The 72,089-nt window shown below is 36.1% G+C and overlaps 3 protein-coding genes across 3 annotated transcripts; 2 read left to right on the forward strand and 1 right to left on the reverse strand.

Annotated features, from left to right (window-relative positions):
* The first annotated feature begins 4,545 nt into the window (after positions 1-4,545).
* On the forward strand, positions 4,546-36,249 carry LOC101898274 (uncharacterized). The gene is made up of 6 exons (XM_059119883.1): positions 4,546-4,612; positions 4,766-4,929; positions 30,484-30,706; positions 30,759-31,983; positions 34,925-35,884; positions 36,044-36,249. Exons 4-6 carry the CDS (start codon positions 31,242-31,244, stop codon positions 36,247-36,249), a joined length of 1,908 nt encoding a protein of 635 aa, XP_058975866.1. The 5' UTR covers positions 4,546-4,612; positions 4,766-4,929; positions 30,484-30,706; positions 30,759-31,241.
* On the reverse strand, positions 10,337-11,700 carry LOC101898619 (early boundary activity protein 1). Its single transcript, XM_005187614.4, has 2 exons — positions 11,585-11,700; positions 10,337-11,519 (listed from the first exon to the last, which is right to left on the reverse strand). Exons 1-2 carry the CDS (start codon positions 11,609-11,611, stop codon positions 10,554-10,556), a joined length of 993 nt encoding a protein of 330 aa, XP_005187671.1. The 5' UTR covers positions 11,612-11,700; the 3' UTR covers positions 10,337-10,553.
* Positions 23,616-24,981, forward strand: LOC101898446 (early boundary activity protein 3). The gene is made up of 3 exons (XM_011295903.3): positions 23,616-24,254; positions 24,320-24,610; positions 24,738-24,981. The coding sequence occupies exons 1-3, from the start codon at positions 23,712-23,714 to the stop codon at positions 24,837-24,839; spliced, it is 936 nt and encodes a 311-aa protein (XP_011294205.1). The 5' UTR covers positions 23,616-23,711; the 3' UTR covers positions 24,840-24,981.
* Positions 36,250-72,089: the final 35,840 nt, after the last annotated feature.

A 72,089-nucleotide genomic window follows, 5' to 3' on the forward strand; every position in this document is an offset into this window, starting at 1 on the left:
TCCTTTTAATGATCTGCATAGAATCACATTCTGAGTCGATTTATGCATGTCCGTCCGTCTGTCCGTCCGTCCGTCTCTCCGTCTGTCCATGTATTTTTGTAAACAAAGTACAGGTCGCATTTATTGTCCGATCCAGTTAAAATTTTGCAAAAATCTTTTGTTTGGCCCAAGGACGAACTCTATTGAAATTGGAGATAATCGGTCAAAATTTAGATATAGCTCCCATATATATCTTCATCCGATTTGCCTTTTATTGTGCACCAAAAGTGTAATATCAGCCCGAATTGTATGGATTTTTGCATATACACCTAAATTAGGCCTGAAAATATGTATATCAAATTTGATCGAAATCGGTTCAGATATAGTTATAGCTCCCATATATATTGTTCATCCGATTTGTTATTTTTGTCCACCGCCGCCGTAATATGCACTATGCAACAACAATATTTGAGGAAATATATCAAATACAGCTCAGAAATACATTTGCTAAATTTTATCAAGATCAGTTCAGATTTGGATATAGCTCCCATATATAACTTCGTTCGATTTACCTTTTATTGTGCACCAAACGTCTAATATTCGTCTAAATGGGATGGAATTTGGCATTTACGACCGAATTGAGTCTAGAAGCTAGTATGTCAAATTTGGTGAAGATCGGTTCAGATATAGCTATAGCTTCCATATATATTATTCATCCGATTTGTTGTATTTGTTACTCACAACCGTAATATGCACTCCGTAACAACGATATTCAGGGAAATATATCAAATACAGCTCAGAAATATCTTTGCCAAATTTTATCGAGATCGGTTCAGATTTGGATATAGCTCCCATATATATCTTTATCCGATTTCAAATTAATTGTGCACCAAATGGGCAATACAATTCCGCATTTAAAAGATACAAAAGCTTCGGCATATTTAGTCCTTTGTAATTTAAATTATAATCATAACGTGTATGATTAAAACTTTTAATTGTTATGTGGAGCTCTACTAAATTAGCAAAGTGGTGTAAGGTATCATAAAGTCGGCCCTGCCCGACTTGCAGGTCCACGTCTTTGTATAGCTTCCGTATTCAAGTAGTATTTTTCGACGGATTTTTTTTTAATTTTTCAAGGTCCCTAAAAATGGCTGAAGGGTATTAAAAGTTCGGCCCGGCCGAATTTTTTAAATCTTTATACCCTTTTTTTATACCCACATAGTGGTAAGGGTATTATGTTTTTGTGCATTTGTTTGTAACATGGAGAAAGAAACGAGATAGACCCATAGTTCCTTTTGATGATCAGCATAGAATCACATTTTGAGTCGATTTATGCACGTCCGTCCGTCTGTCTGTCCATATATTTTTGTAAACGAAATGCAGGTTGCATTTATTATGCGATTGAGATGAAATTTTCTAAATAACATTGATGAAATGAAATTTTCTAAATAAATTTTCTAATAACATTGGTTTGGCTGAAGGACAACCCTATTGATATTGAGGAAAATCGGTCCAAATTTAGATATAGCTTCCATATATATCTTCATCCGATTTTAGGTTTCTAGTGCACCAAATGGCTAATATCAGTCGAGATGGTGTGAATTTTGCTACATCCGACCGATTTCAGCCTACAAGCATGTGCGTCAAATTTGGTGAAAATCGGTATATTTGGAAATCGGCATATATATGTTTCATCCGATTTTTGGTATTTAAGTCCCTTACAATCGTTATATGCACTCCACAAGACAGATATTTACCAAAATATATCAGATACAGCCTAGCAATTCAAAGATCAAATTTTATCAAGTTCGGTTCAGATTTGGATATAGCTCCCATATATATCTTCATCCGACTTTAGGTTTCTTATGCACCAAATGGCTAATATAATTTCAAATGGTGTGAATTTTGGCACTTCCGACCGAATTTAGTATAGAAATAAGTACTTTAAGTTTGGTGGAAATCGGTTCAGATATAGCTATAGCTCTCATATATATGTTTCACCCGATTTTGGTGTTTAATTCCCTTACACTCGTAATATACACCCCATAAAATGATATTTGGTACCAGATATTAGATTCAGCCTAACAATACATTATTCAAATTTTATCGAAATCGGTTTAGATTTGGAAAATGAGCCCATACATAACTTCGTTCGATTTCGGGTTAATTGAGCACTAAATGGCCAATATCAGTCCAAATGACCTGCATTTTGGCACATCCAACCAAATTAAGTCTAGAAGCAAGCACATCAAATTTGGTGAAAATCGGTTCAGATATAGCTATAGCTCCCATATATATGTTTCATCCGATTTTGAAACAGCCTGAAGTTTGGCACATTCGGCCAAGTTTAGCCTAGTAGCAAATACATAAAAAATTGGTTCATAGCTGTTTTCAATTTTATAAAGATCGGTTCAGATGTCGATATAGCTCCCATGTCATTATCCGATTTCAGGTTTATTGTGCACCAAATGGCTAATATGCAAATGGATTTTCGCATTTCAACCGAATTTAGCATAGAAGCAAGTCTTTCACATTTGCTTCCATATATATGTTTCAACCGATTTGGTGTTTAAATCTCTAACTTTCGGAATATGGTGTAGGGAATCATATAGTCGGCTTCGCCCGACTTTTGAGCTGTCCTTACTGGTTCAAATAATCTCCGTTTTTTTTTGATATTTCAACCCCTGTGCGACGACTAATGCAAAAAAAAATCATCATATTTTTATACACTACAACACAATGTGTTGGGGTATTATAAGTTTGATTGGGCCAAAAATTATGTAACACCTCGAAATATTGATTTCCCACATAGGAAAGTATATATGGATCTTCCTATCTCGCCGAGCTGAGTCGATCTAGCTATGTATGTCCGTCCGTCCGTCTGTCCGTCTGTCCATGTTAATTTGTAATCACTCTACAGGTCGTAATTATGGCCCGATCTTCACGAAATTTAGAATGGAGGTGGGGCTAGGGTCAGAATAGAACCCTATTTCTTTTGGTGATGATCGCATAATATTTAGGGGTCGAAATGGACCAAAAACTGAAAAAATGTCGGATTTTGCAGTAGCTATACAGGTCACAATTATAGACCAATCGACGCGGAATTTTGCATGTAGCTAGAGTTTAAGGCGGGGAAGAAGCCTACCAATTTGCGAGGTCATCGGAAAATATTTAGCGGGTAAAATAGACCATACCTTTTGTGTTGAAAAAATTCAAAATTTTTCATTAAACCGCGAATATTTTAAATCCCGGCGAAATCACAAAGCCATGACAAGGTTACTTCTGATCTTTACATTGATGTTAACATCCATCAAATCGGATATATAGCAAAATATTTGCGATATATATGTCTATCAAGGAGGATATGCTTGAAAGATCTCTTATATGTCGAGAACGGCTGAACTGATTTCGACAGTTCTCATTAATTCAGAATGGCCTCTTGGCAGGAAAGAAACAACGTCTAAAAAATCGCATTAAAATATCTCTCTAAAGATGAAAATATTGATTTTGTAAAATTTTCTCATATTTTTTCAATTTTGTCATATTTTCATTTTGAATTAAACATTTGGTAATATTTCTACTGCTAACAAAACTAAGTAGTTAGGATATCAGGATATCATATACAGATCGCATTTATGGCCCGATCCTTACGAAATTTTGCATGGGGATAAGATGAGGGTCAGATTAGAAGCCTACTCTTTTTGGAGATGATCGCCATATATTTAGGGGTTGAAATGGACCAAAAAACTGCAAAATTGTCGGCAGGTCATAATTATCACCCGATCCTCACGCAAATTTGAATAGGGGTTACCGCGCATTACAAAAGCCAAGCAGTTTCGAATGGCCATCCAAAAATATTCAATGTGTGAAATAGTTTGCCAACTTTTGTAGACAAAATACGAAAATGTCCATTCCAGTGACTTTTTAGAGAATTCGCAAAGACAGGAAAGACGCACTTCTGACTTCGTTAACGCTGATTCCGTTGAAGAATATAGTCAAATGTCTGTATCTCTTATAGATGCGTTTCAGTCAAAAACCAATAATAAATGTTAATCTTTTGCAACTTCTGAGAGATTATAGGTCTTCGGGAAATATTGGTTCCAGATCTAGGAAGACCATTTACGTGCAACATCTACCAATAAATTGGAAATGAGCAAATTCGTTTAAATTGCTATTATTCGAAAATTAGAGAACGAAACCTGATGGTTTTCTTTTATTATTTGTCACAATATCTTGTGGAATTCTTTCGAGTATCTCGCCTATATAAACTATATCGGTTATTATAGTGTTGTAGGGTATTCAACATTCGGCCCCGCTCGACTGTAGCCTTTGCTTACTTGTTTTTACTTAGAGTTACTTAAAAGTTACTTAAAAAATTCCACCAGAAAAAAAAAAACATTCTACAACCCAGAATACTTTCTCTAAGTGTATTTTGAAAATTACTTTCATAAAGACATTAAAAAAAAAATAAAAAACAAACCACAAAAAAACTTTTAATCAAAAAATTGTGTCCTTTCAAAATTTATCTGTATTCCTTTTCCAGAAAAAGTATGTCCGCCCGTCTCTCGAATTCGAGACATTTGGTTATTGCAAATAAAACTCCCACAACTTTGGCCTCACTTCAAAATTTAAGGTAAGAAAGATTTGTAATGAATACATCTGTACAAATTTCTATTTCTTTGCTTAATGATGTTTCGAAAAAAAAAACATTTTTTGGAAAACATTAATTTCCATACAGGGATGTTGATTTATCGTCACTTCTGTATTAATCGTCGTTTATTTCCAGAAATCCCGTAAATTATATTGTAAGTTTAAAGCCGTACAATGAGTCATTGACGCGCCATGGAAAATATCTTAAAAGGCGGTGGTCTCCTCGCAATAGAAATGACGACGCTATTCAACAAGTTATTGTCGAATCTGAAGATATATGGAGAGGAAGAAATATGTTGGGTAAGCTGATATAATGGTTTTGTTTAAAATGTTTTGATTCTAATGAAAATTGGTTGTAATATGAAGCAACCATTCTTTTCTAAAAGATAAATTAACACGATTTCAAGTTCTGAAGAGAGAGGGAGAGGTCTGCAGAAATAGTGGTATTCTACTCATTTATATACCCTCTAATATTGACTTTAACTTTGTCATTCGTTTGCAACTCCTCGAAATACTCATGGTAGACCCTACAAAGTATGTATATTCTAGATGAGCTAAAATTCTAAGTCGATTTAGCGGAATCCGTCTGTATGTTGTAATACCGCTATCTAAAACACTTGTGCCAGTAGGCAGGTTAAGTTCGTAAATGGGTCATGTCGATCCAAGTCCCAATCTTCGGTATTTTTATGATTTTAGAGACATTATAGAGAGGAATTGTTTCAAATATCGTATTTGAAGTTCGTAGTGCAGGCCCTCGTCTTCGTATAACCCCTATGTAACGGTTTTCATTTAAGCGTTTTTTTGACAATTTTCAAATTCTTTCCAAATGGTGAAGGGTATTGAAATGCCGAAGACATTATATATGTAAAAATAACGGATTCTAAGGAATCTTAATCTGAAAATGTGGGATATGAGGAATCTTGCTTAGCTTACTTTGCGATGCAAACGCCGATGTGTGTGACATGTGACATGTGTGTTCTATTTTAATACCCTACACTATACATAGTATGGAGGGCATATCAATTTCGTCATTCCGTTTGTAAATCATCGAAATAATAAATTTAGACACATCCAAGTATATATTTTTTTGATCATGTTGTTGCAAAATTCTAAGACAATTATAGCCCTGTCCGTCCGTTCGCCTGTTCGTCTGTTTAATCACGCTGGAAGAGTAATTTCTGTATAGCTCCACGAGATCAAATAGTCTAATATCCCCGATATTCGATATTTTTACGATTTTAAGGACATAATTTACCGGAGTTGTCGTAATGGGCACAACAGGAGGTCCAGGTTTGCGTATAGCCCCGATATAACGGTAACTACCCATATTCGGAATTTTTATGATTTTAGTTTTAGATTTTAGTTTAGAAGTTTCGCATTTCAATATTGTAATGGCTTATAACAAAAAGTTGCCCATAAATTCGTATAGACCCCAATATAATGGCTATATTCGGTATTTTTAAGATTTTAACAGAATTTTCAACTGATTTTATTTTATTCGTTCGAATTTACTTTTTTTACATGTTAGCTTTACTTTCGTAATCTGGTGGATTTCCTTGTAATATTTTATGTCCTCCACCATACATACTATGGAGGAAATATTAAGTACGCCATTCCGAAATAATATTTAATAATAATTAACTAAATATATATATTCTTGATCAGCGTAAAATTCTAAGACGACTTAGCCATGTCTACTTAGCTCATGTCTAATTTAAGAATAATTAGTTTTTTCCTTCCGCTGAACGAATATGGTAGGGTGTGCACTTGAACACCGCTGGGAAATATTGCGATATTACTTTGAAAATGAATGCAATGTTGCAGAATGTGTACGAAAATTGCATACGGATATTGGAAGAAAAGAAGAACCGTCAGCTTCGTATGTAAACATGCTAAGTTGTCACATTTGGAGCACCAAAGAAAATCGAGCTGATGCACCCAAAACGAGTCACTGTTTGGTGCTAATTTTGGTCCAGAGGCATTATTGTAACATTTTTCTTCGTAAATAAACAAGGAGTGGTCGTTCGGTTATCGGGCAAAGTCAACGAATTTCTGTTCACAAAAAAAAAAAAAAAAAAAAAAAATACTTTCAACTCTGACATGTTACTCAAGTTATGAGAGAATAACTCAAAAATTTTAAGCCTTTGTGGGAAGGGTACCGGAATATGATAATCGATATATTCCATCTTCACACCAGATCTCGTGTTAGTGGAAATATTTGAATGTGTGACGCTTAGAAGAAATCCTGTGCTTATTTATCCCATTTTATGAGAGTTTGAGTTATTCCAAATTTAGATCCGTTGTGGGTGATGTCCTATTGATTACATCTTTATACCAGATATTGTCTTAGGAGTTGTTCGATATATCCCGTCTTCATACTAGACCTAATGTTAATAAAACAGGTAAAAAACAGTTAAATTCTTTAATACCCTCCACCATTTTGATGGAAATTGAAACATTTTCAAAAAATTACCCGCTAATATCATCAAAATACCAAATGAAGGAAGGTGCCGTTATATATGGGCTATATGAAGTCGTGGACCTACTTAGACAATTTTCTGTGATAGATTGTAGTTCCCTTTTTGAGCTTAAAGCACGAAATTTGAAACAATTCCGGTGAATAATGATCTTAAAATCATCAAAATACCGAATTTCAGGAGGTACCGTTATATGGGAGTATACGACGATGTGGACCTGCATATGCAATTTTTTGTCATAGGATGTAGTACCTAAATACGAAATTTGAAACAATTACGGTAAAAAAGTCGCTAAAATCATCAAAATAGCAAATAGGGAACTATACGATAACGTGGACATATATTGACAATTGTCTTCTAAAGGGTAATGTACTCAGAATAAACGCCTTATGTGGATTTTCAGGCAATTCCATTGAAAAATGTTGCTAAAATCATAAAAATACCGAATTTATATGGGGAAATATACGATATCGTGGACCTTTTTTTGTGGTGCCATTATATGTGGGCTATATGAAGACGTGGACCAACATAGAACATTTTTATACCCTACACCACATAGTGGTAAGGATATTATGTCTTTGTGCATTTGTTTGTAACATGGAGAAGGAAACGAGATAGACCCATAGTTACTTTTGAGAACCTTCATAGAATCACTTTCTGAGTCGATTTATGCATGTCAGTCCGTCTGTGAACAAAATGCAGGTCGCATTTATTATCCGATTGAGATGAAATTTTCCAAACAATATTTTTTTGGCCCAAGGACGAACCCTATTGAAATTGGTAAGAATCGGATCAAATTTAGATATAGCTCCCATATACATCTTCATCCGATTTCGGGTTAAATGTGCACCAAATGTCCACTATCAGTCCAAATTACCTGAATTTTGGCACACCCAACCGAGTTCGGCCTAGAAGCAAGTATATCAAATTTGGAGAAAATCGGTTCAGATATAGCTATAGCTCCCATATATATCTTTCATCCGATTTGATCTTTAAGTCCCTCACATTCCTACTATGCACTCCACAACCGTGATATTTGGTACCAGGTATTAGATGGAGCACAGAAATAGCTGTTTTAAATTTTATCGAAATCGGTTCAGATTTGGATATAGCTCCCATATATATCTTCATCCGATTTCGGGTTAATTGACCACCAAATGGCCAATATCAGCCCAAATGGACTGAATTTTAGTACATCGGAACAAATTCAGCCTAGAAGCAAGTATATCAAATTTAGTGAAAATCGGTCCAGATATAGATATAGCAACCATATATATGTTTCATCCGATTTAGTGTTTTAGTCCCTTACATTCGTAATATTCACTCCACAACCGTGATATTAGGTACCAGGTATTAGATGGAGCACAGGAATAGCTGTTTTAAATTTTATCGAAATCGGTTCAGATTTGGATATAGCTGCCATATATATCTTCATCCGATTTCGGGTTAAATGTGCACTAAATGGTCAATATCAGCCCAAATCACCTGAATTTTCGTACATAAGACCGAATTCAGTCTAGAAGCTAATACGTCAAATTTGGAGAAACCCGGTTCAGAGATAGCTATAGTTCGTAAAATGCACAATAGAATTAGATAGATTTTGATTTTGTACCAAATATCTCATAGAGCTCTGAAATGCCCTATAAACCTTTTTACGTGAGCTCTACTTAATATGCATAGTGGTGTAGGGTATCATATAGTCGGCCCCGCCCGACTTTTGAGCTTTCCTTACTAGTTTGTCATAGGTTTTAGAGCCCATTACGAGCAGAAAATACGAAATGTTAAACAATTCCGGTGAATAATGTCCATAAAATCATCAGAATACCGAATATAGATAGGCATTGTTATATGGGGGCGTGAACCTACATATACAATTTTTTGTCATAGGCTGTAGTACTCATTACGAACTGTAATTACTAAATTTGAAACAATTCAGGTAAAAAACGTCGCTAAAATCATCAAAATAGCGAATATCTTTATAGAGAATCCTCTTCCAGGTGGTAAAGTACTAAGACTAAGATTTCAGATAATTCCATTTAAAAATGTGTCTAAAATCATTAAATACCAAATAATAGGGGCTATACGATATCGTGGATCGATATAGCCCATCATCGTACTAGACCTACCTGCAGACAAAAGACTTGCAAAATTTTAGCTTTCAATCTTAATTTGTTTTGACACTCTAGATCTAGGTCTAAAATTATTATTTCGATGAGTAGGAGGGTATAAAAATATTGGAATGCGCGAAATTTAAAGACAATCGAAAGCTTATTTCGCATTTTGTGAAATGAATCAAAATTTTGACACAGGAAAGTGACAGGCTTCACACCATATTTCATTTTAGTAAAAATATTGGGTTATGCGAAATTTTAAGAAAATTGGAGCTCAATTTGCATTTTAGGATCGTTTTGGTTATTCAAAATGTTGACGCTATTCAAAATTTTAACGAGGGAGGTAACAGAAGGTGTGGGCTGATATCTTTCATACTCATAAGAGATCGTGTGTAGATAGATAGATAAATATTGAGACGTGGCGAGTTCTACGAGGTCCTGGCTATTCAAAAATTGGATCCGTTGTGGGGAAGGTACCAGAATTAGTGGGTCGATATATCCCATCTTCACACTAGATCATGTATTAATAAAAATATTTGGTTATTTGCCATTTGAAAACCATCGGGCTCTTATATCACATTCTATAAGAGTTAAAATTATTCCAAATTTGATCCCTTTTTCGAGAGGTACTTGATGCAGTGGGCCAGTATTGTGCATCTTAACACCAGACCTATCACTGACAAAATTATTGGTATTTACAAGGTTTGCACAAAATCGAATGATCTATCTTGTTCTAAAAGTTAAATTATTTTCTGTGAAAATTTGGACATTTTGTGGGAGAGGTGCCGGAAGGAGTGGACCGATATTACCCACCTTCGAACTAGATCTAAGTATGACAATAACATTACCATGTTTGGGCCAAATCGGATACTCCTTCGTGCGCACCAGCCAGCCAGAGAGAAAGACAAACGGACATACCTAGATCGACTTCAAATGTCCTGAAAGGGAGGGTCTAAAACCGTAATTTCGATGAGGAATGTTTTGGCCACATCAAATAATTTTTTGGCTTAGGCTATAAAAAGCTGAGTCTAGGTTCAATACAACACGTCCTCCTAGAGGTACAAACAAAAAAGGGAGTGTAATTTTAAATCAAATATTTTTATTTATTACTCTACACAAAAAGGACACTGGTAAAAACGAAGAATGGCATTGAACTGGAACAAAAAAAAAATTATTTACAAATACAGAAATCTTATTTCTATGAACTTAATTCACAATTTCCATTTTTTAAGAATTGAAATTATTGCAAAAATATATATAACAATTAAAAATAATCTTTTTTCATATTTACAAATCAGAAATGAAGCGTGTTGACATTTTAAAATGCCAACGATAATTAATTTGATAGCTGTTGATCCTGCGGCGGCTGCTGTTTCTGAAGTTTGAGAGCAGCATTTAGACGTTTCTTCTCTCTTTGACGATACATTTTGTTCTCATCGGCACATTTGGTGGTAATGGCATTGCGCACTTCTTTGGCCGTCAGATTGGTGTGCTGGGTCACCAGGTGAATAATATCGGCCACCTTTTGGGTGTCCAACTGATTTTTCATTGGTTTATCACAATCCATGAAGGCGGGTGAGGGTTTGCCGGTTAATGTGTGGAATGCCAGGGTTTCTCTGTCGAAAACTTCCATGAGAATTTTCCGGGTCAATGCCGCCCCTGATAGGGACCAATTAATGGCACTCAGGGCACTCTTGGCAATTGTTGTGCCATTAGGACCTATGACCACCATACCATCTTCGTTGGCAATGAATTTTTCGACTATTTCCGAATTGTCTGCCTTTTCGGGTTTTCGCGTAATGGGCGTGGAGGTGGCTGAAATTTTGACACGTTTATTTTGTTGTTCCTCACGTTTGGGAGTCTGTGGTTGTAACTCTTCCAGGGCAACCAGCGGTTCCATCATGGGATATGTTTCCATTTGTTTCTGATAGAAAGCCTCAAAATCGTCTTCGTTAATTTCAATGTTTTTCTCATCCAGCAGATCCTCAAGTTTTTCGATTTTCTCTTCCAACGCCTGAAGTTCTTCCACATCCTTGACCAGCTTTTCAATGGCTCTGCGTTTGCTGAGTTCCCATGTTTCCAAAACTTTAAGTTTCATATCGATAAGTTTGGCCTCATCTTTGTCGGTGGACACTAGCTTTGGCATGACCTCCGGCTGAGGTGGAGTTGCTGGTTCCTTGGGTGTGGTTAAATCTAAACCCACGAGCTCTTTGTTTTCTTCTGGCTGCGGCGGTGGTGGGGGCGGAGATGAATTCGCAGTTTCTTCTCTGAAAGCTTCCAAAATGCGACGCTTACGAATGTTCTAAAATGGGAAATAAAAATTAATAAATAGTTCTCTGGAGTGAAGCATGAATTTAGAAAACCTACCACTTGATGATGCATTACTTCGGCCATTCTGTCTGTAATCGGGTTTTGGTTGTGTTCTCAATGACAAGCGTTGGGTTAATGTTGCCTCTACACTTGGTAACATTCAAATATATACTCTAAATGTATAATTCGCGGTGCAGGCAGCAGGTGCTAACTGCTAACCCTGTTGATAGTCGCCCAAATTAACCGCCGTCGAACAGGTATAGCCTGCGCAGAATATTCCTTTCATTAATCTAACGCTACCTGTTGTTAATCCACGCACACACTGCTCGCTTGTGGGTTTCGTCTTCATGTTGCGCCTTTTTACAAATTAGGCTGGGAATTTCCCATGATTAAATTTCCAAACATGGGACATCCTTTAAAATGCTTCGACACTTAAGCAGAGCAGGTCAGTTCGTTTAATCGGCAATAATCTGAAATTTATTGAATATGCATTGTGTCCAATCAGGGGATTCCACGGCGTAGTACCACTGCACTGGTCTGCATTGAAGTGGGAGTGTCCAAAAAATCTAGTTCAACGGCATACATCGGATTTGTGTTCGTGTGTTGGTATCTATTGACGAATTTAAAATCCGAACATTAAGAAGAGACAGATTATGTTTTCCTGTGGTACTTGAGAGCATTTTGTTGCTCTACAGATGAACTAAATCTAATCTCGGCGCATTTGGAGTTGGGTATACAAATTAGTTGAAATAATAATTAGGTGGGATGACAGTTAATGGGATAATAACAAAATGCATAGTTGGTTGCGCACGAGGCCGAACTTATTGTAAACTAAAATTGGAAAATCTATCCAAATTATTGTGAACCCTTTTTAATAATTTATTTATCGGGTAATTTCAATAAAACTAATAATATCTAAAATAGAGTAGACTGCAATTATACCCTCAGCCAAATGGCATTTGATACGACCAAACGTGCCTCATCGAAAAAAACGGTTTTAGACCCTAGGTCTCTTTGGACCAAATCCGTTTTAGGGCATTTGGAGTCGATCTAGCGATGTCCGTCCGTACGCCCGCCTGTCTGTCTGGCAGGTTCGCACGATAACTCTCGAATCGGATAATCCGATTTTGCTCCAACTTTGAAAATCCTAATATTTGCATAAGTGCTAGGTCAGGTGCGAAAATGGACAATATCGGTCCACTCCATAAAATACCTCCCCCACAAAATTTTGAACAATTATAGCTCATAAAATGTGATGTAAGAACCCGATTATCCTCAAATTTCACACATCACAATATTTTTATTAACCCAAGGTCTGGTGTGAAGATGGAATATATCGGTCCACTTCTTATGGGATCTCTCCTCAAAAGGGTTAAAATTTTGAATAACCAAAACGATCACAAATAATAAGCACCCGGTTCTCTTCACATTACATATATCGCAAACCTTTTTATTAATCCAAGGTGTTGTGTGAAGGTGGAATATATCGGTCCACTCCTTCTGGTACCTCCCCCACAAAGGGTCAAAATTTTGAATATCCATGAAACTCATAAATCGTCGAAATTACATCTGATTCCCTTCAGACTTGGTACATCTCAATATTTCCATCAACACAAGATCTGTTATAAAGATGGTAGAGATCGGACCATTCCTTCTGGTATCTCCCCCACAAAGGTAAAATTTATAAAATCCGAAATAAGTATCCCGTTCTCTTCATATGTCAAACATTCCATTATTTCTACTAACACAAGATATGGTGCGAAGATGGGATATATCGGCCCACTCCTTCTTGTATCTCCCCACAAAATCAAAATTTTGGATGTCCATGAAGCTCATAAAATGCGAAATGAACATCCAAATCCATTTGGACTTAGCACAACTCATTATTTCCATCAACACATTATCTATTCAAATGTCACACAAATATATTTGCGAGCCTGTTCAGGTACCTCACCCACAAAGGGTCACAATTTTCAATACTCATATCTGTCTTAAATTGCGAAACAAGTCAGCGATTCTTTACTACTTGCTACATCTAAATTTTTCTCTCAACCAGAATCTAATATTTTTTTTCTTCATATTCAACCCAATTTTGTGCATTTCTTTGTAACATGAATTTATGCATGTCAGTCCGTCTGTCCATCCGTCCGTCCATGTATTTTTGTGAACAGGTCGCATTTATTATCCGAATGAGATGACATTTTCCATATATATCTTCAACCGATTTCGGGTTAATTGTGCACCAAATGGACAATATAAGCTCAAATGACCTGAATTTCGGCATATCCGACCGAATCAAGTACTTCAAATTTGGTGTAAATCGGTTCAGATATAGCTACAGCTCCCATATATATGTTTCATCCGATTTGTAGTTCAAGTCCCTCACATGCGTAATATGCACTCCACAACAATGATATTTGACACCAGATACAGCTCAGAAATAAGTGCGTGAAATTTTGTCAGATTTGGATATAGCTCCCATATATAACTTTATCCAATTTCAGGTTTATTATGCACCAAATGGCTAATATTAGCCCAAAAGAACTGAATTTTGGCACCTACGACGGAATTCAGTCTAGAAATAAGTACTTCAAATATTGGTGAAAATCGTTTCAGATATAACTATAGCTCCAATATATATGTTTCAACCGATTTGGTGTTAAAGTCAATCACATGCGTTATATGCACTCCACAACAATGATATTTCATACCGGACATCAGATACAGCTCGGAAATACCACTGCCAAATTTTATTGAGAGCGGTTCATATTTTTATGTACCTTTGATACACATCTTCATCCGTTTTTACGGATTATTGTTCACCATACATGTAATATCAACCCAAATCTAATATTTTTTTCTTCATATTCAACCCAATTTTTCCATTTAGTGAAGCTCGGTCCCTTGTATCTATAGCTGCAATAAATATATTTACAGCAATATTTTTTGGTACTAGAGGCACTAACGGCTCCGTCAAGTTTGTTGAAAATCGATTCGGAGTTGGGTATAGTTCCCAAATTGTGTCTATTCTAATACCATGACACGCATTCAAATAAGGTTCATAGTTGGTATCATGGTACAATGAATTCAAGGTAGGGCAGAACTACCATATGATTTCAATTTTTTTATTTTTCTGGCTTAATATGTCAACTATATTTGTTTATGTGTGCGTATACTTTTCAATAATAAAAAATTGTTGAGAAAATATTCAAATTAGGGTGTTTTCAAAATGCTTATTGCAACGAATGCATCGACAAAATCTACAGTTTTTGTCGCGAAATAAACCATATGAGACATGTAGAACTTGATATTGAAAAGAAATTTTGACCATTCATTCAGTTTTTGCGGTTTTAAATTATTTATTCAAAATCAATGCAACAAGTTGTTTGCTTTTTTATTGTTTTGATAGTAATTCTGACATTACAAGCCAAACAGGTAGACCTCTATATTTGCAATTTTTTCAAAGTTGACCTACCTTCTCTTCATTGTACCATGGTTGGTATGATCTAATTCACATAAATCGCCAATATAAACGGTTTCTATTATGGGAGCCCTATTAAATACGCATAGTGGTGTAGGGTATCATATAGTCGGATAGTAGTTCGACTTTTGCCCTTTCCTTACAGATTATTACCAAAAACGACCAATTTAAATTGAACAATATTTAGTACTTTTTAGGTATAAATTTGGTCAATAATCTCAGCATATCTGTAGGCCTATTCTTTAAATCTTATCAATTGAAAAGCTATTCGTTTGTTATGCAAATGAAGTTTTGAAGTTACAGAATAGGGGCAGGTGAAGTATATTGCGAAGGAGAAGTATTCGAATATATTTAAAAATTCTAATACTTCTCCTTCGCACTTTCTATAATTTATTGTACCTCACACGATTTTTAAAACGACTTTCGCAGAAAATACCTTTTTATACCCTCCACCATGGGTAGGAGGGTATATTAACTTTGTCATTCCGTTTGTAACACCTCTAAATATTCGTCGTAGACCCCATAAAGTATATATATTCATAATCAGCATAAAATTCTAAGACGATTTAGCGATGTCCGTCTGTCTGTCTGTCCGTCTGTCTGTCTGTTGAAATCACGATAGAGCCCACATTATTTGACGTAGACCTTTGAAATTTGGCACAAGTGTGTGTATTGTCCCTAGGATGGTTGGTATTGAAAATGAGATATATCGGTCCACGTTCTGGTATAGTCCCCATATAACGGTACCTCCCGATATTCGGTATTTTGATGATTTATGCCACATTTTTTCACGGATTTATCTGAAAATTGGTATTTGTAGGTCATGACGGGTCCCTGACCGTGTGGCAAAACATTGCATGTATAGGTCCACGTTTTGGTATAGCCCCCATATAACGGTACCTACCGATATTCGGTATTTTGATGATTTATGCCACATTTTTTCACGGATTTGTCTGAAAATTGGTATTTGTAGGTCACAACGGGTCCCTAAGCGTGTGGCAAAACATTGCATGTATAGGTCCACGTTCTGGTATAGTCCCCATATAACGGTACCTCCCGATATTCGGTATTTTGATGATTTATGCCACATTTTTTGACTTATTTGTGTTAAAGTTGGTATTTGTGGGTCATAATGGGTCCTAGTTCGTGTGGCGAAACATTGTAATTATAGGTGCACGTGTTGGTGTAGCCCCTATATAACGGTACCTCCCGATATTCGGCATTTTAATGTTTTTTGCCACATTTCTTCTAATGTTCTTTTACCCTAGGGTGGAGGGTATTAAAAGTTTGGCCCGGCCGATCTTAATGTTTTTTTTACTTGTTAATACTCCAACATCTTATCTCAAGCTTTTCACCTTAGTTTTCATTTGGGAATTTCCATTTTAGTGTGAATTTCAAAAAAAAAAAAAAAATTCCGAAAAAATGTATATGCAGGTCCACCTCAATATAACATTTATGATTTTAGCTTAGTTTTGTAACGGATTTCTTTTTTTGAAAAAATTCAAACAATCCACGAGATAGAACACAGTTGATAACCCTTGACTTATCATAGGCGTCTGATACAGTCAACCACGCCACATTGTTTAAGGATGTAGAGAGGACTATCCTTCGAAGGTTCTTCCAACAGGCGAATTCCATTTTTTTAAAACTAATTTTTGAAGAACGTAGAGAGGACTATCCTTCGAAGGTTCTACCAAAAGACGAATTTAATTTTTTTAATTAATCTCCGTTATTGGTGATTTCACCTCTCTGTGCGTCCACTGCCTCGACAAACCAGGGTAGTTTTGTCCTAACTACGTTCAAGATTGTGCAGTCGTTTCATTTCGCATTGGGCAGGAATTGGAGAAGATGAACGAACCTACCCACTGACTCTTGAATGCCTATGGTAGATAAGCAGAAAGATATATTGCCGTAACAACAACGAGATCACAAAACAATTTCGTTAAAAATGTAGCTTAGAATTAGAAGAAAAAAAAATACGAAGATGTAGACCTGCACATAAAATTTACAGTCGTAGGTTGTAGTACCCATTTCGAACTTCAGATGCGAAATTTGAAAGAATTACGGTGTATAAATGCATCAAAATACCGAATAAAGGGAGGTACCGTTATATGGGGGCTATACAAAGATGTGAACCTGTAAATGCATTTTTTTTTTGTCATAGACTGTAATGCTCATTATGAATTTTAAATAGAAAACTTTAGATTATTCCGGTCTAAAATGTCTCTAAAGTCATAAAAATACCGAATACGGACGGACATCGGAAAATCGATATAGAATTTTACGCTGATAAAAAAAGACCGGTGGTCCCATAATTTGGGGATATAGGAAAACTTAGACCTATAGAAACCTCGCTCTGTTTGAGAGATGGGTATCCAGCTTGAACTGCAATTTCCAAAAATTCACATAATTCCGTTGAAAAATGTGGTCACAACTATCAAGATACAGAATTTCGGGAGGTTTTGTTAATGACTTTTCTATTGCTAGATTAAAATACCAAATTTTGGACAAATATGTTGAAAAATGTGGCTTAAATTATTAAATTCCGAATATCGGTAGGTACAGTTGGGGACTAGAGGAAAATTTAGATCAAAATAGACCTTTTTGTTGGTTGGTATCCACTAATATCTTTAAGTACCACATTACAATCAATTCCGTTGAAAATCATATCGGAATTTCGGGATGTACTCCGATCATTTTCAACCCTATAAAATTTTCAGATATAACATGCATATGACCAAGATTTTAGTTATATTTTAGTAGCGCATTTTAAAAATTAGAGTGTTTAGCACAGTCGGGCTTGTTTAAATCGTCTTAGAATTTTACTCTGATTTGTTGGATCTTAAATGATTATTTCGATCGGTTACAAACGGAGTGAAAAACTTAATATAGACTGTATAATATGTATTGTGGAGGATGTAAAAAACTCACGTTCCAACGAGTATTTTAACATATGTATTCTCTTGGAGTCTAGTCCAACAGGAGTTTATCGCTTTCACTTACGACTCAAACCTTTTAAGACTCAAGCCATATCCTTGTTGTGCAATTTTTTTTATGGCACATGTGATGGTGGTTTAGGTTTTTTTTTGTTTATGACGGTTCCATGGAAATTGCTTTGTCAAACTATCGCTGGCTGGATGGCTACAGCTGCCGTAACATGAATCTATTGATAGCAATAAGCAGCGTGGTATGCACCAACAACAACTACAACAACTATCAACTGAATGAAATGCATAAATTTGATTATTCCAAGTCACTTTCCGTGTGCCTGCTGGATGCATGACAGGTAGTTATCCATATACATAGAGAGATATGAATCTCTCAGGATTGAATGACAATCGAGCAAAATTCGTCATGTTTGCAATGTCGAGAATGAAAAGTTTGGCCACAGCTTGAATGTGAATTGCGATCCGCATATAAGTGGTGAATATTAGGTTTTGATACGATTTCAATTTCATTGTTCATAAAAATAAGTATAAGGGTAGGTTGAAAATGGGAGGAATGAAATAAAGATCAATAATTTAACTTAATCGTTACCTTCTACATTTTTACGGATGTATATGGTATGAGGATTATATGTAAACGTCGACCTGATATTCCTATCCTATGTTCTGCCAGAGAAGATAGTAACCATTTCAAACTCTGAATTCAAAAATTTAGACAATTTAGTTAAAAAATGTGGCTAGAAGCATTAGTTCAGAGGAACTGTTTTAGAGAGGCTTTGCAATAACTTGGACTTTCAGTTTTTTTTTTGAGGTAGGTATGTGTACCCCCATTCCTTGAAAGTATTTTTTAAGGTTGTATCATAGAATTTTGGTAAAGTTGGAGTGTTAGCTGTAATTATACCATCAGAAATATGGCTAAAGAGGGTATGTATTATTTGGTATGGCCAAAACGTGCATCATCGAAATAATGGTTTTAGACCCTATGTCTCTTTCCAACAAATCCGTTTCAGGACGTTTGGAGTCGATCTAGCAAAACACGCCCTTCCGTCCGTCTGTTTCTGATGGGCAATATCGGCTCACTCCTTCCGGTAATTCCCACACAAAAGGCCGAAATTTAAAAAAAAAAAAATATTTTACTGCACATAAAGAGAAAGGATAATCAGATTTTGCTCCATCTTTACAAGTCCTAATATTTGCATAAATGCTAGGTCAGGTGCGAAAATGGACAATGTCGGTCTACTCCAACAAGTACGACCCCCACAAAGGATAAACATTTTGAATAATTATAGCTCTTGTAAAATGTAATGTAAAAGTCCGATTGTCTTCAAATTTTACACATCCCAATATATTTCCTTACCCAAGTTCTGGTGTTAAGATGGAATATATCAGCCGACTTCTTCTGATACCTCCCCCACAAAGCGTCAACATTTTAAATATCCACGGAGCTCATAAAACGCAAAATTAACATCCGATTCCTCTCGTACTTGGTACATTTCAATATTTCCATCAACACAAGATCTATTATAAATAAAACCTACAGTAGATATCAGACCATTTCTTCTGGTACCTCCCCCACCTAGGTTTCAAAATTTCAAAAGCAGAACGCTCTAAGAAATCGAAATAGCATCCAACTCTCTTCAAATTTCACACATACAAACATTTTTGCTAATACAAGATCTGTTGTGAAGATAATATATATCTGCGAACGCCTTCTGGTATCTCACCCACAAGGGGTCGCAATTTTCAATATTTTTATCTGTCATTAGCTGTCTATGATTTTGCATAAAATTGGATATAGATATTCGATTTTCTTATAATTTGCCTATGCCAATACTTTTATCGGTATTAGATGAAGAATGACAATGGAATACTTCGGTCGATTATATCTGGTACCTCACGCACATTTTAACAATATATAAAAACTATCACATATCTCATATAAAGTGAAGGAAGTAACCAATATAATCCAAACCTGGCACGTTGCAATATTTATATCATATTAGGCCCGATACGAAATGGACAATATTCGCTCATTCCTTCGGAAACCACACCATAGAGGGTCAAACATTTGAATAATCATAATAGAGGTGAAATATGTTTGAATAATCGAATCACTTTCTGAGTCAATTTATGCCAGTCCGTCGGTCCATGTATTTTTGTGAACAAAATGCAGGTCGCATTTATTCTTCCATTGATATGAAAATTTGCAAACAATATTTGTTTGGCCCAAGGATGAACCCTATTGGAATTGGTGAGAATCGGTTCAAATTTAGATATAGCTCCCAAATATATCTTCAAACGACTTCGGGTTATTTGTGCACCAAATGGCCAATACAGTCCAAATGACCTGAAATGACTTCCGACAGAATTCAGCATGGAAGCATGGATGTAACAAATATAGTCCAAACCTGGCAGGTCACACTATTTATATCCGATACGAAATGAACAATATTGACCCATTCCTTTAGAACCAACTCCATAGAGGTCAACAATTTAAATAATTATAACAGAAGCTAAACTATATATAATTAATCGAACATTGGCTGAAGGTATACATCTGTCGGTAGAACCGACTGATACTTTTTATACCCTACAACACTATGTGTTATTTTGCACGAAGGTGGGGTTAGGGTCAGAATAGAAGCCTATTTCTTTTGGAGATGATCGCCAAATATTTAGGGGTTGAAATGGACCAAATACTGAAAAAATTTCGGATTTTGCGGTAGCTATACAGGTCGCAATTATAGACCAATAGACAATAGAATTTCGCATGTAGCTAGAGTTTAGGGCGGGGAAGAAGCCTACCAATTTGGGCGATCATCGGATAATATTTAGCGGGTAAAATAGACCATATCTTTTGTGTCGAAAAAATTAAAAATTTTTCATTAAACCGCGAATATTTTAAATCCCGGCGAAATCACAAAGCCATGACAGGGTTACTTCGATCTTTACATTTATGTTAACATCCAACAAATCGGATATATAACAAAATATGTGCGATATATATGTCTATCAAAGAAGATATGCTTGAAAGATCTCTTATATGTTGAGAACGGCTGAACTGATTTCGACAGTTCTCATTACTTCAGAATGGCAGGAAAGAAAAAACGTCTAAAAAAATCGCATAAAAATATCTTTCTAAAGATGAAAATATTGATTTTGTAAAATTTTCTCATATATTTTCAATTTTGTCATATTTTGTTGGCATATTTTCATTTTGAATTAAACATTTGGTAATATTTCTACAGCTAACAAAACTAAGTAGTTAGGATATCAGAATATCATATACAGGCCGCATTTATGGCCCGATCCTTACGAAATTTTGCATGGGGATAAGATGAGGGTTAGAATAGAAGCCTACTCTTTTTGGAGATGATCGCCATATATTTAGGTGTTGAAATGGACCAAAAAACTGCAAAATTGTCAGCAGGTCGTAATTATCGCCCGATCCTCACGCACATTTGAATGGGGGTTACCGGATATTGCAAAAGCAAGCAGTTTTGGATGGCCATCCAAAAATAGTTTGCCAACTTTTGTAGACAAAATACGAAAATGTCCATTCCAGTGACTTTTTGGAGAATTCACAAATACAGGAAAGACGCATTTCTGACTATTTCGTTAACGCTGATTTCGTTGCAGAGTATAGTCAAATGTCTGTATCTCATATAGATGCATTTCAGTCAAAAACCAATAATAAATGATAATCTTTTGCCACTTCTGAGAGATTATAGGTCTTTGGGAAATATTGGTTCCAGATCTAGGAAGACCATCTACAATATCTACCAATAAATTGGAAATGAGCAAATTAGTTTAAGTTGCTATTATTCGAAAATTAGAGAACGAATGCTGATGGTTTTCTTTTATTATTTGTCACAATATCTTGTGGAAGGGTATTCAACGGTCGGCCCCGCTCGACTGTAGCCTTTGCTTACTTGTTTTTTAACTTGTTTTTGGATTCCAATATAGATAAATTTTTATATCACAGAGATGTGTTATGGCTACAGGAGTAAAATGAATAATGAACAGCCAGAACGTGAACTTAAGTTCATAGACCATAGTACCGACGGAATTAATAAATTTTGTTTATTTTTATGCCGGATGTATTGTGGCGCTCAACGTACATGGGGAAAATAAATTATGGGCGTTATGAGCGTCAAAAAAGGGGAACGGAATTATCCTTAAAAAAACAACAAATAAAAAAGCTGTAAGTTCGGCCGGGCCAATCTGTGAATACCCTCCACCATGCGGAACGAATTTGGCAATTTTCAAAAAAAAAAAAAATAATAATAATAATAAAATCCGTTGAAAAGTCTGTTAAAATCTTAAAAATGTCGAATGCAGCCGTTACATTAGGGTCTAAATGACGACGTGGTAACTTTTGCATAGGTAACTTTTGTCATAAGCCATTAAAATATTCAAATGAGAGACATGAAAAAAATGTTTAATGTCAAAAGTCCTGCAGACATATTTGAGTAAAATTTTATTAACCTACTTCATTTCGTTCGGAAGATAGAGTGATTTCCACATGTAGGTCAACGTCTTCGTATAGCCCCAAATAACGGTACCTCCCGATATTGGGTATTTTGATGATTTTAGCGACATTATTTACCGGAACTATTTTAAATTTGGTATTTGAAGTTCGTAATGAATACTACAGTCTATGACAGAAAATTGTATGTGTCGCCATATAACGGTACCCCTCGATATTCGGTATTTTGATGATTTTACCGGAATTGTTTCAAATTTCGCATTTGAAGTTCGTAATGAATACTACAGCCTAAGGCAAAAAATTGTCTGTGTAGGTCTACGTTTTATAACCCCCCTATATACGATAATTTGATGATTTTAGCTACATTATAAACAGATGTTTTTCAAGTTTCGCATTTGAATATTTTAATAGCTTATGACAAAAGTTACCTATGCAGGTCCACGTTGTCGTATAGACCCTAATATACGGCTACTTTCGATATTTTTAAGATTTCAACAGAATTTTTAACGGATTTTATTTTTTTGAAAATTGCCAAATTTGTACCAAATGGTGGAGGGTATTCAAAGTTCGGCTCAGCCGAACTAACAGCTTTTTTCTTGTTTTTATATAAAAAAAAACAACTAAACTCCTATTTTTCACTTCCTTTGTAAAAGTTAGAAGTCATTTTGGGTACTTCTGCCAAATTATGGAAAATCCAATTCGAAAATTTTAGGAGTCTGTCAGTCATTTCTCCTTAAGAGCTGTATTCGTTATTAGGCCTCAAACATCATTGTTTAATGCCAGAAACAATAGTGAAAACGATTTCTGTGAATTTATGTTGTAAATAGTTTTCAAATCTCTATTCGAATATGGGAATTTCCGTACAATTAAGTTATCGTTAAAAATCACAAATATTGTGTCTGGGTACGCAAAATTCAAACTGGACATGATTTCCCAGAGAGTGCGGTAATTTCCTAACATGTGTTGGCACAAAACCAATTGACTTTGACAATGACTGGCCGGCAAAGGACCTGTGGTCATAAAATCTGGTCATAAATTTATGCTTCGTGGAAATGTGGCTGTAATAAAATGCGTGGGTTATTACAGCGGTGAGGACAGGTAGCTGCCGAATTTAGTGATTATGGAAAATACGCAAGCCAGACTAGGTAGGCTGAGTATTTAAATCAAGTACGCGTAACGGGAGATTAGCAGTTCTAAACTATCAGTCTAACTGAAAACATAATTATCTCCTCGAGTGTGATACAAAGTGCCAAGTGTGTCGAAGTGAAAATGACATCCCTACAGCTAATGCAGAATTCCCGTGAAATTTGTCGCATGTCATGGTTCCTCATCGAAATGGACGAGGGCCAGTCGAAGGGGGGCAAGGAGAATGGCCGCATAGTCTACGGCGTCATACACTCCATTGATTTGGTGGACAATGATTCCAGCAATATGTATATAAATCGTCGGGTGCGCTTCAATTGGAATCATGCCATCATCGAGGGCCGCGTTAAATTGGCCTCGGATGATCGCTACTTCATCGAACAACAGTTCAAGACATTGACGAAAAACAACGAGGAGGTGATCTTAAAACAGAGATTATCCAAACGTTATTTGGTCCAGTTCAACAAGGGAGCCAACACCATTGTCCATGCCATTGTACATCAAAAGGAGATTGTTTGGCCCAAGGAGGATTTTCATAATTCCACAATACGAGAGGTATTGATTCGGGATGGTAAAATTCAGAGAATGGCAACGGTGTTGCATGTGAGTGAATCGGATGATTTGATACAAAAAGAATTGGATATGCTCAAGGCTAGATGTTTTGAGGGGGTAAGTTTGAAATGCTTTCGAAATATTTTGACTTAGAAACTAATTTATTTTAAAACACCTTGCAGGCCTTTGAAGAGCCATATGATAACGTTGACATTGAAGAGACCCCGTGGCTATTTGTCCAGTACAGTAGTGGACCAAGTAATGTCAGCTATTCCATTATAAATATTTGTGGCACGGTGTGGCAGGAGGACAATCTGTACCGCAATGTTGTGGCCTACATTAAGGAAGGAGAAGCTGTTTATCAGGCCATTATCATACGCAAATCCAAAGATCGCAATAAATTAGATGCTGAATTGCGTTCCATGAAAGATTGCTGTCTGACCACCGACTTTCCCATCAGCGGCACCAGTTGTGTAAGTAGTCGCCAACGAATCGAGCAAATATTACATAAACATGTAAGTTCTCGACGCAGAACCGAGCGATGTTGTGTAATGTTAAATATTGAAAGAAATTTTAATAAATTTGTTGTTTTTCTTTTAGTTCAAGGTTTCACTACCACCGTTGGATCATCAGGGCCTGTGCGCCAAACCAGTTACAATATTGCCAATGAAACGTGACAAATGTCAAATCATAAGACACTAGGTGACATCAAAACTTGAAAAAAAGAAGATGTAGATGTGTAAAACGAAGAGATAAGCCAAAATTGTGTGACAATATAAAACAAAGATTGTGTATTCAAAATATAGTTTAAGTGTTATTTCAAATAAATATCTGAAAGATGAAACTATGCTGTTTTTTATTGAACTTTACTGATATTGCAAATACAAGTTCTTTTCAGGGAGAAAGGAAGCATTTTCTCCTCATCAGAAAAATAGAGAGAAAGAGAGAGAGGGAGAGAATTTAATAAAAACGTAATAAAAACGTAACGACGTAAAAATCTCTACAGATAAGTTTTAAAAAACACCATAAATCGATTCTGATTAAGATCAAATAACACCACGAAAATTTAAAACCAGTAAAGAAAGTCCTAAAGTCGGGCGGGGCCGATTTTATGATACCCTACACCACTTTGCTAATTTAGTTGAGCTCCACTTAATAATTAAAAGTTTTTATGGGAGAATTCAATCAGGCACGCTATGATTATAATTATAACTTAAAATTCAAAGGACTAAATATGCCGAAGCATTTGTATCTTTTAAATTCGGACTTGTACTGCCCATTTGGTGCGAAATTAATTTGAAATCGGATAAAAATATTTATGGGAGCTATATCCAAATCGGAACCGATCTCGATAAAATTTAGCAAATAGGTTTCTGAGCTGTATTTGATATATTTCCCTGAATATCGTTGTTACGGAGTGCATATTACGTCTGTGGGTAACAAATACAATAAATCGGATGAACAATATATATGGGAGCTATAACTATATCTGAACCGATCTTCACCAAATTTGACATACTACCTTCTAGACAAAATTCGGTCGAATGTGCCAAATTCCATCCCATTTGGACAAATATTAGACGTTTGGTGCACAATAAATGGCAAATCGGTCGAAGTTATATATGGGAGCTATATCCAAATCTGAACCGATCTCGATAAAATTTAGCAAAGGTATTTCTGAGCTGCATTTGATATATTTCCCCAAATATTGTTGTTACAGAGTGCATATTACTGCTGCGGAGGACAAAAATAACAAATCGGATGAACAATATATGGGAGCTATAGCTATATCTGAACCGATTTCGATAAAATTTGGCATACTTATTTTCGGGCCTAATTTGGTCGTATGTGCAAAATTCAATACTATGCGGGCTGATATTACACGTTTGGTGCACAATAAAAGGCAAATCGGATGAAGATATATATGGGAGCTATATCTAAATTTTTACCGATTATCTCCAATTTCAATAGGGTTCGTCCTTGGTCCAAACAAATGTTGTTTGCAAAATTTCATCTCAATCGTATAATTTTTTCACAAGAATACATGGACAGACGGACGGTCGGACAGACGGACTGACATGCATAAATCAACTCAGAAAGTGATTCTATGCAGATCATCAAAAGGAACTATGGGTCTATCTCGTTTACTTTTTCCTGTTACAAACAAATGCACAAAGACATAATACCCTGACCACCTTGTGGTGTAGGGTATAAAAACTGCAGAAATAATCGATCTTCACACAGAAATAGGAAAATTAAATAAGTAAAAAAGCTCTAAGTTGGGCCGGGCCGAACATTGAATACCCTCAACTATTTGGTACAAATTTGGCAATTTTCAAAAAAATAAATAAAAAAAATAATAAATAAAATAAAATCCCTTAAAAATTCTGTTAAAATCTTAAAAATAACGAAAGTATAAGGGTCTATACTTTTGTCAAAAGCTTTTACAATATTCAAATACGAAATTTGAAATAATATGTTTATACAGACAATTTTCTGCCATAGGCTGTAGTAAATAATGTCGCAATTCCGGTAAATAATGTCGCTAAAATCATCAAAATACCGAATATCAAGGGGTACCATTATATGGGGGCTATACGAAGACGTGGACCTGAACAGACAATTTTCTGTCATAGGCTGTAGTATTCATTACGAACTTCAAACGCAAAATTTTAAATAGTTCCGGTAAATAATGTCTCAAAAATCATCAAAAGACGCGGACCTGCATGACCCATTTTCTGTGCTATGCTGTAGTATCCATTACGAACTTCAAATACAAATTTTGAAACAATTCCGGTAAATAATGTCGCTGCAATCATCAAAATATGGAATATCTAGAGGTATCGTTATATTGGGGCTATATCAAAACGTGGACCTACATGACCCATTTTCGATACCAAAAGTCCTGCAGACACAACATACATTTGAGTACAATTTTGTCAATCTACTTCAATTCGTTCGGCAGCTAGAGTGATTTCCACAGACGGACGGACATCGTTAAATCGACATTGAAATTTATGCTGATCAAGAATATTTATACTTTGTGGGGTCTAAAATGTGTATTTCGAGGTGTTACAAACGGAATGACAAACTTAATATACCCTCTTTACTATGGTGGAGGGTATAAAAATCAGTTAAAATCTCATATATACAGGGTGAGATGAAAAAAACTGCAACCAACTTCAGACTGCTGTCAATTCTAAGCCACTCGTCCGACAGCTGTAATTATTATTTCAGTGACAGCTGATTATATTACTTAAAAGGGTACAAAAGAATTTTGGTGAGAATTTTCCAGAAAAGAAGTTAACTGGAAAACCACAAGTGGCTATCGTTAGAGCACTCCAGCATCGAAATGGGAATAAATCTTTTTTGTCTCGTACCATCGCTCGTTACCGTGATACTGGTAGCGTAGAACGACGTCAAGGAAGTGGACGGAAGAAAACAGCAACATCAGCAGAAATGGTTCGAAAAGTAAAGAAGTGACTTGATCGAAACCCGCGTCGCAGTGGCCGAAAAATGGCTCGTGAGCTGAACGTATCGCAATATTCCATTCGGCAAATATTGAAAACTGAGCTCGGGGTAAAGCCATTGAAATTCCAAAAAGTGCAAGAACTTACACCGCAACAGAAAGAAAATGGGCTCAAAAGAGCTAAAGAGTTGCTTCGCATGGCCGAAATTGGTGAACTGCCGATTTTGGTTTTCTCCGATGAGAAAACATTCGTTGTCCAGCAGTTTGTAAAAGAACAAAATGATCGTGTTTACTTTGCAAGGAGGTCAGCTGAAAATGTGCACCTTCGGTGGGCCACCAGGACTCAAGCGCCGGCCATGGTGAGGGCGTGGGCCGCCGACCGTGGCATCAGAATACATGTCGCGAAAATATTCTGGAGGGTGTATTAGAACTTGGGCACGCAAACATTTTGGCCGCAGACCTTGGGCATTCCAACAGGACTCAGGACCAACGCACTCAGCACGCGCCACCCAAGGATGGTTAAAAATAAGATTCCTCACTTCATTTCCAGCGCACAATGGCCACCAAAATACCAATCCTTTGGACTATTGTGTCTAAGTATTTTGGAAAGCAAGGTTGGCACTAAAACATACCAAAGTGTCGATCACCTCAAGCAAGTGCTTCGCCGGGAATGGACCAAAATACTGCAGAGCAACATTCGGGCAGAGTGTGATGGTTTCATTGACCGTTTGAAGGCCATAATTCGTGCCAAAGGTGACCAATTCGAACAAATCTAAACTTATTCTCAAATTTGATGCTATTTCCGATATTTTTTGCTTTTATTCAATAAAATTATAAAAAAAATATGGCGTTTGACTTTGTTGCAGTTTTTTTTATCTCACTCTCTCACGTCTACCATCTGTGGCCATATAGCTGAGGGTATAATAATACATACAATCTTTATTGGTGGTATATTATTATACTATTGAAGGTATATACTATTGGAGGTATATTAACTACGTCATTCCGTTTATAACTCATCATACTTACTCATATCTAAAATTCGATTTACCGATGCCCGTCTCTCTGTCCGTCTGTCTGTTGTAATCACCCTATTTTTCGAACGAATTGAGATAGAAAGTTAAAATTTTGCACACATGTGTATTTTGCCAGTAGGCACATTTTCATACCTCCCAATATTCGGCATTTTGATGTTTTGACATTGACAGTGTAAACTGGAATTATTTCAAATTTCGTATTTGAAGATCCTAGTGGGTACTACAGCCTATGACTGACTGATTTTAGCGACATTATTTGCCGGAATTGTTTCAAGTTTTAAATTTTCACATTTCAATAATTGGTACTACAGCCTATGACAAAGTTATGTGTTTGCAGGTCCACGTCTTTGTATACAACGATGCATCTCGATATTCGGTATTTTGATGATTTTAGCCACACTATTTATCGACATTGTTTCAAAAAAGAAAATTGCCTATGTAGGTCCAGGTCTTCGTATAGTCTCCATATAACGGTACCTCCCTATATTAAATATTTTGATGATTTTACTAACATTCACCGGAATTTTTTTTTTAAGTTTCGTATTTGAATATTGTAATGGCCTATGGCAAAAATTGCCTATGCAGGTTCACGTCTTTGTATAGACCCCAATATAATGGTAACTCCCTATATTCGGTATTTTCAAGATTTTAATAGAATATTATTTTATTATACCCTACACCACAAGGTGGTATTATGTCTTTGAGCATTTGTTTGTAACAGACAAAAGGAAACGAGATAGACCCATTGTTCCTTTTGATGATCTGCATAGTATGACATTCTGAGTCGATTAATGCATGTCCGTCCGTCTGTCCATGTATTTTTGAAGAAAGTACAGTTCGCATTTATTACCCGATGCAGATGAAATTTTGCACAAATTATTTGTTTGGCCCAAGGACGAACCCTATTGAAATTGGAGATAATCGGTAAAAATTTAGATATAGCTCACATATATATCTTCGTCCGATTTGCCTTTTATTGTGCACCAAACGTGTGATATCAGCCCGAATAGTATGGAATTTTGCACATACAACCAAATTAGGCCGAAAAATAAGTATGCCAATTTGAAATCGGTTCAGATATAGCTATATAATGTTCATCCGATTTGTTATTTTTGTCCTCCGCAGCCGTAGTATGCACTCTGTAACAACAATATTTGGGGAAATATATCAAATGCAGCTCACAAATACCTTTGCTACATTTTATCGAGATCGGTTCAGATTTGGATACAGCACCCATATATAACTTCGTCCGATTTACCTTTTATTGTGCACCAAACGTCTAATATTAGCCCAAATGGGATGGCACTTACGACCGAATTGAGTCTAGAAGCTAGTAGTCAAGTTTGGTGAAGATTGGTTCAGATATAGCTATAGCTCCCATATATACTGCTCATCCAATTTGTTATATTTGTTACCCACAGCCGTAATATGCACTCCGTAACAACGATATTCAGGGAAATATATCAAATACAGCTCAAAAATATCTTTGCTAAATTTTATCGTGATCGGTCCCGATTTGGAGATAGCTCCCATATATATCTTTATCCGATTTCAAATTAATTGTGCACCAAATGGGCAATACAAGTCCGAATTTAAAAGATACAAATGCTTCGGCATATTTAGTCCTTTGAACTTTAAATTATAATTATAATCATAGTGTGTATGATTGAATTCTCCCATAAAAACTTTTAATTGTTATGTGGAGCTCTACTAAATTAGCAAAGTGGTGTTGGCTATCATAAATTCGACCCCGCTGCCGAACTTAGTGCATTTTTACTTGTGATATATAGTTTTAATTTTCCAGTGTAATTGGATAGATATTTTTTTTATCTTATTTCAGACCCAATGCGAGTACCTCTGAATATGTCTTTACAAAAAATCGAAGAAGAGCCGGAACTTTTAGGTGATGGTGATGATGATGACGACAACTATGATTTGAAGGTAACTAAATCTTTTGGTAACTTACGCCGCCTAAGTGGTGGATGTTTGAGTAAAAAGGAAAGTGAGGAAAATGTTGATGGGAAGGACATTTCAGCTGCAAGCAAGGAACAAAAATTGAAATCGTAAAAAAGGAGTACACTCTTTTTGAATATTTTATAAATGTATTAATTTTAGGTCAAAATTCAAAGATAAAATTCCACTGATGTTGAGGTCCACTCAGTGTGGCACCTGTGCAAATTGCTTTGGTAAAAAGCGTAAACTTAATGGAAACTCTGAGTGTTCAAAAATAGAAGATTTAGAAAAACAAATACAAAGCTTGGATAAGCATTTGACAGATATACGTCAAAATATGAGCCAAAGAGACGAGGTGGAGAAAATAGCAATGCTTTCCCAAAAAATAAACGAAGTGAATGATATTTTGAAAGAATTAAAACTGAGTTGTTTGCGTCTCGAAGAAACGTTGATGGATGGGAATCAAACTTCAGGAATGGACATAAAACAGACTCGGGTGCCACAAGGAAGGAACATTTCCAAATTAATTGACAATGAAAACACCGCTGGCATAGGGAAAATGTCAAAGAAGACAGTGTTTCACCGGAAAATCTAGAATATCCTGTACCCATCATTAAGAATTCTAAAATAGTAGGAAATATTGATATGGAGAGCGATTGGAAACATTTATCGAGTCATTCATCGAGAAGATGTAACAACTCACCTAGAGAAAGTTTGGAATATCTACCAGCCAATCATTCAATATCTACGTGTCCGATTAGGAAACTGGGAAAAACTCATTGTTATCGTTCGTTTCCAAATTCACAACAGTCTCCATGTCTATCCTGCCAAAGATCTTATCGCGGTGAGGGGACGACATCTGGTCCTAGGATACCAATACGCTATTTCAATAACAATACCGAAAATCATTGTTCTTCGTGTGAATTCCAAGTATCAGCTCAAAAAAGTCGAAACAATTACCGATACCGAAGAACACACGCAGGAAATGAAAGTCCTCCTCTCACAGCCAAGCCGAGTGAAATGCAGCACGAATCCAAATTCCTGAAATCACCCAAATCTAATGAAAATATCTCATATTTCACTGCCAATTTGCCGGTGATAAATTCGAATTTATTGAATGCCATTCTTCAAATCATTGGGCCCACAGATACAGGTTATATAGCGCTGACAGTAATTCTGCAATCGAATGATCTCTACCACATCAATATATCCGTTACAAACACCGGCCAGTCCTTGGGTGATGTCTATACCACCGAAACAGCTTTGCAACAAGCCGAACAAAATCGACTCTTTGAGCGATTTCTAACATTTTTCGTTTTGAATTCCAACAACACATTGGAACAAAAGAATCGAATTTTGGGGCATTCATTTGAGTTCCTCAATTTGGGTGAGTGACACAATTTTTGAAAATTAAATTGGACATTGTTTTTAAGGCTTGTTTCATAATTCAAAAAAATAATGAACTATATTTTTAAATAACACCATAACATTTGTATTATTCAAATTTGAATTTTTGGCTATATATATTAATAAACAGTGAAGAAATGTCATAAGTCGGACAGGGTCGACTATATGATACCCTACACTACTATGCGTATTTAGTAGAGCTCCCATAACAAAAAAGTTTATTTTGCGAATTTATGTCAAGTAGATCATATCAACTATGAACCTTTGAATGTATATCATAGCTTTGGAGTAGTCACAATTTGGGAACTATCCAACTCTGAATCGATTTTCAATATATTTGATGGAGGTTTATTTCATTTATTCTGATGCCACGGTCGATTAATACGAGTGGAGAGCGACCATCGGCTGTTATGGCGGCCCACACCATCACCATGGCCAACGAAGGTGCACATTTTCACCTGACCTCTTTGGCAAGCAAACACGATAATTTTGTTTGCTTATAAACTGCTGGACAACGAATGTTTTCTCATCGGACACGCAGAAAACCAAATTCGGCAGTTCACCACTTTTGGCCAACCGTTGCTTCGCTTGGCTCTTTTGAGTCTAGTTTCTTTCTGTTGCAGTGTAAGTTCTTGCTCTTTTGGAATTTTAATGGATTTACCCCGAGCTCATTTTTTCAATATTTGCCAATGGAATATAGCGATATGTTCAGTTCATGAGCCATGTCGGCCATTGCGACACGAGTTTCGATCAAGTCGCTTCTTTACTTTTCGAACCATTTCTGTTGATGTTGCTGTTTTCTTCCATCTACTTCCTTGACGTCGAGCTACGCTACCAATATCACTGTAACGAGCGATGGTACCTGACACAGTTGAAACAGGGATTTCCCCAAAGTGGGGTGATATCTCCGAAACTATTAAATCTCTGTAGACGACATAGAAATAATAACGTACGCAGATGATTGTACGTTCGTGGTGTCCGGACCTATCATTGATGACATTTGCGATCGGTTAGACGCTTACCTAGTTGATCTAATAGCCTGTTTCACTGTAAGGAATATGCACGAAATCGATGGACACACTTTTCACCACGTGCACTGCGGAGATGAGGCAATCTTTGAAAGAGCAGGTCGATGTTGTTGTAATTCCGACCACCTTAGGGGTCTTAGGGGTCACATTTGGTAGCTCTTTAAATCGTCCGTGCATACCACAGCTCTCGGCGACAAAATCAGAAGTAGGAAAAAGGTTCGCAAGTCTCAGGCCGGAGGCTCTTGGGGCCTGTAAGGAACCCTTGTTGACCTCTTACAGCACGATAGGTCGGTCTGTGACATACTATGCGGTTTCGGCGTGCTCCACCTACATTAGTTATACGAAGTGGAAAAATATCCAGTTCTGTCAGAACGTTGCCCTTAGAATCGCAACAGGGTGCCTCATCGCGAAGGTCTTACCGGTGCGACAACATAATAAAATGATACCTTCTTGGGTGTTACAGACAGAGCCAACCCAATCACCAGGCACTTAAGAAAAGACCTTTATGATATAGAGTGAGGTACAGACATAAAAGAGAGAGAGAGAGACAGAGAGCTTCTATATCAACATACCTATCAAGCAGGACTGAATGGTATTTACTCTAAAGCGGTTTCAGAAGTCATGAAAGGATATGGATTGAATACCGTACTAGGAGACCATCCCCCTCCCATTGCAACTGCAGAGCGAGAGCAGCCCCGACAAACCCGAGAAGTTTTGGCGCATTGAAAATGCGGATGGTGCAGCCGCCTCAATTCGTATTGGGATTGATAGTGATGTGCAGAACATCTGCCCAGCATCCAACCAAACCTTTTCAACTAACTCCAGTGACATTGTGGACTTAGAAGCAGAACCCGATTGAGATGAATCAGAACGGACACAGCAATACTAGCTGCTAAAATAACAAAAACCAAGTAAATGTGAATTATTTGCAACGATAAACGGGACAGTCCAATCTGTGTTTCAGACCCGGGCTAGATCCGGATCCACAGAACCGATATGAAAGCATGTGGTCACGTGATGGGGTTATTTAATGTAAGGTATATTTGATAATTATTTATATTATTTGATATATAGTTTATATGAGCCTTTTTCGCCTTTTTGTGGATTTTATTAAAACCAGTTCCAAAAGCTTGATATCGGAGTAGACCGATATATCCAAACTTCACAACAGGTCTTCTATTAATATAAATATTGGGGTGTGTCAAATTTGAAAATAATCGGATTCTCATTTCGCGTTTTATGAACTTCATAGTTATTCAAAATTTTGACTCCTTTGTGGGGGAGGTAACAGAAGAAGTGGATCATATCTTCACACCTGATTATGTATTGATAAAAATTTTGGGATGTGGAAAATTCGAAGACAATCGGATGCTTATTTCTAATTTTTAAAATATTTTTAACTATTCAAAATGTTGACCCTACGTGTGGAAGGTACGTAATGCAGTGGGTCGACATTGTCCATTTTCGCACCTGACATAGCACTGATGCAAATATTGGGATTTGCCAATTTTGTACAAAGCTCGTCTAGCTTTCGAGTCGACCTATATTGCCCCTCTCCGAACTCGATCTAAGTTTGATAATAATATTACGATTTACCAAGTTTAGACCAAATCGAGAGTTATCGTGCGCACCAGCCAGACAGACAGAGGAAGGACGGACACCTCTAGATCGACTCCAAATGCCCTGAAACGGATTTGATATAAAATCGTTATTTCGATGAGGCACGCTTTGGCCATATATATATACCCTCTGTAGCCATATGGCTGAGGGTATAACAATATATACATTTTTTCGTAGAGACTATATACCTCCGTTTTTAAAACAAACAAGCCTGTTTAAATATGTTTTGCAGGTTATTCGATGTTGTATCACGTTTCCTCTTTTCATTTACAGAAAATTCACAAAAACACGATGACCAAAATATGGACAACTTAGGAACTAAAACGTCTAACACATCCGAGGATTCTTTGAAAATAAGTTCTGACAATCCACTATCGCCTGAGATTTTTAATTCCAAGAATAAAAATTCCCCTGAATTTCGAAGAAAGGCTGGTGAAAGTAATGATTATGGAAATTCCCCTGAAACAAAAAATTTAGTTTTAAATAAAGATATTCAAAGAGAGTCTCCCCTAGATGAAACAAAATACGATAGCTACAACACACGTCTGGATAATTTAGAGCTTGAACTGAAGAAAATGCGCCAAGATCTTCATCAACTGAATGGCAAATTAATGCCCCAAGATAAATGGTCTAAATTACAACAATTTGGCGAAAAACTAAAAGATTTATATTCATTGTTGGAATATTTAAGGAATGCATCAATAACAGGTGCGGGAAGTCGTCCAAAGGAAATGGCCGAGCAGGCCGATGATAAAAGTGAATACAATACCGAACAATGCCAACAATTTACTGCTGAAATTAATCGCCATCCTACTCTGTTGGAAAAGTATTTATTAACATTGAAAGATTTCCGCACCGATGCCGAATTAAGAAGGCAACGATTGGAAAGAAGATGGCAAGAGAAACTTTTGCGGAAACAACAACGGCAACAACAAACCAAACAAGGATATGGTTTGGATATTGACCATAAATCACCGAGGAAATTAAGTGATGGCAACATTAAACAATTTGTTGGAAAAGTTGTACGAAAACTTGTTGAAGTTTCTTCCAGACAAGTGGTGCAGGAAAAACATGTTAATACACCAACTCAAATTAAGAGAAATATTAATGAAGTGGAAAACAGTTCGACCCAATTCAACTGGGAGGAATATGGCAATCCACAAAACTCCTTAAATGTAAAGATAACAGATGCGAATGACGCGAAGTCCCACCCAAGTAGCAAATCTGTGAAAAGTGAGGCAGAAATCTCTTTACCTGAAGTCCTTTATGTTAGATCTTCCAATTCAGATCGCGAAAATATATCCATAATTTATTCGAATCTTGTCGCAGAGATAGAGGAGCTTCAGAATCATTTTCCTCTTAACCAAACTCTGGCTCTCACAATTTCTTTAGAAATCAATGGACTTTATCATATCAGCCTTTCGGATGCCCATACTGGTGAATCACTGGCATGTCTCTATGCCAGCAAGGAAGCTATTCGTGAGGCACAAAGGGAGAATTTATTCAAAAAATATTTAACCTTTTTCCTATTGAGTGGAGACCCCTTAATTGATGAGGTCAATCCTTTAATTGGACATCTCTTCGAAATTGTCCAATAAAAAATTAAAGTTTTAAAATTAACTTTTTAACTAGCCGATATTAAATCTCCCATTTAAGTGTAAATCGAATTTAAAATTGTTTGGTTTTTTCTGCACATCTTTGTAATGGATATGCCTGTCAATTTCCAAAACCATCCATTACAACATGTAACGAATAAGAAATGTTTGGAAAATTTTCTAAAATACCAAAATAAAAATGCTAATCCCTTATCGAGGACTTTATTATGGCGTAGGTCATTTTGCAATGCTGTAATGGCATTGTAAAACATTTACAATTTGAATGTGGCTGGCAATTGTTGTGGTGGTGTGTATGGGAGGACTATAATTGGTAACTTCGAATAGCGGATTTACTATTTCAAACTCTAACACAAAAGTTCATAAATGCAATTTGGAATTTGAAATGTAGTCCCACATGTACATATATTAACATAGGCCTTTAAATCTATATTGGTAGATCTGAAACCAACGTTTCCCGGAAGAATAGGAACCAATGTTTCCCGTTCGCTAGAAGAATATTGACCCTATTCGCTAGCGAAAAGTCTTATAATTTTATATTCGTTTCAACAGTTCGTAATTAATTTTCTTTGAAAATAGTGGTAATGGTATTATGCCTTTGTGCATTTGTTTGTAACATGCAGAAGGAAGCGAGATCGACCCATAGTTACAATTGAGGATTTTAATAGAGTCACTTTCTGAGTCAATTTTTGTATGTCAGTCAGTCTGTCCGTCCGTTCATGTACTCTTGTGAACAAAATGCAGGTCGTATTTATTATCCGATTAAGATAAAATTTTTCAAACAATATTTGTTTGGCCCAAGGACGATGATAATCCGATCAGATACAGATATAACTCCTATATGTCATCAACCGATTTCGAGTTAATTGTTCAAATAGCCAATATCAGTCCAAATGACCTGCATTTTGGTACATCCAACCGAATTTAGTCTAGAAGCAAGCACATCAATTTGGTGAAAAACGGTTCAGATATAGCTATAGCTCCCATACATATGTTTCATCCGATTTGGTGATTAAGTCCCTCACATTCGTAATATGCATTCGACATCAATGATATTTGGTACCAGATATCTTATAGAATTCGGAAATATATTTGCCAAATTTTATTGAGATCTGCTCAGATTTGGATATAGCTTCCCTATATATCATTGACCCTATTTCAGGTTTATTGTACCATTATTTGTCTAATATTAGTCCAAATGGAGTGAATTTCAGGACGTATGTTTCCATTTTATGGAACTCGCCTGCGATACATATTTTTATACCCTCCACCATAGTATGAAGGGTATATAAGTTTGTCATTCCGATATATACATTTTAGATCCCACAAAGTATATATATTCTTGATCAGCATAAAATTCTATGCCGATTTAGCGATGTCAGTCCGCCTGTCTGTCCGAACGAAATGAAGTAGGTTGATACAATTTTACTAAAATGTATATTATGTCTTCAGGACTTTTGGTATCGAAAATGGGCCATGTAGGTCCACGTTTTGGTAAAGCCCCCATATAATTCTACCTACCTAATTTCGGTATTTTGATGATTTTAGCGACATTATTCACCGGAATTGTTTCAAATTTTGTATTTGATGTTCGTAATGAATACTATAGCCTATGACAGAAAAATGTCTGTGCAGGTCCACGTTTTGGTATAGCCCCCATATAATGGTACCTCCCGATATTCGGTATTTTGATGATTTTAGCGACATTATTCACCGGAATGGTTTCAAATTTGTTGTTTGAAGTTCGTAATGGGTACTACAGCTTATGACGGAGAATTGTTTATGTAGGTCCATATCTTCGTATAGCCCCCAATATAACGATACCTCCCGATATTCGGTATTTTGATGATTTTAGCTACATTATTCTCCGATTTTTTTATTCAAGTTTCGAACTTACAGCTTTTTACTTATTTCATATTCAGTCGAATATTTCCATTTGTGGTAACTCGGTTCTGTATATCTAATGTTCCAACAAATATGTTTTAATATAATTCTTATCCAAGTCATATCATGCACTATACAGCATTGTTATTTGATACTAGAGGCACAAAAGACTCCTTCAAATTTGTTGAAAATCGATTCTGAGTTGAATATAGTTCCCAAATTGTTATCTATTGCGAGTTTTAAATACGAGATTTGAAAACATTCTGTTAAAAAATGTGCTTAAAATCGCCAACATACCAAATGCTTTATGAGTCTCCCACCACCATATCTGAACCAGATACCCAAATAGTGACATCTATATTAAATTTCAAACATATTCCTTCACGTAATACCAAACTAAGTAGAATTTATTACTTTTCGTACATTTATTGTACATATTCCCACAACCACCTCCATATCTCCATCTCAGATACCAAAAGAGTCCTTAATATCAAATTCCGGGATTCCAGTACATAGTTTCAACACCAATTTCATATTTCAATACGAGATACCAACAGAGACCTCAATATAAAATTTGAGGATTTCAACCATATCCCTTCGTTGAATATCAAATTTGGTACGTTTCGAAAAATTATAGTATGCATTTTTTTAAATAATCTCCATATCTCAACTTCAGATATCATCAGTGACCTTAATATCAAATGTTAGGATTTCAGCTCTGTAATGTCCCCTGTTGCCAAATTTAGTACCATTTAGCATAACTGTAGTACATATTTCCAAAACCACCTTTATATCTCAACACCAGATATCAAGAGAGATAGCTCAATAACAAATTTTGGGATTGTAGCTCAAAGGATTCACTCAATACCAAATATAGCACGATTCAGTACTTTTTGTACAATTATAGTACACATTCTCAAAACAATTTCCATATCTCAATTCCAAATACCAACAGAGACTTAAGTATCAAATTTGAGGATTCCATTTGACCCTATACAAAATTTGGCACAATTTAGTACTTTTCGTATACATATAGGACTCAAACAGTGACATCGATTTCAAATTTCAGGATTTTACGCAAACCAAATCTGGTACTATTTAGTTATTTTCTTGAAAATTTACTATTAATTTGTAAATATGTACTAGCTCAAAATGTGTACTATTTCCAAAACCACAATCATATTTCAATCCCAGACACCAACAGTGACCGCAATATCAAATTTCGAGATTTCAGCCCTATTCCATCACTGAATACCAAATTTAGTGCCATTTAATTTTTTTTTTTTTTGTACAAATTTAAGACGAATTTTTAAGCCACCACAAAATCTGAAAAACAAATACCATCAGAAATCTATATATCAAATTTCTGAATGTTGTCTCTCCTTTCACCCATTATCAATTGATATATATCATATCAACCATTCAGTACTTTTCGTACAATTGGAGTACACATTTCCGCAATCGCTTCCATATGTCCAGGGTACACAAGAACACCAATTCTAATGCTAAATTTCAGATTTTCAGCACTATCTCTTCACTCAAAGCCAAACTGTACCAAATGTAGTACTATTTGGTACTTTTCGTGCACTTATAGTACACATTTCTAAAGCCGCCTCTTAATTACGAACCTACTACCAACAGGGATCTCAATACAAAATTTTAAGATTACATCTTCATTTGTTCACCTTAAAACCAAACTGTTCTGAATTTGGTACCATTTAGTACAGTTCCCTCACTTAGTGCACAATTCCAAAACCATCTTCATATGTCAAAATTACATTTTCAACCTTGGTTCTCATTAAAAATTTCAGTTTAGCTTTTGGCTTTATCTGTTCACAAACCAGATGTTACCATTTTTGAAGCTTACAGCCAGTTCCACGATATCGAAAGAACACGTTCGCACAACTTTTACACGACAAACAGCTGATTTCCGTTCCACTAAAATCCATCAGAACGAAAATTTGCACGAAAATCAAAGCGAACGAAAACGTAAGCGTTTCAGTGTAATTTTGCGTTCCACTATCTTTTTTCTTTCGTACGCATGCGAACACAAATGTCAAAATCAGTCACTTGTGTGTTTGCTGTCGTATGATAACAATTAAGGATTGATTGATTGAAAATGGAAACAAAAATGTAAGTAAAAATAATAAATGCAATTTAATATGTGAACAACAAATATATATTTTTTTATTTTCTCAATTTCAGCACGAAAAAATCATCAACTACACAGCTGCGGGGACTAGATGAGTATATGGAGGAGAATCCTGAGTTCGCCAGAGGAGTGCCAATTTTTGGAAGCAGCAGAAGAAGTTTTAAATCGGGGCGGATTTGGGTAGTTCTGCAACCGGGCACTCACTTCTCTTCCATCATATCCAAAAGAGCCCGAAAAACTTCCTTCGACACCCGAAAATTGGCCACAAACCTAGAAAAACTCATTTTTTATTAAAAAATTTTTTATTCAAAAATGTAAAAATACAATAAAACTTACTGGTTGTTAGGTACTTCAAATAAATTCGAAGCATCTCTTAAATGCCTCCGTGGCACATTTTGAACCTCCTTCACATCATCCATAAAAATAGGGCTACGGAAATATTCATTTTTTATTTTTTAAGAACACAAATAGTTTGAACACAATCACTAGAAATTTTATTTTGTTTGTTTATTTACAATTTGTTTGATTACAGCTGAACTGTCAGTTGGGACAGAGCCAGTGCTGCTTTTTCGCGTTTAAATTAGACATTTGGCGCTTTTTTTTGCCTTATTTCGCGATTAATTTTTCCAAAAAATATTTAGCAACACTGAATCACGCAAGGCTATGCGAAAGAAAGAACGAAAGTTAGTGGAACGCATTCTTATACGAAAGTGAGTGAGTAGCCTTCGTTCGCACAAATTTTCTTTCGAGATCGTGGAACAGGCTGTTAGTAACATTTTAGAACATTTCTTAAATATAAAGTTTGAATTTCCAATAAACCTTTAGTGCATCTATCCTGCACACCATCAGTGACCCTCATTGTGAATTTCAGAATTCCAGCTCCATCTGGTCATCACAATTCCAATTTGTACAAAATTTAGTTCCACATAATAATACAGATGAGTACGATTTTCCAAAACTTCCTACATACCCCAATCCTACACGTCGACCATAATCCCAATTCCGAATTTTAGGATTCCAACTCTGTTGGTTTTCCCAAATACAAATTGTATTTTAGTTAGTAAATTTTAGTAAGTACAAATTTCCAAAACGACCTACATATCCCAACCCTACACTCCGATAGTAACCGTAATTCCAATTTTCAGGATACCAGCTCTTTTGGTTCACTCAACATAAATTGTATCAAATTTAGTACCATTTAGTACACTTATGCACAAACTGCCAACATCATACAATCCGATAGAAATTATATGTCCAAATTTCAGGATTCCAACGCTACCGGTTCACTCAAAATTTAAATTGTACTAAATTTCGTACCATTTCGTACGAACTTCCAAAACTACCTACATTCCTCAGTCCTAGAATGCATTTGTAATCTTCTTTGAAATATTCAGGATACCAGATCTAATGGTTCACCCAAATCCAAATTGTATCATTTAGTACACGTAAGTACGAATTCCCAAAACTACCACAGTCCTACAATGCAATAGTAATCTTATTTCCAAATTTTAGGATTCCAACTCTATTGGTTCTGCCAAAATTCAAATTGCACTAAATTTAGTACCATTTAGTACACATAAGTACGAATTTCCAAAACTACTTACTACTACTTAGAATGCGATAATAAAATTTTCAGAATTCCAGCTTTATCTATTCACCCAAATCGAAATTGTACGAAAAGTAATACCAAATAGAACTTTTCGTGCACATAAAAATAAATTTCGAAAACTTCCTCCATATCTCAATCATATAGTCCACCAGTAATGCTAATTTAAAATTTCAGGATACCATCTCCTCATTCCATCGTTCCTCTAAATTCGTATACATGGGTACACACTTCCAAAGCTACCTCCTTACATCGACTCTACTCCTCAACTTTGATTCCCATTCCAAATTTCAAGTTTTTAGCTAACCGTTCACATGATACGAAATGATACCAAATGTAGTACATTATAGTACTTATCGCACACTTATAGTGCGAAGTTCCAAAAACCCTTTGGTACATCGATCATACACTCCATCTGTTACCTTCATCCCAAATTTTACGAGTTCTACCTCTAGAGCTTCTTCAAACACAAAGGGTATCATATTTAGTTCCTTTTAATACTTTTCGACCCTCACCCAAAATTTCAAGATTTTAGCTTCAGCCGTTTCGTCTGAACCAAGAATGTAAATGAATTATCTTTCACCGAGTATGCCACCCCGATCAGTGTAAGGCGCAGTTAATGCCAAATCATCTCTTATTGCATACTTTGATGTTTTTATAAAATTACGTTTTTGGTTTGGCGGATTTTGTGGTGAAATGAATAAGCATTCGATTCGAATTCGAATGACGTCGAAAGCAATCAAATGCATTTTTCATACTAAACTAAACATTCGACTAAAATATGTGGTTTGTCAGTAAAGCCAGCATTACATACAGCGCCACACACAAACTCACACACACAAATGCACACGGTCAATTCACTTCACCGCACATCTAATATTCAATGTTACATTGCGAGTCTGTATGTGTGTTCAAACAAAGCCAACAGTATAATGTAACGAATCGCATTTTATTTAGTTGGAAACGTGTCCAGCAAAATAAAATGAGGAGGGAATTCTTTGTTTGAAACTCGTTTGAACAAATGCATAAATTTTGAATTCTAAGCAATGCAATGTTTTGGCAGTACCTGTTTTTTAGTGTAAATGACCAGTATTTGTGGAAATTCCAGGAATATTGAAGGATTTCGAACAATTTATATTTTGGAAGAGTGACAATAGCGGGCTATGTTCCCAAAACTGGAGGTGAAGCAAGCTTCCCTCACTGACAGCATGTTCTAATTGCAGTTAGCTAGAGATATAAAATCACAGAGCAGATCGCAATATAGAAAACAAGTAAAAAAGCTGTAAGTTGGAACGAATTAGAAAATTTTCAAAAAATAAAATCAATTAAAATTTCTGTTAAAATCTTTAAAATATATAATACTGTTATATGGGGGCTATACTATATCGTGGACCTATATAGATAATTTTCTTCCAAGGGATAATTTACCCACAAGTAACTCCTTGTGTGAATTTTCAGACAATTCCGTTGAAAATGTGGCTAAAATCATTAAAATACCGAATATCGCGGGGTACAATTATATGGGGGCTATACGATATCGTGAACCCATATAGATACTTCTCTTCCGAGGTAAAAAGTATCTACAAGGTACACCTTGTGTTGATTTTCAGACAATTCCGGTGAAAAATGTGGCTAAAATCATCGAACTACCAAATATCGGGGGGTACCATTATATGGGGGCTATACGATATCGTGGACCGATATAGCCTATCTTCGAACTTGACCTGCCTGCAGACAAAAGAGGGATCTGTGCAAAATGTTAGCTTCCTATCTTAATTCGTTTAGACTGTAGCGTGATTACAACAGACGGGCGGACGGACAGGGCTAAATCATCTTAGAATTTTACGCTGATCAAGAATATATACACTTTGTTGGGTCTAAAATGATTATTTCGATGAGTTACAAACGGAATGACGAACTTTATATAGGGTATAAAAATTGTCAACATTTGTGTAGCTTGGTAGCGTAGTTTTGTAACAATGTCGATGGCTTTTTTTAGAAACTATACCTAAACCTTGGTACAATTAATGTTCGCCGCACCTTGGTATAGGGAATTTTAGCTTTGGTACCCTTTGTATTTAAGGAAGCAGTAAAGCTAGCACTCTTAAGTTTGGAATGAGTCCAATGCCTTCAGCGGGATGTATGTTTTTGGAAGTTCGCACTATAAGCCTACGAAAAGTACTAAAATAATCTACATTTGTATCATTTCGTATCATGAGGACTGTTAGGTCTAAAAATTTAAATTGGGAATCAAGGTTGAGGAGTAAAGTCAATGTATGGAGGTAGTTTTGGAAGTGTGTACTCATGTATACGAAAAGTACTAAACGGTACTAAATTTGGTTCAATTTGAATTTGGAGAAACGGTTGGAGACAGAATCTTGAAATTTGAAATTAACATTACTAGCGGCGTGTAGGATTTTGATTTGGAGGAAGCTTTCTACCTCATCGGAAAGATAGATGTACCACATCCTCCCGTCGATCAGCAGCCAAAGATCCTTACTTATGAACCCGTTTTGATCAGTTTGATCAATAACCGCTACTATCTGCTCCTCCGTGATATTCGTTGAGGAACTGGACAATTCTGCTTCGTAAGGTTTCTGTGAAGCTGTATCGGCCGGTTCAGCTTTCGTTTTCGCATCAGTTACCCACTGTCCTCTATCACCGCGACCAAAGCATACGAGGTTGTAACGCCTGCTCCGTTATCTTTTTCTTCACTTTGAGTTGCTGCCCTTCAATTGGCCTCATCCTCTTCACCGCCACTGGCTCCGGGAGAATTTAGTCACCTTTGGGCTGCTCCTTTTGATGGTCCGTTTTGCTGTCCGCTCTTCGTGACCACCTTCTTGGCAGATTTTGCCCTGCTCTTCTGTTTCTTTATCTTCGACAAGATGGAGATGGAGAAGCTATAGCTGTGCTTGGCAGAGTCTGTTTGGAGAATTCAGAAGTTGACAGATTTTTCAAGATCTGCGGTTCTGAAGACTTCATCGTAGCCCCCGAATTGAGGCAAGATCTCGAGAAGCCATAACAGCCTTTAAAATAAACTGCTTAGGTGCTGTTCCCTTCGAATCCCCATCTCAGGTAAGCAGGAGTTTTACACAGTCGTCACCTTTTAGTGTCATCGTTAGGTTTCACTGCTGCTCCTTAAGTGGGAATCCTACTCAGTTGGGATAGTTCCCCTCAATCTTCCTAACAAACTTCACCTTCGTTCTCGTAAGCTGTAACTCCTTATCAGTGAGTTTGACCGGATCCCCATAAACATAACGATTGCAGTAATTAAGTGCTCATCGATAGGGCTTTTTGTCGCTCGCTTTGGGTTTGGCAGTTTTGGCGACCGGAGAATACAGCGACCCCTCCCTCTTTTTACAGGCGTACCGTTCTGTTTTCATTCTGCCCCAAGCGTCTCTTGCTTTCTAGGCATTGCTGGCCGATGGTGTAGAGGTGGGACTACCAGAACATTTCAGGTCAGACCGATTTTGACTGGAGGTCGAATATCGTAGTAGCTATATCCTCATCCTCATCTGTCAAGGGGGCCTCCCAGAAATCAATAAGAATGCTCTCCTGACTTAGCCTGAGTGGCTCCGTATCCGCAATAATTTGGGAGATTGCCTGCTGCTATCTTGAAACGCTCTAATTAGGCACGTCTAAAGTCAGGCATTGTCACCTCCCGAGTTAGCCTTGAAGTGGCAGAAGAATCAGCTTGTTGTCCGTCTCCGATCTTATGGTTATGTAGGTGGAGGAATACTTCGCACTTGTGGTTTTTTTGACTGGGGCGTCCACGCCAGCATCAGCCGAAGATAAGTTGGTTGTTTTTTTCGTCGAGGGATTTTGATCATCGGATTTTGACGAGTCTAAGGTTGACCATGGCATGTATCAACGAAGCTCCGTTAAAAACCCGTCGGTACCTTGACAGCAAATCTGAAATACGACTGGTTACGAGGTCGCATAACACCGAAGCATTTGGTGGTCGGCTGTATGTGGGGACCAGCACAGTGGTTTGGCTAATTTTTGGGCGGCGAAACATCTCCTCGCCTGTCTAAGGATCATTGGCAAGGGGGTATTTGTGCCGAGACTTGAGGAGTAAAGACTCTCCCCATACCCGCTGACTGTCCCCGACTGCTTATTCAATTCACAGCTACACATTATATCAATTGGACTTTTTACTATCCACAACCCGCTGACGCCTTCTATAGCAATCAGCTATGCCCCCGAAGGCGGAGTTATTTGCACAAACTTCCATAAGGTAATGCTTTAACCCTAAAAAGTGTTCTTAGTATATATGAATTCCTGGTATTTAGGTAAGATCTAGACTTTTGATGTCTTCTTCAAATAAATTTCTAGAATACTTTGACTTGCAACGATACCGTATAAAGGGAGTTTTTAGCCATAATTAGAAAATTAGCGGCCAAAAAGGCCCGCTTGCTCTTTTGAGGGTTAAAAATTTTGAGAATTACTATTTTCGTATTATTATTAGTAATATTGCCGAACAAGAATGTCTGGCTTTCAAGAACTCTTAAAATGTCAAAGAATTTCGAAGAGGGAGGAACTTGTTCCCGCTATTTGGGATACTTTGCTATGTAAACTTTAAAAATTTCGATAGACGTGTCTTCCATTTTTTAGTTCTTCTATCATAATCTGATAGATTTTTCATGTAATTTTGTCGTACAGCAAATCACTCTACTGATCTAGCATCATTTCCCTGGGAAAAAAGTTTAAGCTATTCAATTCCATCGCTCACAGGAGATTTTAAAATAAAAACGCGTTTATTTTTGCTTCATACAAACTTTATTTCATTATCAATTTTTTTTTTTAATTTCTTTGGGTTTTTCTTTTAATTTTAGAAATTGTAAAGCAATATTTTATTTATAAATTAAATTACAATATATGTGTATATATAATTTTTATTTTGGTATAATTTTATATAAGGACAACTATAGGCATTTCGATAAACCATTCAATTCAATTTTTTTAATATTCTTGGAAAGTTTTTGACACATTAGCGTTTTATTTGGATAAATTCTTTTAATTTTTGTTTTATATTTGGCATTGTGGTTTTGGTTTTATAAAATAATTTTTTTTATTTTAAGTTTAGTTTTTTGAATATTTAATATTGTTTATTTTTTGTTTTGCCATTCGAGTAAAAATATTTTGTTGACATATAATTATTCATTGGTGGTAGGTCAAGGTTATTGTTATCTGTTTGCATTTATAATGAACTGTGGAAATCGAATATTGGAAAGTATATACATATGTGTATATGGGTATATAGGGTGGATTTATCATTTATTTTTATTCCAAGGAAAGACCGTGGAGATGGAGAATTTCAGCGAAAAATATACTTGTGAAAGTCATTGCTACACGACCCATTTGGAAATTCGAATTTAGCCATTTATGTTTCGAATTATTCCACATGAAATTCGAGATTTTCCATTTGAAATTTTGATCACATTATTTGTAATTAAATAGAAACCAGTAAGAAAAGTTTAAAAGTCTGTCAGGTCCGACTATATGATACCCTACAGCGCTATGCGTATTACGTAGAGCTCCCGTAACCAAAAAAAGTTTAATTGGAAATTTATGTGAAGTAGATCTTACCAACTTTGAACCTTATTTGAATCCGTATCAAGGCTTTAGAGTAGTCACAATTTGCGAACTATACCAAACTCTGGATCGATTTTCAACAAATTTGACATTCCTGTATAGAGCATAATATTACTTCGATAAGAATTTTATGAAAAAATAGTTATTGAAGCAATAGCTATACCGGACCGAGTTTCACCAAATCGAAAAATTCGGTGGAATATGAAAAAATCTATGCCATTTGGGCTGATATTAGATATATAATGGACAATAACCGTAAAATGGGATGAAGATGCATAACGAAGGTATATACAAATCTGAATCGATCTCGATAAGATTTGGTAGATATATTTTCGAGTTGTATCTAATGTCCAGTATAAAATATCCTTTAGGGGTGCATATTACGCATTTAAGGGTCTTAAACACCAAATCGGATGTAACATATATATGGGAGCTATAGCTATATCTGAACCGATTTTACCAATATTTGAAGTATTTGCTTCTTGACTGAATTCCGTCGTTCAATTGGGGCTGATATTAGCCATTTGGTGCCCAATGCAACTGAAGTCGGATAAAGATATATATGGGAGCTATATCCAAATCTGAACCGATCTCGATAACATTTGACAGAGGTATTTCTGGGTTATATCTGATATGTGGTACCCAATACTATTATATGATAATTATACCTATATCTTAACCGATTCTCAGCAAATTTGATGTACTTTCTTCTAGACCGAATTCGGTGGGATGTGCCAAAATTCAGGTCATTTGGACTGATACTGGCCAATTGGTGCACAATTAACCCGAAATAGGTCGAAGATATATATGGGACCTGTATATAGATGTGAGCCGATTCTCACAAATTTCAATAGGACCTTGGACCAAACAAATATAGTTTGGAAAATTGCATCTCAATCGGATAATAAATGCTACCTGTATTTCGTTTACAAAAATTAATGGGCAGACGGACTGACAGACATGCATAAATCGACTCAGAAAGTGATTGTATGAAGATCCTCCAATGAAACTATGGGTCTATATCGCTTCTTTCTCCATGAGGCGACTGATTGCCGACTGAAAGCAGTCCCTATAGGCGACTTAAAGGAGGCCCTATAGGCGACTGAAAGGAGGGCATATAGGCGACTGAAGAGAGTCCCCTATAGGCGACTGGAAGGTGTTCCTATGGGCGACTGAAATTTTTCGAATATCAAATGGCCTAATTCGAATTACAAATAAAATAATTTCGAAATAAATACGGGGTGAGATTAAAAAACTGCAACCAACTTCAGACTGCTGTGATTTCTAAGCCACTGGTCCGACAGCTGTTAAAATTATTCCAATGACAGCTCATTATATTTTTACAAGCGTAAAAAAGTATTTTGGTGGAATTTTCCAGAAAAAAGTTATTCGTGATGAAATTCAAGCGTGATAGTGTGATTTCTTTATATTTGGCTGTAAAAGCACAAGTGGCTATCGTTAGAGCACTCCAGCATTTAAATGTGAATAAATCTTTTGTGTCTCGTACCATCGCTTCTGAGTCGATTTATGTATGTCCGTCCGTCTGTCCATGTGAACAAAGTACAGTTGGCATTTATTACCCGATCCAGATAAAATTTTGCACAAATCATTTGTTTGCCCCAAGGACAAACCCTATTGAAATTGGAGATAACCGGTAAAAATATATATATAGCTCCCATATATTGTGCACCAAACGTGTAATATCAGCCCGAATAATATGGAATTTTGGACATACAACCAAATTTGGCCTGAAAAATAAGTATGCCAAATTTGATCGAAATCGGTTCAGATATAGCTATAGCTCCAATATATATATTGTTCGTCCGATTTGTTATTTTAGTCCTCCACAGCCGTAATATGCACTCTGTAACAACAATATTTGGGGAAATATATCAAATACAGCTCAGAAATACCTTTGCTAAATTTTATCGAGATCGGTTCGGATTTGGATATATCTCCCATATATAACTTCGTCCGATTAACCTTTTATTTTGCACCAAACGTCTAATATTTGCCGAAATGGGATGGAATTTGGCACATACGACTAGGTAGGTTTGGCACTAGAAGCTAGTACGTCAAATTTGGTGAAGATCGGTTCAGATATAGCTATAGCTCCCTGTTACCCGCAGCGGTAATATGCACTCCGTAACAACGATATTCAGGGAAATATATCAAATACAGCTCAGAAATATCTTTACCAATTTTTATCGAGATCGGTTCGGATTTGGATATATGGTAGCTATATCCAAATCCGAACCGATCTCGATAATGTATATCTTTATCTGATTTCAAATTAATTTTGCACCAAATGGGCAATACAAGTCCGAATTTAAGAGATACAAATCCTTCGGCATTTTTAATCTTTTGAACTTTAAATTATAATTATAATCATAGCGTGTATGATTGAATTCTCCCATAAAAACTTTTAATTGTTATGTGGAGCTCTACTAAATTAGCAAAGTGGTGTAGGGTATCATAAAGTCGGCCCTGCCCGACTTTAAGACTTTCTTTACTGGTTGTATATAACCCTGTATATTTTTCACGAAGAAAACTCTCCAAGTTTTCTATACGTAGAAGAGCTTCCAGGAATTGTTGTAAAATGATTCTCCTCCCATAGGTGTTCCCCTTCGAAATGAGTTTTAATATTTTCGTTGGAATTATTTATTAATTAGTTACAAAAATTTCAATAATTTAGGCACCAAGTGGGTCTTGTGGACAGGGTAGGTTTATACCGCCCAACGTATGTGATTTAATTTAATTATAATTCATCCAGTTTATATATGTACTATTATTGTTGATGTTGTTGCTCTTGTTGTTAAGTATAATTCAAATTCATCTTTCTCTCTCTTTGTGGTTAATTTATTTTATTGATTGTAATTGGTTGGAACTTTCATTCATTCTATTCGATTCAATTCAATTGGCTTTAATATGGATCATTGTGGCAATATTATTGGGTTGTTTTGTTTTTCCTGTTTTAATAACATTTTGCAATTACAAATAACACCATTAATTATTTTTGTATTAATGCACTACATACAGGTATGTATAAATGTATTTATTTATAAAGGATAGATGGATGTATATTATTATTAATATATATTTGTTATTTTCATATTGGCAATTAATACCCATAAATATGTTGGCATGAACGAGCGAATGTTTGTTTGTATGCATGCTTTCATATAGGTATGTCAGAATGTGTGTGTGTGTTTATCATATAAATTTTGGGAAAATATTTTCTAATTTTAATTGGAATAAACATTAATATTATATAAATATTTGATTTGATTTGATTTTGTTTCAAATTTTAAAGCACTTTGACAAAAACTCAATTCATATTTGTATCAAATTATAAAGTATGTTTGTGTGTCTGTCTGTCTGTCGATCCGTCTGTGTCTGTCTCCTGGTTTGTCTGTATTAAAGTACACTTAAGGCTGTTTACGGTTATCGTCCTAGATTGATTGCATTTCTTAAGAAAATAATATTCGAAGGAATTTTACTGTATCAATGACATCTTCTTAAGCAACAAAAAGGTAATTGTTTGTATTTGATGTATGTATGAATGTGTGTAAATATTTTTAATATTATTTTAGTGTTTATTTATAAAACTAATATTAATTGTTTTAACATAGCTTATTGGTTAACTAAGAATTCTATTAAAATTAATCAGAATAATGTGAAATTGGAAAATTATTTTGAAGCATGTGTTTTGAATGCCCCAAGACATGTGAATTGGAAGAAATTATGGGGGTGGTTTTTAAAGGTTATGATTTTGATTGGATTAAATACAAGTTAAATATCAGGATATTCTCCAATTATTTCGAATATTGTGGCACTGAACATTTATATTTATAGGAATGGTCTTCCCCCAGTGATCTTAGACAGCACTGTGGTGTAAGAGTCAGAGTAGTAGTTGGAGTTGGGTCTGATTATTTTTTTACAAAAAATTATGAGTACAGGTCGTAAGTTTTGGTAGACAACTAAAAGGTCCGGCAAATATTTTTTTTGAAAATGGTATGAAAGTGGACTTCTGAATATTTTTTCAAATTATTTTTATATCCTACACCTCCATAGGAGGAGGTTCATTAAGTTTGTCATTCCGTTTGTAACACCTCGAAACATAAATTTTAGAACACACAAAAATATATATTCTCAACCAGTTCAAAATTCTATGCCGATTTGGATATATCCGTTCGTCTGTCTGTCTGTCCCTCTGTAGAAATCACTCTAGCTTCCGAACAAAATGAATTTAATTGAGCAAATTTTAAATGGACCTATAACTGTACCTCCAGATTCAAGGTGTTTTGATTGATTTAGTCCCAATTTAAATCCGAATTTGCTGGTAATTTGCAGCTTGTGTTCCCAGCATTTAGGAATCATCCTTGCATAGAACTGTTTATTTTTATAGGTCTAAGTTTTCGAATCGTTTCATATAACTGTCCGTCACTTTCCACCGAAATTGTTTCAAATTTAGTATTTGGGGTTTGTAATTGGTATTACCTCCTATATACAAATTCACGCCTTCGTATAGGCCCCATATAACAGTACCTACCAATCTTCGGCATTTTGACGTCACAAGAAATATTTCTAATTCGGACTATAAAGTATGGGTACCACGTTCTCTGGTAGATAATTGGCTGTAGATCACCACATAGCCCTATATAACTGTAACACCTGATATTCGGAATTTTTACATTTATAGGGACAATTTTGACTGATGTTTTTTACATTTTGAGAATTTGTTGCAAATGGTGGATGGTTTTAAAGATCGACCCGAAATTAGCTGTTTTTTACTTGCTTTATTTTTCAAATTACAATATTTCTGGTAAATAATGTCAAATGGTGAGCAGCAGTATTTCACCAATAGCTTCACTAATATTGCTCCTTAAAGTGTAAATTTTCTCTGGCTATGTCGATAATAATATTCCAAAGATGTCAAATCATAGCTCAGAGGTGGCCAACCAACATCGGCTGATAATGAGATCTTCTAAAACAAGGCGCAATACATCGAATGTGGCTTCTCCCATTTTTGTGAACAAAAGTTCGTTCAACATGACCCGATAAAGATCGCCATTGACTGTAACGGCCACTCCTTGCGTATTTTCGAAGAAAAATTACCCAATTATGTCCCTGGACCAAAATCCACACCAAGCATTGACTTGCTTTGGGTGCACTGGCTTTTCAAAACATGAGCATCGGTTTTCAGCGTCTCAAAAAAAAAAAAAAAAAAAAAAAAAAAAAATAATAATAATAATAATAATAATAATAATAATAAAATAAATTATCCACTGATTCTATATAGTATGTTCTTAGCTGAATGGATAAAGAGGGCATGCATCATTTTATATGGCCAAAATGTCTGTACGTACTATAATTCTCAAAGTGAGTATCCGATTTGGCTCGGACTTTAAACATTCTACTATTTTTGTCAATTTTAGATCGCGTTTCGAGGGTAGGAAACATCGGCCCACTACTTCCTCTACTTCAAATGGTAACAATTAATAAAATTTTCGAAAGTAAATATCTCACAGAAATCTAGTGGGTTTTTGATTCTACTCAAACCAGGCATAACATTTTCTGCCCACGCCTTCTTGTATTATTCCCAAAAAAAAAACTTAAATTTAGAATAAAAATCTATCTATCTTCACGCCAGATGTTGTGCTAATAAAAACATTGCGATGTGTGGACTTTGATGAGAAGCTGAAGCTTATTTAGCATTTTATGCCAGTTTTGGTTTTTTAAAACTTTAACCCTTTGTGGGGGAAGTACAAAAAAAGTTGGCCCAATTCTACCACCTTCACATCAGATTTTGGGTAAAAAAATTTTGAGATGTTTGAAATTCGAAGCGGATCGAATGCTTATTTCGCATTTTATGAGTGATATAATTATTAAAAATTTTGACCCGTTGTGGGGGAGGAAGGAGTGAACCGATATATATTTTTTTAAAGTAAATTATTTTCTTGGAAAATGTTGACCTTTCGTGGGGCAGGTACCAGATAGAGTGGACCGATGCTGCCAATGGCAGACGGACGGACACCTCTACATCGACTACAAATCTTCTGAAGCGGATTTGGTCAAGTACACCCCAGCTCTTATTATTTCGATGAAGCACGATTTGGCCGTATCAAATGATATTTACGCTCTGTAGCCATATGGTTTTGTAAATTTGGACTTTTCTAGGTAAGGTATGAGATTGGACCCATATTGGCCTAAACATTTTATGGTCTACCACATTTTGTACCAACTCACATATTTCCTTCATTCGCACTAGATTGTTAGATAGACTAACAACTGAATGGACTCCAAATGCCGTGGAACGAATAAGGTCTAAAACAAGTATTTCGATGATGTACATTTTTATACCTTTCATCATTCTATGGAGGATATATTAACTTGGTCATTCCGTTTGTAACTCCTCGAAATACTATGTTAGGCCCTACAAGGTATATATATTATGGATCAGCGTAAAAATGCTATCGATTCTATTGAGTCGATTTAGTGATATCCGTATGTCTGTGTGTCTGACTGTCTGTCCGTCAGTCTTAATCACGCTAACTTTAGAGCGAATAGAGATAGAATTCTCAAAATTTTGCACACGTTTGTATTTTGCCAGCTGGCAGGTTAAGTTAGTAAATGGACTATGTTGGTCCATGTTTTCCTATAGCCCCCATATAACGATACCCCTGATATTCGGTATTTTGATGATTTTAGCGACATTATTCGCCGGAATTGTTTCAAACTTTGCGCTTGAAAGTCTTAATGGGTACTACAGCCTATGACAGAAAATCGTATAGCCCACATATAACTGTACCTCCCCTTATTCGGTGGTCCCAATATTGATCATTTATTCGACAGTATTCACCGGAAATGTTTCAAATTTCGTATTCAGTACTACAGCCTAACGTAGAGAATTACTTATGCAGTTACACGCCTTCGTATTGCTGCCATATAAAGTGCATTTTTCGGCGGATTTTTTTAAAATTTTTTTTTTAGATCCCCCTAAATGGTGGATGGTATAAAAAGTTCGGCCCGGCCGAACTTAGCTTCTTTTTTACTTGTTGTCGTGTCAAATAATATATACCCTATGTAGCCATAAGACTGAAGATTTAAAGAAGTAAGAAGCAGTAAGTTCGGTTGGTCCGAACTTTGAATAGCCTCCACAATTCGGAAGAAATTTTGCAAATTTTTAAAGAAAAATATTTTGAATAACACTGCTTAAATCAGAAAAATGCCGAATATAGAGATATACCGTTATATTGGGACCTATATGAAAACATTTGTTAATTTGGAATGTCGCCAAAAATCATCAAAATAGCGAAATAAACGGTGCCTCCGTTATATGGGGCTATACGAACACGTGGACATAGGCAATTTTCTGTCATAGGATGTAGTACCCATTAGGAACTTCAGATACGTAATATAAAAAATTGCCGGTGAAAAGTGTGACACAAATCATCAAAATGCCGAATGTCATCAAAATACCGAAAGTCATCAAAATATCGAATGTCAATAACAGTTTCATGCGAGAATATTTCTAAGATGAAGGCAACACATGCTGCCAGTTTACACCAAATTCGGGTTAAAATTGAGACTACAACACTCAAAAAAAACCTTAAATCTGTCGTTGAAGTTATGTGGGGGCTATATAAAAACGTGGACCTATATGAAAATGGGCTTTCATTATCAAAATTCCTGCCGATATTCCTGAGGATATTCATAGAATCACTTTCGGAGTCGATTTATGCATGCCAGTTAGTCTGACCGTCCGTCTGTCCATGTATTTCTGTGAACAAAATGCCGGTCGCATTTATTATCCGATTGAGATGAAATTTTCCGAACAATCTTTGTTTGGTCCAAGGACAAACCCTATTGAAAATGGTGAGAATCGGTTCAAATTTAGATATGTATCCCATATATATCTTCAATTTCGGGTTAATTGGGCATCAAATGGCCAATATCAATCCAAATAACCTGAATTTTGGCACATCTGACCGAATTCAGGCTAGAAGCAAGTACATGAAAATCGGTTCAGATATAGCTATAGCTGACATACACATGTTTCATCCGATTTTAAGTCCCTCACGTGGTTATATGCAATCTACAAGAATGATCTTTGATACCAGATATCAGATACAGAAATAAATGTTTACAATTTTGTCAAGATCGGTTCAGATTTGGATATAGCTGCCATATATATCTATATCTATATCTTTTTGTGCACCAAATGGCTAATATCAGCCTAAATGGACGGAATTTTCGCACTTCCGGCTGAATTCATCCTACAAACGAGTACTTCAATTTTTGTTGAAAATCGGTTCTGATATAGCAATAGCTGGAAACGTAGACCTATATGAAAATGGGCTTTCAATATCAAAAGTCCTGCCGACCTAACACACATATCAGTAAAATTTTATCAACCTATTTCATTACGTTCGGGAGTTAGAGTGATTTCCACAGCAAACAGACGAACATTGCGGAATCCATATGACATCAGGAATATATATACTTTTTGGAGTCTATAATGTTTATTTAGATATGTTACAAACGGAATGACAAACTTAACGTACCCTCCATATTGCATCCTTCAATCTATTGTTTCTCTTCAAGTGTAAATGACCTTGTTGGGATGCAAAAAAAAAAAATCTTTCTCTTCAAATACAATTCACATTGTTGTTAATGATTTGTTTTAATAGAATTCCTAATTTGTTTGAATACTTAACATAAAAAAAGTTTTGACTTAACTTAAATACAATTTAGATATAAGTTTACTAGGTCCTGCTTCTTTTTTTACTTTTTATATCATCATTTACTTCATTTAAAATGGAAGAAGCGAAAAAGAAAATGATATTATAACAATGCGAGAACTTGCCATGCAAACGTTAAATTAAGGCCAGAACAAATCAAGTTGTTAAACAATACCAGGACAAGATGTTAATATGCCAGGCATCCAGTCTCCAGGCAATACCGTGTCCTCTGAACTTACTTAGGGATTTTTTCGCCCGGGCGAAAAAAAATTAAAGAAAAGAAATTATAAAGCTTAAAGTAAACTATAAAGACAAATTGACGATAAGGCGCGAGCAAAAAAAAAGTAAAACAAGTAATATAAAAGACCGGATAAAGACTACGGGACCATTATGCACTCTGCACAGACAGCAGGCTAAGCGTTTTTGCATGACGGCCACTTAAAATTAAAAGTAAACAGCAGCAGTGGCAGCCGAATGAAGTTGGTGATGACAATGGCGACGAGGACTTCAATGCTGTTGCTGATGAACTCACAAACGGCCGCCATCAGCAGCCGCACCCACCATCCCATGACTACCCAGGGGAATGGCGATTTGACGAGCTCCCCGCAGAAAAGCTGTAATGGGATTGGCAAATGTTAAATCAGAGCTTAACATTAAGGCCACCAAAACGAAACACAAGATGTGGGTAAGCGATGAACAGACGCTGGACGATGAGCCGCTCGTCTGATTGTATTTGGTGCGTAGCTTCTCCACACGGGTCCAATCACTGAAGCCGGCAACGTTACGCGAAGCGGCACGTACCAGATAAGTGGTGTTCTCCTCCAGATTGTTAAGCAGGAATGTGGCACCTGCAAGCAAAGGGAAAAAGGGGAAACAAACATGCGACACGATTACGGTTAGATTTAATGAAAATACTGCTCGAGATCTGGACATAATCCACTTACCACTGGCATAAGCATAATCTTTGTGCTTGGCATTGGTCCACTGGCCGGCATCCTTCTTGAATTGCAGCTCCGTTATGTATTCAATGCGATAGCCATTCACCCCCATCATGGGCTTGGCGGTGACGTTCTTTGAGGTCGACAACTCAATATCGAATGTATGGGAATTTAGGCCACGCAATTGCAGGGGCAGCGGTGTTGGTGGCTTTTCGCCACGTTTAAGCGTGATTGCGCGTTCAATGGAGCCCAAGTGATTTTTAACCTTGCACTTGTATGTGGCGAACACTCCGTCGTCCAGGGCCGTGATGTGCAATATGGAAATGTAATTATCGTGTTCGATGTGATAGTGTTTGTCGTTGGTGATTTGTTTTTTGTTGCGATACCAGGTGAAATTGCCTGGTGGCTCGGCCACAGCTTCACAGTCGAATTGAACGGTGCCATTTATGTAGGCGTAGCGCTCCTTTGGCATATCGGCATGTGTCCACATCGGTTTGTCTGCGAACGAAAGTGGTAATTTATTCGCAAAATATATGACAAAGAAATGTGTGTGATGTGTGTGTAAAGAAGGGAGGGAATTGAGGGGAAATGAAGGGGAAGGAGAGATGGTGTAAATAATGTTAATTAATTTTACAAAAAAATTTGCAGTACAATTTGGGTAATAAAATAACTAGCAAAAGTAGCCTAAAATGTGAGAGGATGAGACTTTCATAGCACATAAAGTGGAGGGGACTCCATTTGTTTTTATACCGTACACCGGTATTTTGTCTGTGCGCATTTGTTTGTAACATGGAGAAGGAAGCGTGATAGTCCCATAGTTACTATTGAGGATATTCATAGAATCACATTCGGAGTCGATTTATGTCCGCCTGTCAATCTATGTATTTCTGTGAACAAAATGCAGCTCGCATTTATTATTCGATTGAGATGGAATTGTTCAAACAATATTTGTTTGGGCCAAGGATGAACCCTATTCAAGTTGGTGAGAATTGGTTCAAATTTAGATACGACTCCCATATATACCTTCAACCGATTTTGGGTTAATTGTGCACCAAATGGCCAATATCGATCCAAATGACCTGAATTTTGGCAAATCTGACCGAATTCAGAATAGAAGTAAGTGCATCAATTTTGGTAAAAATTGATTCAGATATAGCTATAGCTCCTATACACGTGTTTTACCCGATTTGGGCTTTTAAGTCCCTCACAAGCGTAATATGCAATCCACAACAATGATCTGTGGTACCAGATATCAGATAAAGCCCAGAAAGAAATGTTTACAATTTTGTCAAGATCGGTTCAGATTTGGATATAGCTGCCATATATATCTTTATCCGATTTTAAGTTTTTTGTGCACCAAATGGCTAATATCAGCCTAAATGGACGGAATTTTGGCACATCCGGCTGAATTCATCCTACAAACGTGTACTTCAATTTTTGTTAAAAATCGGTTCTGATATAGCTATAGCTCCCATATATATGTTTCATCCGGTTTGGTGTTCTAAATCCCTCACGTGCGTAATGTGCACTCCACAACAATGATACAGGGTATCAGATACTGCTCGAAAATACCTCTGCCAAATTTTCGATATCGGTTCAGATTTTTATATAGCTTCGATATAAATTGATGATTTTACTATATACATATTCATAGATTTTTTCATATTCAACCGTATTTTCCAATTTGGTGGAACTCGGTCCAGTATATCTATTTCTCCAATTTTAAACCTAACAAAGTATATATATTCTTGATCCCGTCCGTCCGTCCGTCTGTTTGTTTTAATTACGCTAGAGTCAAAACGAATTTTGCACAGATCAGGCTTTTGTCTACAGGCAAGTCAAAATTTCAAATTACATATCAGATATCCAAATTCTAGCTCAAGCACTCCAATATTTAGACCGTTTGTAGCTCTCACATATCCGTAAGTTACAAAATTGTATCATCTTGTTCTATTTCCTACTTTTGATACTCTTACTGTATCAATTTTCAAATATTCCGCCTTGTCTCACCCATTATTGGCCTGCGTGCTAAAAGTTTCTTGTATATTTGCTGATTATACCCTCTGCCATATGTATGGCTAGAGAGGGTATATACCATTTGATACGACCAAAACGTGCCTCATCGAAAAAAACGGTTTTAGGCCTTAGGTCTCTTTGAACCAAATCCGTTTCAGGACATTTTGAGTCGATCTAGCGATATTCGTCCGTCGGCCTGTCTGTCTGGCTGGTGCGCACAATAACTCTCGAAGGGAGTATCCGATTTGGTCCAAACTTGATACATAGTAATATTATTATCAAACTATCGGTCCACTCCTTCTGGTACCTCCCCAACAAAAGGTCAACAATTTCAAGGAAAATAATTTTCCTCAAGGAAAGAGAAGGCATCATTCGATTTTGTGCAAACTTTGCCAATCCCAATATTTTAGGTCAGATGCGTAAATGGACAATATCGACCTACTCCATCAAGTGCCCCCCCCCCCCACAAAGGGTTAAAATTTGGAATAATTATAAAATGTGAGATAAGAGTCCGATTGTCTTCAAATTTCCCACATTGGTGTGAAGATGGAATATATCGGTCTACTTCTTTTGGTACCTCCCCCCAACGAGTTAAAGTTTTGAATAGCCATTAAGCTCGTAAAATGCGAACTGAGCCGCAGATTCCTTCCAAATTCGGTATATCTCAATATTTCTATCAACACAAAACCAGGTGTGATTATGTCGAGCTACTACTTTTTGTGCCTCCTTTTTTTTGTACCTGGGAAATATCGGTCCACTTCTTCTTCAACTCTCCCACAAAAGGTCAACATTAAAAAAAATCGGCATATGTTGTTGGTCGAAGTTGGTCGAAACTCATAAGTATTTCATTCGTTACCAGTATTATGGTTTTAAAGCAGTTGTTATCTAAAGCCAAAAGGCAATTCTGAGCTGTATTTCATATATTTCCTATATATATATATATATCGTTGACGAAGTGCATATTGCGGCTGGGCTTATACAAGGACTAATAGAACAAATCGGTTGAAGAATATATATGGGAGCTATAGGTATATCTGTTCTATTTTTGGATTTCTAGGCTCAATTTGGTCGTATGTACCAAATTCCATCCTATTTGGACTAATATTAAACATTTGGTGTACAATAAAAAGTAAAACGGACTAAAATATATGGGAGCAATATTCAAATCTGAACCGATATTCACCAAAATTTCTCGACATGCTTTGGACGTGTGTGCTAAAATTCATTTGATTCGGACTTACATTATGCATTTGGTGCACAATACTTATGAAATCAGTCGACACTAAATATGGGAGCTATATACAAATGTAGTCCGATTATATCCAATTTCAATGGGGTTCGTGCTTGGGCTAAACTAATGACTTATGCAAAGTTTTATCTCGATCGGGCAATTAGTATGACCTGTACATTGTCTACAAAAATACATGGACGGACGGACATGCATAAATCAATTCAGAATGTGATTCAATTAATCTCGTTTTCTTGTGATATTTCCCCTCTGTGCGTCGGCTGTACATATAGACAAACCAAGATAGTTTTGGCCCAACTACTTCTAGGATGATGAAGTCGCCTCAAATCCTATTGAGAACGAATTGATGAATGTGTGTCAAACGTCTGCCGAGGCCCGCACAATTTCGTACTTTTTGTTCCTTTTATGTAAAGTTATCCAAGAATATCCCCTTTTTTACACAGCTACATAAATTGTGGCCCATATACATAATATCAAATTTCCAGATCTTAACCGTCGCTCAATATCAATGGTGTAACTTTTAATACTTTTCGTACCTTTTTATACCCTACACAGCAAGGTGGTCAGGGTATTATGCCTTTGTGTATTCGTTTGCAACAGGCAAAAGGAAACGAGATAGACCCATAGTTCCTTTTGATGATCTGCATAGAATCACATTCTGAGTCGATTTATGCATATCCGTCCGTCCGGATAATTGGAGATAATTGGTAAAAATTTAGATATTGTTCCCATATATATCTTCGTCCGATTTGTCTTTTATTGCGCATCAAACGTGTAATATCAGTCCGAATAGTATGGAATTTTGAACATACAACCAAATTAGGCCTGAAAATAAGTATGCCAAATTTTATCGAAATCGGTTCAGATATAACTATAGCTCCCATATATATTGTTCTTCCGATTTGTTATTTTTGTTCTCCGCAGCCGTAATATGCACTCTGTAACAACAATATTTGGCCAAATATATAAAATGCAGCTCAGAAATACGTTTGCTAAATTTTATCGAGATCGGTTCAGATTTGGATATAGCTCCCATATATAACTTCGTCCGATTTGCCCAAATGGGATGGAATTTGGCACATGTGATCGAATTGAGTCTAGAAGCTAGTACGCCAAATTTGGTGAAGATCGGTTCAGATATAGCTATAGCTCCCATATATAATGTTCATCCGATTTGTTATATTTGTTACCCACAGCCGTAATATGCACTCCGTAACAACGATATTCAGGGAAATATATGAAATACAGCTCAGAAATATCTATGCCAAGTTTTATCAAGATCGGTTCAGATTTGGATATAGCTCTCATATATATCAAATGGGCAATAACACAAGTCCGAATTCAAAAGACTTCGGCATATTTAGTTCTTTGAACCTTAAATTATAATTATAATTGTAATTATAACTATAGCGTGTGTGATTGAATTCTCCCATAAAAACGTTTAATTGTTATGTGGAGATCTACTAAATTAGCAAAGTGGTGTAGGGTTTTTGTTTTTTTTGCAACATTGATCCAAATATTTTTTTTTTTTTTTTTGATATCCAGCGGAAATAAAGATTCTTTCCTTGGTGACCTTTACAAAAATTTGGCGAAGAATATTTTTATCTTTGATGATATCCTTCTAAAATGATGCACAAACTCGCAAAAAGTACGGCTTATGGTAATATTTAGACTTTTGTCATCCTTTAGGAGATTAGTTTTGTGGTATATTTTGACTTGGTTCAATCCTGTTTAAAGTTTACCCTTAATGTAAAACTATCAAAGAATATCTCCTTAATTTACACCGCTAAATCAATTGTGAAATTGTGATAGATCTTAACGGTCACCTCAACATCAATGCTGAACCTTTTAGAACTTTTCGTACCTTTTTAACTCTCTAAACCAGATAATTCTTTTTGGCACATCAGCTTTGACTGGATTTTACTGAATGTCGTTCCATAACTTTGTGTTATATTTTTTTCGTGAGAGAGAAAATCCTCTCGGTACAAGTTACTCAGTAATTTTTACTGGGAAAAGTTATGGTCGTACGCACCTTTTCCACAAAATGTTTCCTTTTCAGCAGAAAAAAAATCTGTAATCCAAAACCTGGATGACATATTTACATAAATAATAAATCCAATTAGTATTCACTCGAATTCATGTTGTTGATTGTATCTACAAAAGTCAACGCTTACCGATGAAATAAAAAAAAAAACAATGAATAAAGTTTCTATGCTTAACAATACTACATGGTTGTAACCAAAAAAAAAAAAAAAAAAAAAAAAAAACTTCTTGGCCAAAATACCAAATATGGTTTCCAAAAACATGATATCTAACTATGTAGCTACAAAAAAAAAAAAAAAACAACCGCATAGAACCAAAAAAAAAAAAAAAAAAAAAAACACAACCCGAGCTGAATATTGTATAAATTCCTCATGAAATTTCAATTTTAAAACTATTATGCTGCGATAACAAAAATGCTTGATTTCTCCGCACTTCATGTGCTGATGCTGGCATTTCGTTGTCGTCATCGTCGATGTAGAAGAGCTCTTTCTCTCTGTATCTGATCCATTGGAGTTTGAATCCCTTCATAACACGACAAGGACTGCCACACACAAAAAACACATTTCCCATTGAACACGGATATATCAGGGATAGGGAAAAAAGAACGCAAAATCCGGTATTCACTCTAACACACACACACATACGCACTCACTTCAGCTCAGTGGAAAAAAATAAGGAAACACTAAAATAAACACCCAAAAAATTGGATGGCTAGCACACAAAAAATGCACATTCAATAACAATTCACCCAATTCCCCCATGAAATGCCATGTGTTGCAGTCAAATTGTTGGAACCCCCCTCAGCCTGTCTAACATTTGCCCGGAGTGATGCATGTTTGGGAAAAATCACAATGCAAATGGCTTGTGGTGGTTGGAGGCGAAAATGACAGGCGCTATATATGTTTATACCCTACACCACAAGGTGGTCAGGGTATTTTGTCTTTGTGCATTTGTTTGTAACAGGCAAAAGGAAACGAGATAGACCCATAGTTCCTTTTGATGATCTGCATGGAATCACATTCTGACTCGATTTATGCATGTCCGTCCGTCCGTCTGTCCATGTATTTTTGTAAACAAAGTACAGTTCGCATTTATTGACCTATCCAGATGAAATTTTGCACAAATCATTTGTTTGGCCCAAGGACAAACCCTATTGAAATTGGAGATAATCGATAAAAATTTAGATATAGCTCCCATATATATCTTCGTCCGATTTGCTTTTTATTGTGCATCAAACGTGTAATATCAGTCCGAATAGTATGGAATTTTGCACGTACGATCAGATTGGATCTGAAAATAAGTATGCCAAATTTGATCGAAATCGGTTCAGATATAGCTATAGCTAACATATATATTGTTCATCCGATTTGTTATATTTGTTACCCACAGCCGTAATATGCACTTTGTAACAACAATATTTGGGGAAATATATCAAATACAGCTCAGAAATATATTTGCCAAATTTGATCGAGATCGGTTCCGATTTGGAAATAGCTCCCATATATAACTTCGTCCGATTTACCTTTTATTGTGCACCAAACGTCTAATATTTGTCAAAATGGGATGGAATTTGGCACTTACGACCGAATTGAATCTAGAAGCTAGTATGTCAAGTTTGGTGAAGATCGGTTCAGATATAGCTATAGCTCCCATATATATCGTTCATCCGATTTGTTATATTTGTTACCCACAGCCGTAATATGCACTCCGTAACAACAATATTTGGGTAAATATAGCAAATACAGCTCAGAAATATCTTTTCCAAATTTTATAGAGAGCGGTTCCGATTTGGATATAGCTCCAATATATATTTTTATCCGGTTTCAAATTAATTGTGCACCAAATGGGCAATACAAGTCGGAATTTAAAAAATAAAAATGCTTCGGCATATTAAGTCCTTTGAACTTTAAATTATAATTACAATCATAGCGTGTATGATTGACTTCTCCCATAAAAACTTTTAATTGTTATGTGAAGCTCTACTAAATTAGCTAAGTGGTGTAGGGTATCATAAAGTCGGCCCCGACCGACTTTAAGACTTTCTTTACTGGTTATTTACGAATGTGTGTTGTCCAGGTTTTCGGGTAGCCCTCCCTCCTTATATGCGGTATATTTTAATTTTTAAATTAAAATTCAAATCAAATTTGGTATGTATTCCATTTATTATTCAAAGTTTGAAGTGGACATTGCTTGTTGTATTGCTCCAAATTCGGAATATCATTGTTTATATCCCCTACATGACTTGACATTAAGATTTAAAATTTTGCCCCGATTTTGTAAAAGCTGCATGATGTAGAGTTAGATCTCACAATTTTGGTTTGCTTTTTTTTTTTGCAAAAAAAATCAAAATTGTCTTCTTTCGTTGGAAAACATACAAGCGATTCCAAAGTAAATGTTGTTACCAATACACCAGCCATATACATGCATACATACTTCTATCCATACATATGTATATTTTCACATGCATTCGGTTAGAAAAGAACACGGGAAAATGAAAAGTGGATGCCGCCATAATGGTTAGGGATGTGTGGGGGGGAGAGAACTTCAGCGCAGAGAATGATAAAAATCAAAATCAAATTGTTACATAAGCGAACATTCAACAATGACAGACAATAACAAGTGCCGTCGACTTGTGGCCGACGGGGGTGAGGGAAGATAAGGGAGATACATATAAAGTAAATCACACTCACGTTCGATTTTCATCAGGATGGTGCGCTCCTGCATATCGGATGCGATGTTGCTAACTTGATAAGCGCGACACGTATATTCGCCAGTTTCATTCTGCGTAACAGCGATGACACTTAATCCGTCACCCAAATATCTAAATTTGCCAGCATTCTCTGTAAAAAGAAAGAACAACAACAAGGATGAAAAAAACACAAACACTCACACATAAAGAGACTTGGTGCAAAATGAACAGAGAAAAAAACGAAAGAAAGAAAAAATTGATGAACAAGAATTGAATGATGAACAAGAGAAATCAATTGAAATAAATAACAAAGATTCTTCGTCAAAAAGAATAAAAAAAGAGAAGAAAATGTTAAAATATTTGATTTTGACAAATGCATCAGCTGTTGGCAACCGCAGGTGTAGTGACTGCTCTAATTGGAATTTTAAATGTGGTTGTTGCGAATGTCAATTATTTTAAGAAAATATAACAAAAAAAAAAAAAAAATGTGAATATAAATTAAACCCTTTGTATGTAATTCTAGAAATTTTAAGGATATTCATTATTAATGGTTACTCCAACTTCCTGTTTTCTTTCATGTTTTAAGAGGATCGATATTAATGGATTTGTACTTTGATCAATTATAACGAGTATTGACATTATTTTCAAAATTTCAATAAATAATATGAAGCCCTCGAAAATTCCGGGCATAGATTCAAGTAATACTACTTGTTTAGCCTTATGGCTACAGAGGATATACCATTTGATACAATTATATAATTTGATTCTAAGATAAAATCGACACGAGGAAATATCCAAGGTTCCTCTTCGCCATTTGATCTATCTGGCTGTTTCCTGCCGTAACACTTGAAGCTCCATCCGATTTCGTCCAAATTTGGTACATCACAATATTTTTTATCGAACTTAGATTGAGAGAGGCAGAGATGGGCTAAATCTACCAAAATTCTCCTGGTAGCACCGTCACAAAAAATGTTAAACTTTTCAAACAAAAAAAAAAAAAAAAAAACTGTAGGGAAATGTCAAAAGTCGGGCGGGACCATTTACATGATTTACCTACCGACTATGAACCAAATAACATTGCTGTATAGTGCGTGATATGACTTCGATAAGGAATATATTAACCAGTAAGGAAAGCTCAAAAGTCGGGCGGGGCCGACTATATGATACCCTACACCACTATGCTTATTTAGTAGAGCTCTCGTAAAAAGGTTTATACAGGGCGTTTCAGAGCTCTATGAGATATTTGGTACAAAATCAAAATCTATCTAATTCTATCGTGCATTTTACGAACTATAGCTATCTCTGAACCGGGTTTATCTAAATTTTACGTATTATCTTCTAGACTGGTGATTTGGGCTGATATTGACCATTTAGTGCACATTTAACCCGAAATCGGATGAAGATATATATGGGAGCTATATCCAAATCTGAACCGATTTCGATAAAATTACAAACAGCTATTTCTGGGCTGTATCTTATATCTGGTACCAAATATCATTCTTGTGGAGTGCATATTACGAATGTGAGAGGCTTAAACACCAAATCGGATGAAAGATATATATGGGAGCTATAGCTATATCTGAACCGATTTTCTCCAAATTTGATATACTTGCTTCTAGGCCGAACTCGGTTGGGTGTGCCAAAATTAAGGTAATTTGGACTGATAGTGGACATTTGGTGCACATTTAACCCGAAATCGGATGAATATATATATGGGAGCTATAGCTGTTTCTGAACCGATTTTCTCCAAATTTGTTGTATTTGCTTTAATGCTAATCTCGGTCACATGTGCCAAAATTGGGCCATTTGGGCTGATATTGGCCATTTGGTGGTCAATTAACCCGAGATCGGATGAAGATATATATGGGAGCTATATCCAAATCTGAACCGATTTCGATAAAATTTAAAACAGCTATTTCTGTGCTCCATCTAATACCTGGTACCAAATATCACGGTTGTGGAGTGCATAGTAGGAATGTGAGGGACTTAAATATCAAATCGGATGAAAGATATATATGGGAGCTATAGCTATATCTGAACCGATTTTCTCCAAATTTGATATACTTGCTTCTAGGCCGAACTCGGTTGGGTGTGCTAAAATTCAGGTAATTTGGACTGATAGTGGATATTTGGTGCACATTTAACCCGAAATCGGATGAAGATATATATGGGAGCTATATCTAAATCTGAACCGATTTCGATAAAATTTAAAACAGCTATTTCTGTGCTCCATCTAATACCTGGTACCAAATATCACGGTTGTGGAGTGCATAGTAGGAATGTGAGGGACTTAAATATCAAATCGGATGAAAGATATATATGGGAGCTATAGCTATATCTGAACCGATTTTCTCCAAATTTGATATACTTGCTTCTAGGCCGAACTCGGTTGGGTGTGCCAAAATTCAGGTGATTTGGACTGATAGTGGATATTTGGTGCACATTTAACCCGAAATCGGATGAAGATATATATGGGAGCTATATCCAAATCTGAACCGATTTCGATAAAATTTAAAACAGCTATTTCTGTGCTCCATCTAATACCTGGTACCAAATATCACGGTTGTGGAGTGCATAGTAAGAATGTGAGCGGCTTAAAGATCAAATCGGATGAAAGATATATATGGGAGCTATAGCTATATCTGAACCGATTTTCTCCAAATTTGATATACTTGCTTCTAGGCCGAACTCGGTTGGGTGTGCCAAAATTCAGGTGATTTGGACTGATAGTGGATATTTGGTGCACATTTAACCCGAAATCGGATGAAGATATATATGGGAGCTATATCCAAATCTGAACCGATTTCGATAAAATTTAAAACAGCTATTTCTGTGCTCCATCTAATACCTGGTACCAAATATCACGGTTGTGGAGTGCATAGTAAGAATGTGAGCGGCTTAAAGATCAAATCGGATGAAAGATATATATGGGAGCTATAGCTATATCTGAACCGATTTTCTCCAAATTTGATATACTTGCTTCTAGGCCGAACTCGGTTGGGTGTGCCAAAATTCAGGTGATTTGGACTGATAGTGGATATTTGGTGCACATTTAACCCGAAATCGGATGAAGATATATATGGGAGCTATATCCAAATCTGAACCGATTTCGATAAAATTTAAAACAGCTATTTCTGTGCTCCATCTAATACCTGGTACCAAATATCACGGTTGTGGATTGCATAGTAAGAATGTGAGGGGCTTAAAGATCAAATCGGATGAAAGATATATATGGGAGCTATAGCTATATCTGAACCGATTTTCTCCAAATTTGATATACTTGCTTCTAGGCCGAACTCGGTTGGGTGTGCCAAAATTCAGGTGATTTGGACTGATAGTGGACATTTGGTGCACATTTAACCCGAAATCGGATGAAGATATATATGGGAGCTATATCCAAATCTGAACCGATTTCGATAAAATTTAAAACAGCTATTTCTGTGCTCCATCTAATACCTGGTACCAAATATCACGGTTGTGGAGTGCATAGTAAGAATGTGAGGGGCTTAAAGATCAAATCGGATGAAAGATATATATGGGAGCTATAGCTATATCTGAACCGATTTTCTCCAAATTTGATATACTTGCTTCTAGGCCGAACTCGGTTGGGTGTGCCAAAATTCAGGTGATTTGGACTGATAGTGGACATTTGGTGCACATTTAACTCGAAATCGGATGAAAGATATATATGGGAGCTATAGCTATATCTGAACCGATTTTCTCCAAATTTGATATACTTGCTTCTAGGCCGAACTCGGTTGGGTGTGCCAAAATTCAGGTGATTTGGACTGATAGTGGACATTTGGTGCACATTTAACCCGAAATCGGATGAAGATATATATGGGAGCTATATCTAAATTTGATCCGATTCTCACCAATTTCAATAGGGTTCGTCCTTGGGCCAAAAAAGTATTGTTTGGAAAATTTCATCTCAATCGGATAATAAATGCGACCTGCATTTTGTTCACAAGAATACATGGACAGACGGACGGACGGACGGACGGACAGACGGACTGACATGCATAAATCGACTCAGAAAGTGATTCTATGAAGGTTCTCAAAAGTAACTATGGGTCTATCTCGTTTCCTTCTCCATGTTACAAACAAATGCACAAAGACATAATACCCTTACCACTATGTGGTGTAGGGTATAAAAGTCTATTCAATTTGAGCTGATATTACATATATGGTGAGTAATAACGGTAAAATCGGATGAAGGTGTATATCGAAGCTATATAAAAATCTGAACCGATCTCGATAAAATTTGGCAGAAGTATTTTCGAACAATATCTGATGTCCGGTATCAAATATCATTGATTAGGAGTGCATATTACATATATAAGAAACTTAAACATCAAATCCGATAAAACATATTTGAAGCACTTGCTTTTAGGGCGAAATCCGTCGGAAGTGTCACAATTCGGTCCATTTGGGGTGATATTAGCCAATATTTGCACAATAAATATGAAGCCGGACTAAGGATATATATGGGAGCTCTATATAAATCTGAACCGATAAATTTTGGCAGAGGTATTTTCGAACATTTTTATTTTCACTGGTATTAGCTTTTTGGTGCACGAAAAACCAGCAATTCGATAAAGATCTATGTGGGAGCTATATCTAAAACCGACCTGATCTTGACAAAATTTTAGGCACTTTTTTCTGAGCTGAGCTTGATATCTGGTGCCACAGATCATACTTGTGGAGTGAATATTACGCATGTGAGGGACTAAAAAAGCCAAATCGAATGAAACATATATGCGGAAGCTAAAGCTATATCTGAACCAAATTTGACGTACTTCCTTCTAGACTGAATTCGGTCGGATGTGCCAAAATTCAGGATATTCGTACTGATATTGGGCATTTGGAGCACAATTAACCCGAAATCGGTTGAAGATATATATAGGAGCTATATCCAAAACTGATCTGATTATAAACAATTTCAATAGGATTCGCCCTTGGGTCAAACAAATGTTGTTTGCAAATTTTCATCTCAATCGGATAATAAATTCGACCTGCATTTTGTTCACAAGAATACATGGACGGACGGACGGGCGGACTGACATGCGTAAATCGATTCAAAAATTGATTCTTTGAAGATCCTCTCTTGGCGAGGTACCAGAAGGGGTTTTCAAATACATATCATCTTCACAACATATCTTGTGTTAGCAAAAATGTTTGTATGTGTGAGATTTGAAAAGAGTTGGATGCTTATATCGCTTTCTTTGAGTGTTTTGTTTTTCTAAATCTTGAAACCTATATGGGGGAGGTACTAGAAGGAGTGGACCGATATATATCTTCATAGCAGATCTTGTGTCAGGAGAAATATTAGGATGTGTAAAATATGAAGAGAGCAGGCTGTTTATTTAGGACTTTATAATCGTTTTGGTTATTCAAAACTTTGACTCTTTGTGGGGGAGGTACCAGAAGGAATGGTGCGATCTCTTCCATCTTTATAACACATCTTGTGTTGATAGAAATATTGAGATATGCGAAGTCTTAAAGGATTGTTAATTTTGCGTTTTTTGATCTATAGGAATAGTCAAAATTTTGACCCTTTGTGAGGGAAGTATAAGAAAAACAAGTAAGCAAAGGCTACAGTCGAGCGGGGCCGACCGTTGAATACCCTACAACACTATAATAAACGATACAGTTTATATAGACGAGATACTCGAAAGAATTCCACAAGATATTGTGACAAATAATAAAAGAAAACCATCAGGTTTCGTTCTCTAATTTTCGAATAATAGCAACTTAAACTAATTTGCTCATTTCCAATTTATTGGTAGATGTTGCACGCAAATGGTCTTCCTAGATCTGGAACCAATATTTCCCAAAGATCTAGATCTGGAACCAATATTTCTCACAGAAGTGACAAAAGATTAACATTTATTATTGGTTTTTGACTGAAACGCATCTATATGAGATACAGACATTTGACTATATTCTTCAACGAAATCAGCCTTAACGAAATAGTCAGAAGTGCGTCTTTCCTGTATTTGTGAATTCTCCAAAAAGTCAATGGAATGGATATTTTCGTATTTTGTCTACAAAAGTTGGCAAACTATTTCACACATTGAATATTTTTGGATGGCCATCCAAAACTATTTGGCTTTTGCAATGTCCGGTAACCTACATTTGAATGTGCGTGAGGATCGGGCGAAAATTACGACTTGCTGACAATTTTGCAGTTTTTTTGTCCATTTCAACCCCTAAATATATGGCGATCATCTCCAAAAAGAGTAGGCTTCTATTCTGACCCTCATCTGATCCCCATGCAAAATTTCGTAAGGATCGGGCCATAAATGCGATCTGTATATGATATCCTGATATCCTAACTACTTAGTTTTGTAAGCTGTAGAAATATTACCAAATGTTTAATTCAGAATGAAAATATGCCAAAAATATGACAAAATATAAAATTGAAAAAAATATGAGAAAAAGTTACAAAATCAATATTTTCATCTTTAGAGAGATATATTTATGCGATTTTTTAGAAGTTTTTTCTTTCCTGCCAAGAGGCCATTCTGAATTAATGAGAACTGTCGAAATCAGTTCAGCCGTTCTCGACATATATGAGATCTTTCAAGAATATCTTCTTTGATAGACATATATATCGCATATATTTTGCTATGTATTCGATTTTTTGGATCTTAACATCAATGTAAAGATCAGAAGTAACCTTGTCATGGCTTTGTGATTTCGCCGGGATTTAAAATATTCGCGGTTTAATGAAAAATTTTGAATTTTTTTAACACAAAAGATATGGTCTATTTTACCCGCTAAATATTATCCGATGACCACCCAAATTGGTAGGCTTCTTCCCCGCCCTAAACTCTAGCTACATGCGATGTTCTGCGTCGATTGGTCTATAATTGCGACCTGTAAAGCTACTGCAAAATCCGACAT

This window comes from Musca domestica, unplaced genomic scaffold (genome assembly GCF_030504385.1).
Source record: "Musca domestica strain aabys unplaced genomic scaffold, Musca_domestica.polishedcontigs.V.1.1 154, whole genome shotgun sequence".
Lineage (NCBI taxonomy): Eukaryota > Metazoa > Arthropoda > Insecta > Diptera > Muscidae > Musca > Musca domestica.

Coding starts and splice junctions, on each gene's coding strand:
- LOC101898446 (XM_011295903.3), top strand. CDS start 23,712: ATGACATCCCTACAGCTAATGCAGAATTCCCGTGAAATTTGTCGCATG. Junction 24,255..24,319: donor AGGCTAGATGTTTTGAGGGG/GTAAGTTTGAAA, acceptor AACACCTTGCAG/GCCTTTGAAGAGCCATATGA. Junction 24,611..24,737: donor CCATCAGCGGCACCAGTTGT/GTAAGTAGTCGC, acceptor TTTTTCTTTTAG/TTCAAGGTTTCACTACCACC.
- LOC101898274 (XM_059119883.1), top strand. CDS start 31,242: ATGGAGAGCGATTGGAAACATTTATCGAGTCATTCATCGAGAAGATGT. Junction 31,984..34,924: donor ATTTGAGTTCCTCAATTTGG/GTGAGTGACACA, acceptor TTTCATTTACAG/AAAATTCACAAAAACACGAT. Junction 35,885..36,043: donor AAGTAGCAAATCTGTGAAAA/GTGAGGCAGAAA, acceptor CAATTTCTTTAG/AAATCAATGGACTTTATCAT.
- LOC101898619 (XM_005187614.4), bottom strand. CDS start 11,611: ATGGCCGAAGTAATGCATCATCAAGTG. Junction 11,520..11,584: donor AAGTAATGCATCATCAAGTG/GTAGGTTTTCTA, acceptor TTCCCATTTTAG/AACATTCGTAAGCGTCGCAT.